The 72,089-nt window shown below is 40.4% G+C and overlaps 2 protein-coding genes across 14 annotated transcripts in view; both read left to right on the top strand.

The window, feature by feature from the left end:
* The first annotated feature begins 16,760 nt into the window (after positions 1–16,760).
* LOC147262865 (ninjurin-2-like) lies at positions 16,761–44,772 on the top strand. 2 transcript variants are annotated; one of them, XM_086202466.1, is made up of 6 exons: positions 16,761–17,065; positions 41,028–41,164; positions 41,262–41,341; positions 42,042–42,209; positions 42,869–42,952; positions 43,542–44,772. In XM_086202466.1, the coding sequence occupies exons 1-6, from the start codon at positions 16,970–16,972 to the stop codon at positions 43,703–43,705; spliced, it is 729 nt and encodes a 242-aa protein (XP_086058592.1). In that variant the 5' UTR covers positions 16,761–16,969; the 3' UTR covers positions 43,706–44,772. The 2 variants fall into 2 exon arrangements, with proteins under 2 accessions (XP_086058592.1, XP_086058591.1); XM_086202465.1 differs by lacking the exons at positions 42,042–42,209; positions 42,869–42,952 and having other exon boundaries at positions 16,773–17,065; positions 43,542–44,745.
* A 2,233-nt stretch (positions 44,773–47,005) lies between these two features.
* Positions 47,006–72,089, top strand: part of LOC147262866 (ELKS/Rab6-interacting/CAST family member 1-like) — a 120,287-nt gene continuing 95,203 nt past the window's right edge. For 11 of the 12 annotated variants that reach the window (XM_086202148.1, XM_086202136.1, XM_086202139.1 and 8 more), the window contains exons 1-4: positions 47,006–47,239; positions 58,096–58,994; positions 59,971–60,048; positions 60,483–60,638. In XM_086202148.1, coding sequence (XP_086058274.1) covers positions 58,497–58,994; positions 59,971–60,048; positions 60,483–60,638 — 732 coding nt within the window. In that variant the 5' untranslated portion in view covers positions 47,006–47,239; positions 58,096–58,496. Of the gene's footprint in view, positions 47,257–58,095; positions 58,995–59,970; positions 60,049–60,482; positions 60,639–72,089 lie in introns of all 12 variants that reach the window. The other variant, XM_086202137.1, reaches the window with a different exon arrangement.

The following is a 72,089-nucleotide window of genomic DNA, read 5'->3' on the forward strand; positions in this document are numbered from 1 at the left end:
TGCGCCAGACTCTCCTGTAAAAAGTTAGTTTCCTGAATGCGTCTCTGATCTGGTACTCGACTAAAATAAAACAGTGACTACATTCAGATCCTTTATATTTATTATCATTTTGATCAACAATAAACTAGATTCATACCATGGGTTTGCTATGGTACAATTGAGGCTCTATCTTCTTGTTTATGTAGCTGTGATAGGAAATGAGCCATGGAAGTATGTAGTTTTACAGTGACAGCACAGGGCTGTTACGACCGTAGCAGATTTACTCTTGTTCAAACTCATTGTAAAAAAAAAGGAAAATGAAGATAATATCAAAATGTTCTTTGAAATGTCTTCTCTTGCTGCTAATAATATCAGCAATATTAACAAATAACGTCTTAAGGTTACTTCAAGACACACGTTTCAATCAAATATTAGATTTTCTAAGATGTGAGCGTCTACATCACTCAACATGTGACCTGCATTGACCAATCAGAGTCGTTCATTTTTTTCGGAGGGGGGGGACCTGAGTAGCTTATAAAAAATAGACATTACAACATAAAGGTTATAAAAATTAATTCCTTAGACTTTTATGGGTTTTTTTTTTGTTCCTACAAAAGCTGTTTATACATTCAAGTGTGGTAGAAATCAGATGGTTAAGCTTAGGAAACAAGATTAGATAGTTTTGCATCATTAAAAAAAACCTATACAAAACAACAGTGCTTTTTCAAAAAAAAAAAAGATGAAGGATCATTAAAAATCCATGAACACTGCATTAAAACAAATATATAAAAGGAATAAAAAAAATAATGATTTTTATCTCAATGTTTTATTTTAGTTTTAGGACTTATTTGACAAGACGTGGCTCTTAACAGATGCACTTCTATGAAAATGGAGCCTGGATCTACAGGTGAAAAATGCATAGTTAAAACACATTTCTCTATAGGCTAGAATGTGTTGGAACGTCAGCTGTAGTTCCTGGGGTTCTAGCTGCCTGTTGAGGAACTCAAGAAAACGAAGCTATGCAGCTAACTTTCCTCACAGACAAACACGCACAAAAAAATAATTCACTATCTTTAACCCAAATGCCATAATGAGACAAAAATAAACCGTTACCTTTTACATCTGTGTGGGCTGTGCTTAAGCCGTAGAAAGAAATTTAAAAAAAAAAAAAAAAAGGTAGAAAGTTGATGAAAATGCCTTGAAGTCCTCTGCAGTGGGGGTACGCTCCAACACAGCACAGATGTCAGGATAGTGCGTCACATTAAAGCCACAGTTGGTTGCCAGAAAAAGCCTAAATTTACCATAACATAACTTAGCTACAACCTATGCCCCCCCTTAAAGAAAAAAAAAAAGGCTCCAAGCAGCGTTGCGGTGAGCGGTACGTGCAGGGAGGCACAGCCGACAACCAGACACCTCCCACCGGGCAGACAAGCCAAGTTCGCTCGCTGGTGCCGCGGCGGCTCTGGTACTTCTCTCCGTCTGTCTGCGCTGCTGTCTAGTCTGCAACAACAGCGTCACTCAAAGATGCAAATTCCCTATCAACATCCACGTCGTTCCTGCGTCCGCCGTGAGGCTGCTCCTCCTGGGTTGTGTGGTGCAGTAAATCCGTTGTGGTTCCTGCTTGTTCCAAGCCAGGGGATGGAGGCTTCTGCAGCTCTGTGCTCTTCTCTGGCGATGACTCGACAAGACGACGACTGGGCTTTCACACAGAGGTGCCGTGTCAAGTTTTACGCAGCGAACGCTCGTCAACCCGGAAATCATGTACTGGTGCTTTCGGAATAAAACACAAACCCTCCCTGAAAGACAGGATTTACTTTGAAATGGGAGGGGGCTCAATTTAGTCATGTAGCGGGTAAGAATATCTTAGGTAGTTTGTTTTAAATTGTGATTGTTCATGGATGTTGTCCCTCTAAATGTTAGAAACAATTTCACACGGATGTTAGCCCACGACAGTTAGCCCCGAACTCCTCAATTAAGACATAAGCAAGCTGCTTTTTTTTTTTACGACCAGCGGCATTGCTTAAAATCCATCCAAATATTGTAAACAATCAAGAATAAACCTATGTTTCAAAATTAGTTATTATTGGTTTAAGTTTATCTATTTTATTTGTGGCGTCAAACCGGAAATGCTTTATTTTATTTTGGTAAATTTGACAAGACGGTCAAACAACGCATGTTCTTCATCATGTTTTTATTTTGTGTCCCATTCATAAACATCTCAGACTAAAGCCCACCCACCCAGTGTGTGTCTGTGTTTGTGTCGCCTTGTGCTCTTATAGGAATCATAATTTTGTTATTTGATATCTCTAAAAATGCATCATGGATCTGAAGTGACGATGTACAGATTTAATCCTCGGTAAACTCTAAATTATTTATCACAGATTTACTACAGCTTTAAGAATTCAGACATGAAATCATAACGGGCTGATTCAGTAATTTTTCTTGTGCTAGTTTTGATCCAAATATTTAAAGTCACATCCTCTTCATGGATGGCATTTCGACACATCTTAAGAGTCTGAAAATATTAGATATAAGATCAACACAATGATAATGAGCTGCAGCGCCTCCAGCAAACATGATCACATTAGGGGGGTGTTTTACATCTGCACATGCATCTACTTCACAGGTTCCTTTGGAGACAGAAATTTGAATAAAAACAATTTACATCCTTGACAGATTCTTGTCAGTGTTCATTTGCACAGCTTAATTTTTCATCATTAATTGCTTTTTTGATCTTCCTTAAAAGGGGAGGCATAAGTTGAGTCCAAAATTCAAGGATGGTGGCTTCAAACCTGACATTTATTCTGCAAACATCATCCCTCTTCTTCTTTTTTAATAATAATACATCCTTCCTACTTTAGTGCAACCACTGGTTTACCCCTGTTCCATTTGATCTAATAACAAGCTTGATAAAAAGAAAAGAAAGAAAGAAAAAGCATTTGCCATCAAGTATCCTTTCTCTCAGAAATGAAGGGGAAATGCTGAGAAATAGTTCACCAGTGAACCAAGCTGTAAACATCAGACAAACCAAGTCATACGGTCACTGCCATATCTAATCAAACAGGTGTCATCTGAGCTCCTTCTCTTGATAGCAGCTTGATTTGCTCAATATCGCTTCTACACGATCAGTACACACTCCTGAGATAATGAAAGGGGAGTTTTCACACTGGTTTCTCTTGAATACTCAGCACATTGAGCAGTGGCCGGACTCAAATCCAGGTCATGGACTTTCAACATGTTATTTTTGTTGTTGTTGTTGTTGTTGTTGTTGTTTTTTAATTTGCAGAAGAAGAAGAAGAACAACAAAATTATGTTTGTCTGCAAGGGAAAAAAAATACCTTTGCATCCTAATTCACAGATCAAAAACTGTCTGAAGGACACAAACCACACTTAATACTTGTTATTTGTGTCCTCAGTCATTAAACTGCAGATTTTGGGGGCTGTTTGTTTTTTTTTTGTTTTTTTATTTTGAGAAAGTGGTTAACATTTGAGTAAATTTCCTGTAAATGGATGTATGTCTGTGTAACTATCCCAAAATTGGCTTAAGTAAACAGTGTGTGTGTGTGTGTGTGTGTGTGTGTGTGTGTGTGTGTGTGTGTGTGTGAGTGTGTGTGTGTGTGTGAGTGTGAGTGTGTGTGTTCTTTTGGAACATATTCAAGGACATTATTGAAAGCATACAATGTACATACAGTTGACAGCTGCTGAAAGTCAAGACATGCAGTTCCATGTATTGCACAAGTTGTACTTCTGAATTACACATTGACAATTTGTTGTTCGGATTCGGTATGGAATATGGAAGCCAGGAACATCTCTGAGTGTAATTGCTTCTTTTTTTTTATTAATACTATTATATTGAGATTAAGAAGGAAGTATTGCGTAATGTCAAGGAAACAGCTTGTTTTCTCTTAATATAAAGTGTGTTTATTTGATTTATTATGAGCAAACAAAGGAAATCCTGTGGAGGCAATGAGATACTTAGTTTGTAATCTTGAGAATACTGCGATAACAAGTCTATTTATTTATCTAGAGATAACAGAGTTTGTTTGTTCATGATAAAAGGTCAATCTATCCTTTTATCTCCTCGGAATGACATGTAAATTAGCTTTTCTCCAACATTATTTCAGCAAAAGGGTGGTTAAAAGAAAATAAATAAATCATGACCATTTCCTACCACTGTTATGTCTAGATTACAATGTGAATGAAGGTGGTTTTTTTTGCATTATTTCAACATTACAGAGCACAGTTTTCTTATGAGAAATATAAATCAATCTTGTTGTCATGAGAAAACAAAAGACAGTTATGAGATATTAAATAAATTAGCATGTTTAGTCCATTATCTTGAGGAAACTGAGATAACAAGCTAATCCCATTATTATCTTGAAGGGGAAAAAAAAAACGTTTTTGGAGATGATAAAATAAATAAGTCAGTTTCAAACCGGGCCATTCTCGGCTTCCGTACAATTCAGATACATATCACATATTTTTAGCTTTTGAGGGATATATCAGATATTAAGTGTACTGGAATACACTTCTACTGTATGTGATATTATTCAATTTAGCCTGATGAAAATCAATTTTTAATCAAATTTAATAAAAAAAATTATGTATGTTCGATGTCTATTTATTTTATTTTTTTACTTTTTTAATGGCATGTTCGAATACAGTCTTTTTCAGAATATAACAACCCTGATTATAAGATCACCACATTTCTGTCATATTCAATTCAGAGAACGTTAAAAAAAACAAAACACCATAGTCCTACATTCATAACAATAGGGTACTTTTTCTTATACGTGTCAATCAAAATGAATGAATTAGCAGTCATAAATAAGACACAAATGCATTTTGGTACATTTAGTACGATAATATCCAGAAGAGCAGCGTGTCTGATATCAATACCTCGATATGTAAGTGTTTTAAATCGACAAGGCCTCGGCGTTCCCTCTAAATGCACACGCCTTGACACACCTCCCCCCTTTGCTTCAGTAAGCTGTAAAACTGTCACTGACTGAAAATTACTGTGTCAGAATGAATGATTTATTCTACTACTACTTCTCTCTCTCCTCTCTCTCTCTCTCCCTCCCTCCCTTTCTGGCCTGTATCTCGGCTGGCTTAAGGGCAGATTGTTTGCCAGTATACTGGAGGAACACATCTCTCCCTCTTAATTTCCAGAGATAGCAGCGTAACACAACGTGGTTGCACCCTTAGGCGACCGTGCTTCGGGTAAAAGTACAACAAATGTCGTAAAATTGTTGTCTGACCTCAGTATTTTCACATTCTAAAATACTCACAGCTTTAAAGGATGCACTTCTTGCATATTTTACCCTGTGGACATAAACAGGAATTAAATCACTCACACTGACTTGCAATGATACATTTGTTTGTGAGACGTTTCGGTGCTTGACCTTCATCAGGCAAATGGCTTGTGACAATTGGAAGCCATTTTAAACAGGGAGTTTATATGAGCCTGAATGAATCTCATTCCACACATGCGCTAGACAGGCAGAAGTACCAGACATCCATTTACTCTGTGACAGTCTCCAATATCGTGTATGGAGATAGAAATGGAAAAGAATCATTAACAGGCAAAGCACTGCTGATTTCCATTTCCTTCAGTGTGCAATGCAGATTACATCCGTGTCAATCTCCCAGCGAGAAAATCTTAATCTTTTGCTTCCTCAGAAAAGAGCCATTAATCGGCCAATTCTGTAATCTAGAAACTGAAGTTGGTTCCATGACTGTAAATTACAGGAGTGTAATGAAGTAAGTGCTCAGCTGACAGCACCAGCAGATGGAGTTCATTAGATTCTGGCAACATAAGCGTTCAGTCGCTCGTAAGAGTTTGGGTAATAAATCAAAAGTATCCTTTTATTTTTACCTCGTCCTCTTTAGTCACATTCTCTCAGTGCTCCAGTTACCCTGTTTTTTCCCATGAACCTTCGAACGCGTTCTAATCGAAACAATTTGCTTGGAGTGTTTTTGTTCGTTTACCGTTTGTAAACTATTGTGGAAAATAGATTGAAATTATAGAGCAAAGTTAAGGCCTTTCGTTGTCCACATGCAAACAAGCTGCTCTGCCAAGGCTCCTCTTTAGAAGGGCTTCAGTAAATTTACCCAAGGACACTTTGACAGGTTCTCTGCAGGAACCGGGATCAAACCGGTAACCCTCCACCTGAACTATGGCGCCCCCAGCTTGGGTGGTGGATTAGTTTCAGAAGGACTGACGTCAGTCCCTTATATAAGAACTAATGTTAAGGCAAAGGTCTAGGTTATACATGAGGTCGGCAGCTGTGCGAATGAATTTACACTCAAAACCGTGAGCAACAAAAATTCTTCAGCAGGGAAAACCTTAGTTTTCCTCCCTTTTTCTCTGTTCTCAGTCCCGCTCTCATTTGGGGCGGATTAAGTGCCGCATCTCAATTGATTGACAGTTCATGTCCGGCTGTACGCCACAAGTTGCCTGTGAATACATGAGGCCGAGCTTGTCTTGACCCCACAGAGAACCGTTCAACCTGTGTTGACCCAACTCAGCCAGGATTTGTCCCTCGTAACAAGACAAGTTACAACAGGTTGGAGAACGTGTTGAAACTCAGCTCAGGCAGGCAAATTAGCCCCCCACACCACACACACACACACACACACACACACACACACACACACACACACACACACACACACACACACACACACTCCACATGCTGACATCTTCAATGACCTTATCCCTCTTCCTTTTCTGCCATCTGTCTGCGTTGCTTCATCTTTTCTATAATCGTTTAAAGATTGGGACACCGTTGCACACACGGAGTAAAATGTTTTCCCATAAAAAAACAAAAATACAAAATGATCATCACATGAGTAAATAATCATTTTATATTTGAGGGGGGGGGGGGGGGGGGGCATCTGTTGCCTGTCCAGTCAGAAGCTGATCAAATGTATCTGTGGTTGTCTAATGAAACGTGCTATATCGTTTTCATTATTTAAAAAAAAAAGACAAAACAGCAAATTAAAAAACAAAAAAGAACAAATTTTCATTGAATAATTCACATTAGTCAGATATCTTCAATTCACCTGTCACCCTTGAGGCTGAATGGCAGGGGACACTGCACCTGTTCAGAGGCTGATGTGTGATGAATTAGATGGGATTTTACTTTACATGCATGTAATGTAAGTCTTTGTGAGCGTCTTCGGCAAATTCACTCGTTGTTTTTTTTTTGTATTTTAGATGAAGGTATTTTCTTTTGTACCATGTGACTACTTCAGTTTATGTTTGGATGTGTTAAGTGTTGGCGAGTGCCAGAGGATACGCTTTAAAATATCTAATGTTGCAACAGTGAACCTCTCACTTCCCTTCTTCACTGAGAGTGTAAACACGTCTCTTTTTTGTGCCGGTGGTATCTGGAGACACAGATTTGGACTAAAATCGTGACTTAAATTGAATGAAGTCTCTACGCGAACGGGTCTAAATTTTGGGTGAATATTCTATAGCGCTGCAGATATTCACAGTGATGATGTGTAAGGAGTGTTACACAAGGAAGGCTCGTATCGAAATCAGAGGTAATTCAATATCAAGTGAAATCTACCACTGCACAGTGAACTGACGCTCAACAAAGTTGTGCGCAGTACACACTTCCACCAGGTAGTGTCGCTAAAGAGTCCAATCCATTTACAGTTACGTCTAATTTGATGGATTTCTCTTTCTACTAATGTTCCTATGGATAGAAACCCATTAAACCATACACAAACAAAAATTCATCCTCACATGATCAGATCCCCCTGGTAACAACCCCAATTGGATGCAATTAACATAAATCAGGTCTCTCGCTCCCTGAGGGGTGAGGTCTAGATTAAATATGACAAGGTGCGGTGGTTCTGAACTGTAATTTTAAGAAGGGAACGCCTGAGAGAGGCGGAGGGAAGGAGCTTTTCATTCAACACAGAGTGATTAAAGGAGAAAGGAGGAAACGTCCTGGTGTATCTTCACCTGTGGAGTTGGTCGTCGCTTAAAATCCACTAATTGCCGTTCAGCTCAACTGTAGGAGACAAACATTTTCAGCATGTCTTTTTTTTTTACACTCCTAACCACATCATGAACACCAAAGTTGACAAAAAAATAAGGAAGTACAGCTTTAAATATCAGCTCATAGTGGAATAAAATACACATTTCAGGTGCTTCTTTTATTGAATTTGCACGTTCCATCAACTTTTAGAATATATGTGTCAGTATCTGTAACATGCAGAATGGTTTCATCTTACGAGAAAGCAAATGCCAGCAGAATGCAAACAACATTCAACGGATGAAAACTAGAAGCTTTTAAAAGAATATTTCCTGCAATTCGAAAACAGAAAAATCAAGATTGTAAAACAAACCATTATCTGCAGCTCGGTTTTCTATTTTTAATTTGCATATTTTTTCTGACAAGAATAAAAAATATCAAGTTTTTTGAAAGGAATGATGTTGAAGATGAAAGAGTACTTGTGATGACGGCGAAAGTGAATGAGATAACAAGCATAGCTCTAATAAAGCAAGGGTGGTTTTGGGTCGTGTGTGTGTGTGTGTGTGTGTGTGTGTGTGTGTGTGTGTGTGTGTGTGCGCATGATTCATTTTGTGAGCTGTCTGCCACACACGTACACACACACACACACACACACACACACACACACACACACACACACTGTCTTGCATGGTGTTTTTGCCCATCTGTTTTATCAAAGCCCTCCTGCAGTGACTGAATCATTCAAATTTAATTTACAGCACTGTCTGAAACATCCCATTTCCATAAATTGAAGTAACCACAATCTTCCGCTTATAAAACAGCATAATGGGTTCAGCAGGGAGTCAGGAGAGGAACACCGGAACGTAAATAGCCAAAATAAAAAAAAATAAATAAATAAAAAAATCAATGTTGACCTGTTTTCCCTCCTGATAGTCCTAGTTTTACAAGCCATGTCCCCTCCTCTTGTGTTTTGACAATGACGCTTGACAGTATTTTCCTTAAAAGTAAGGATGCCCCAACCCTAAAGTATTTTAAAAATATCACATCGAGTCACACCAGATATAAAACCACAGCCTACTGGCTAATTAGCACCACGCGCAAAGGCTGATGGGAGCGAATCAAAGTATCTAAATACAAGTTTGAGCTGAAAATCATGTGGCTGATATGATTGTGTTTGTCATTATTTCATCAAGAAAAGAAGTAGGTCCTTGAGGGATTGCATCACAGTGCTACTAACGGTCATACATCCCCGGAGCACATTCATTTTAACTCGCAAAACTTTCAATTATTTGAAACAATACAACTGTAAATGTGAGGAAAAACTCCCCCAAAAAAGTTTATTGCTGGAAACTTTTGGTCTATATGACCTTCTGTGTTGTCTCAATCATATTCGTAGCAACATTTTTTTTTTCATTATTAAAGCCACGAAACTTTGCAGATGTTGGGATTAAATGTTAATCTGGGTTTGTGGACGTGTTGGTCCATGGGGCTGAACATCTTGAACGCACCGCGCAATCACACAATCACAGTCGGCCTCCAGTTTGAGTCGTCAGCTTTGGCAGCTCTGGGTCTCCTATCAGTACCAAATTAGAAGTGAGTGTTGCCGGTTTGGTAGTTATGTGTGGTGCAGGGATGAACGAAGTGATTGATGGTACATTTTCATAGAAAACCATAGATGGGATATCCAGGTATTCAAACAGAAATTCCAAATGCAGATGTTCAATAATTTTCTATAACCACTTCTTCTGGCATTTAAAAAAAAAGTTCTAAAGGAGTAGAATGATTGTTTGGGTTGTGGAAAGACACAGAGAACGGCAAACGCAGCAGGTGATCTCCATGAAAGCCTGTGTGCACCTGGTTGTCTGTCAGTGTTGCAAAAGAGAACTTTGATCTGTTACACCGCCCCCCCCAACACACACACACACACACACACACACACACACACACACACACACACACACACACACACACACACATACTCCCCTCATCCCTCTGGATACCCTTCGCTTGTGTCATGTGAATGTGGGCATGGCGGTGTGTGTGTGTGTGTGTGTGTGTGTGTGTGTGTGTGTGTGTGTGTGTGTGTGTGTGTGTGTGTTACATACCTGCTGAAGCGAGTGAGCTTGTGCATGCATGTGAATGTTTGGAGAACACTGTACACAGTTATCAGCTGGTATCAGGAACGCAGCTTTGAAGTATGTTACCTGTCAGTGCGTGTGTGTGTGTGTGTGTGTGTGTGTGTGTGTGTGTGTGTGTGGGTGTGGGTGTGGGTGTGTGTGTTTGGTCTTGTTTGACTGCATTTGTGGGATCTAAGTGTTGTGTCAGTGATGCATCCCCACAAAAATAGCAACATCTATTCGATTGTGTGTGTGTGTGTGTGTGTGTGTGTGTGTGTGTGTGTGTGTGTGTGTGTGTGTGTGTATCCCTATGATGAAAATTGTTGGAGCATAGAGGCCCTTTCATCATTGACAGAATGAGAGACTGGCACTGTCTGCTTAGTTGAGGCTTCTATGTGCGTACATGCATGCCTGCGCCTGTGTGTGTGTGTGTGTGTGTGTGTGTGTGTGTGTGTGTGTGTGCGCGCGTGCACGCGCATGACAGTCAGCAGCACTGCCTGGTACTCGACCGCTAAAGCCCGATCTTTGTGTGTCAGAGTGAGTGACAGAAAACGAGAGGACGAATGAACAAGACAAAGACTGATGGCACAACAAAGAGACAGACAAAGACAGAGGGGGGATTGTGTGTGCGAGTGTGTGTGTTTTTGTCATTATCATTACACTAAGTGTCACATGTCGCTGACTTGAAATCCAATGGAACAAGTCAGATCTTGAGGCAAAGTCTCAGTTCTCTGGTCTGAATTCAAATGGCACAGCAGTCGAGCATCTTACTTCCAAATTAGTGTATTTAATTAACATAACGGAAACCAATACTTTGCAATGCAGAGGTCTGTCACAGAAAAGGCTCTTAGTCAGGTGAAGACAATCTTTTCTTTTCTATGTGAAAGTCCTTTCAGATCCACTTGTGATACGCACCCAATGCAACAGTAGGGAGAGGCTTCTTGATTTCGATAAATACTTTCAAATGTTCTAGAACTCACGCGAGGCTCAGCTGGAGGACTGATTTGTCTTATGTCTGATAAACTATGATACATTGTTTAGTATGGAATGAGGACTGGAGTTTGTCTCCCACCCCCGAGGCACTCTCACGGCAAGCAAAAATGGAAGACTAGAGCCGGCAACAAAAAAAAGAAAGAAAGAAAGAAAGAAAAAAAAAACGAAAACGTGAATTTATCCTTCTTCTATCTCAGCGTGATTACTTAAAGCGATACCTCCCTTTTATCAGAATTTCAATCACTAATAAACACTTTTGTCACCCTACCATAACTTTTTGTTGACTGGAAAAATTTAGAAATCGCCCGTCACAAATTTTATTAGCTCGATGCCGTGCCTGAACACATCGCTCTGAATAATCCAAGTCTTCTTTATCCGATGGTACGCTGAATAATCCACAAATGATTTGATTTGAGATTAAAACAAAAGACTGGATGAATGCCTTGGAGAACAACCGTGGTTGTGCCAAAGCTGTATTTATTCATTCATTCATTCATTTATTTATTTTTCATTCATTTTTCCCAGTCATCAAGAAGTCACGAAGGGAGGAAGCAACGTCTAAAGTAAACACTTTTGATTGTGAGCTTGTTCAAACATGAGATTATACTTGCGCCAAACCATATTTATTCACTTATCTGTTTACTTAATTAGTCGTATTTCATGATTAATCATTCATTCTGCAGTCACCGAGAAGTTATGCAGGCAAAGGGGAACAAAAAAACAACACATGGTGAGTCACTGAAAGGCAAATTACAATTTTAGAAAGACAGAAAGTTTTATAGAAGCTGTGGAAGTTGGAAACGAAATCCCAGATGTTTGCAGCTTTCATTTACAAAAACACCTACGATTTGAATTCTTTGAAATGTCATTATTTTCCCTGAAGAGGCTTTGGGAGAGCTTGTAAACATCACATCATTAACACCTCGTTTCTAGTGTCATACCCGCTGCTGTTGCGTCACCTCACAAGGTGTTTCAAGCAGCATTTGAGGACACGATCATGAAGCTCCGCATGCAAATGATAGTTTCGCTCATTACATAATGGACGACTAAAATGCGTTACAACTGATAGAAGTGTTTCCCGATAGAGGCGATGAACACTGCAAAAAAAAAACCCCAACAACAAAACAAAACCTGCATGACAGGTTCTGTCAGTGTTTCGCAACACCTTCTTACGACTGTTTACAGTCAAGAAAAACTGTGACACTGAGCACAAAAGCCACACAAAGCCTTCTACCAAGACAAAAAAACCCACAAAAACATAAGTGAGGGCTTTATAGAGTCTCTTCTAGCCTCTACATGCGCACAAACCACACAAACCTGTTCATTTGCGCTGTTGACACACCATTAGAAACTAAAGCCAAAGAAATATTCTAGATTTTGCTGTCAAAAGCACCGTTCTGTACATCTCGTGCAGTCCGGAGAGAAGTAAAGTTGTAAGTTAACCCTGCGGCTCTATTATCAACACACTGGTTGTTCTTTCTAGGAAGAATGTACTGTAATAGTCTCTTCTAAAGACTTTGTTTCCTGGAAAAAACAACAATGAGGAGGTTTGGCTGCATAAGTGGTGTCAGTTTCTAGGAATGAAAAAAAAAATTCTGTTGGCTGGTGGGGGTTTGTTTTTACCCTCTCATTTAGGGATTAGCATGGAATCTGTTGCTATAATGGTCCAACAAGTCAAAAACTCCATTATGTGTCATTGAATAGTTGCTATAAACCCTCAAAATCTCTGACAGACGGCAGAAGTGTCATACTGGAAAACCACACAATAACAAAATGACTTCTGGAACAGTGAAACACTTGATTGGGAAAGTTCCTGGAATCTTGTGAATAGTAAAACAAAAAAACAAAAAAACAAAAAAAAAAGTGAAAGAGCAGATGTTTCCACTTTTGTGCTAAGAAACAGAGACAGTGTCCCAAATGCATACTACATAGTAACTTTATCCAGGTTTTGACAGTTTATCAGAAATATGAAAAAAAAAACAACCATGAAAAAGGCCATATGAAGAATATGTTGAGCTGGAGATTTTCCACCCAAGGAGCTTGCAGGGTGTCTGGTGGCGGCCTCCACTTGACCGCAGGATCCGTCCATGTGGACCCTCTTTCAGGGCCATTTTCAAAATAAAATAAATAGTCTATTCTGAGGTAAATACTTTTGAAAATGGCCCTGAAGAACTGAAGGCTAGCTTATAATTGGTGCAGACCAGAAATGAAAAATGTCTCTTTATCCCACAGAACAGTCACGTTGTTCACCTATTATATGACGAAAGAAAATGTGACATTCACTTGCAGCAGCATGTATTTAAGAATATAATAACAATATCATCCACCCATCAGTCTTCAACCCTTTAGCAGCATGTATGTATGTCTATAAACTTAGATGTGCTAGCTAGCTAATTCCCCAAAAATGCTATGTCATTCTTTGGCTCCTCACCTCCTCAAACCCTATTTTCTTTTCCTAAAATACCACGGTTTTGGCTCGCTGACTCGAATGTATTCACATTGAGGAAATTGGCAGGTCCAGATTATGAACAAAGTATTTAATGGCATGTATGTTTATGAGCTAACATTTGCAAGCTAGCCAAGTAGCTCAAATGGTACATACTTTGGCTCTTCACCTCCTCGAACTGTGTTTTCTTTCTCCAGAAAACACTGTGGTAACGGCCCGTTGGCTCGGTTGTATTGATGTTAATGAAAGTTTGACCACCTCTGATTATGAGCAAAATATTTTATAGAAGAACCCTTCAGCAGTAATCAAGCGTAATACTTTCGCAACAGTGTTACGACAAAATCCTGTTTTGCCCACTTTTCAGTTCAGCAATCCTGTTCACTCAGAATTGTCAGGGACCAACAATTTCACACTCTCTAAAAGCCATTTCAGGACTGTAAGAATTTAAATAATAAATTCTGTATGCAGAAACAACAATAACCAGACACCAATAAAAGAAAATGTGGGTCTCTGCGGACAGAATGGAACAGAATAGAATATTACTTTATTTGTCTAAGGTTTACCAAATACATAAATCAGCTCGAAAGATGACACATAGTTAGTCAAGGTCCCATTGTACGCACACCTAACAGTTCATATCTGTGACTAAGAGCTGATCAAGAACTAATCTTTTGTGAGCTTAGTCGAAGTATCCACTCATGTCTTCATCACGATAGAAACAGCGAAACTACCGCCGTTGTTTATCTCCATTGATGGTCTGACAATTATGAGTTGATGAGCTTTAAGCCACAATACAATACTGATTTGAAGAAATGAATCACAGTGCTTTTGCATTCCATGATGAGTTAAAGCACTGGATATTCAACCAGGGAATGGTGGGCTAAGAGATGTAACACGTCTATGTACTGAAATCATCCATAAAAACATTAGCGTTTAATTTTTATTTTTTTTTAATTTTACTTGTATTTTTTTTTAATGACCTGACAGAAAAGTGAGACACCGAGAGCCACAGAGAGACCCCCGGCGTCAACACTGGAGCATTTTCAAATTAGGACAAAGGTTTAATGCGTGTCAATGATGCTCATACACTTAAAATAATGAAATTCCTGCCATCGAGGTGATCATTTTTTGTGAGGATTATCAACTGGCAGCAGTTTGTTTAATCGGTGCTGACAGCTGCCACTCCCTCCAGGACTGCACTGTACACATACAGCGTATTTCAACAAGAGTCAGACTTTATACAGCTTGTTGGTTGGTGGTTGGATCTGTGTGTGTCTGTTTCACAAGAAATAAATTGTGTATAAACTTTTTCGTTTGTGTACTTGTGCGCATGTTTTGTGTGTGTGTGTGTGTGTGTGTGTGTGTGTGTGTGTGTGTGTGTGTGTGTGTGTGTGTGTTTGTGTCCTCTGCAAGCCTTCTTTCAGCTCTGGTATGTTCCAGTAAGGCAGGTTAGCCTCTGGGTTTGAAGGGTTTTCCTTTTCTTTCTGTTTCAAGTCAGGAGAAGCACATTCCTGCTCTCAAACGTCACTCAGGCTTATAATCAATTAATGCTTAATTTTCTTGGTCAGTTAAGAAGTTAATCTAAATAATTGTTTTAAATTCCTCCCGTCTCTAACCGCCAGCTTTCACGTTCACATCTCCAGTACATTCTGCAGATGGAATAATGTAAATAGAAATCCATCCATCCATTTTCTACCACTTATCCTGTTAAGGGTCGGGGGGTGGGGGGGCTGGAGCCTATCCCAGCAGCCTTCAGGCGAGAGGCGGGGTTCACCCTGGACGGGTCACCAGTCCATCACAGGGCCAAAACAGACAGACAGACAACCATTCACACTCACAGTCACACCTACAGTCAATTTAGAGTGTCAATCAGCCTCGTCCTCTCTTGATGTCTTTGGACTGTGGGAGGAAGCTGGAGTACCAGAGAGAACCCACACAGGAACAGGGAGAACATGGAGACTCACACTAAAAAGATCCCGTGCTGGAGCCGGGGCTTGAACCTGGAATCATCATATCCCCCGACCTCAGCTCAAAGTCAATGGGATTTTGAAAGGGTTTTTCATTAAATGCCTGAAATAAGATCTGTGGTTCACTCTAACTTAACATATTTTTGAGAAAGTATCTTTCAGAACTTTTTAATCTGAATGTTTTTTTCCATTTGGCTTTTTGTATTGGTGTACTGTTAAATCTGTCTGTAATTAATTGTTGTACCTTAAGTGTGTCTCTCTTGAGAACGAGACCATGTGACCCAGTTAGATCACCTGTATAAACAAAGATTAAATAAATAATTCAAAAAGACACACACACACACACACACACACACACACACACACAACGGTACAAAGAGAACTGTGACTGATGAAGACTGTGTAAAAATGAGACACAGCCAACCCAAAAAAGGCAGCGTACGGGCAAAAAACAGGAATGAAGTCATGAGAGAAGTGAACTTCAAAATAAAACAGGAACTGACAACACAAGCAAAACAATGCAACCACAACACAAGATAAATTCTATCCCAAATGAGTCCATAACTCAAAGTCCAAAACTAAAAGTGGTCCAGATGAGGTTGTGATAGTTCAATGCTTTTATCCTTCGTAAGACGGTGGCTGCTAACAATTGGCTTAAGGAGAAAACAGGGGAAGTGCGAAGCTAGCTGTGTGACCTCCAAGTCATCCGTCCAAGGAGTCGTTCTCTCATACGGTGGCATTACAGTAGACTTGTGACTCTCAAAAGTCATTTGTAAAGATTATCTTGCTGAGAGATTATATTCAGTTATAATTTTTTTTTTAAAAACGCATTGGTTTTTCGATCGAGAGAACCTCTGGGGATGCTAATTTAAGGGTTGGCCTACAAAAATGTCTTCTTTTTTTTCCATTAATGCTTAAGTTGGTCAACCCATGTCACAAAAACATTTTCTCCTCACCTCTAGCGGTCCACACGTCATTCTGGCTGGCATGTGTTCCGAGGCCTTTTATAGAACCTGAGGGTCCCCTGGTTCAGGCAGCAGTAAACTTCCAACAGTGGCCTTTCAGTGTTTTAATAGGAGCATGTCAGACCTCCGTTAACAGAAATACGGCAGAATGTTTTTGTTGAGCAAATAGACACAAGTTGGTGTGGTCAGCCATTTGAACACAGGCTTCACAATGTTTACCTCATGTTCCATCATTCCAATATTGACAGATTTTTGAGATCAGGAGAGAGCGAGACATGCAGAAGGAGTGCTAGTGAGAGAGAGGAGACTGGTATGGGGGTGAATAAGCTGTTTGTTTGTCCCTCTGCTGTCCTCCCTGGCTTTGCCTGGTGCTTGGTGCCTGGCATCCAGGGTGATTTCCTTTCATAAGGACCACAGCTATCCTTGCATTAGCAGTTTTGCTGCTGTGGGGGCAACACCGAGAGCGTGTGAGTGATTGCCGTGTTGCTTGCTAACTATTGGCCTTATTATGCAGGGACTAGGGAAGACAGAGCGTGGGGAACAGGGCCGAGACATTGACCTGACATCGCTGAGATCCACCATGCCAGCCAGCGGCCCTCTACAGGTTAGTGCAGCTCTAAAAAAGAGAGTTGTGTGAAGGGAGGAGGGGAGAGACTGAACAGGGGGAGGAATGTAGATTCTACCACTTCTTCTTTTTTATTTCCTCCTCTTTCGTTATCCCTCTTCCCTTCACTCTTTCATCTCCTTTTCTCTCAGTCCCGGTTTATCTGTGACTCTGAATCGCCGCTCCCGTCTTAGCTTTGTCATAAAGCTGTGGAATGTCCTGCCTATGTGAGAGCTGGGGATCAGAAGGGTTGTTGCATGGCTCTCGCAGCATCTCCACTCTATTCTGAGACAAAGCTACACTAGCAACACCCATCAAATATCAATTAGGGCCCGGGTGTAAAGGCTAATAAAGTCCTGTAATGTAGTTTTGGGTCAACAGAGCAGCTACTCACTAATGCCAAGAAAAGGGGGTCAAGGTAGGGTCGAGGCCTTGATAGATCAGTGTATTAGTACTTGATTAGGAATCGAATGGAGATTTCCATTGTTATTCAAAAAGTTTTTTTCACATCTTTTCTCCTGAAATTTCCCTCAAACTCAGTATTCACCACAGGCTCCATAACACCAACGAATACTTCCTCCCCAGTGTTACGATTAATCTTTGAACTAGTGTCAGCACCGGCAGTGTTCCTGCCCGTCAACCAGCAGAGCTATCACTCACTGATATATTTAGCCACATAGTTATTGAAGTGTTTAACTGTGTGTGAGTGTGTGTGTGTGTGTGTGTGTGTGTGTGCCCGTGTCCTTGTGTATGCAAGTTGAAATGAGTGACACGGTGTCCGATGTTGGGGTAAAGGTGTAGCAAAGTGAAATGTTGTTCATATGGAACTTAAAGGATCATTTCTGTGATTTCTAGCTGTATTTTACCATCTTTAACAATTTGAATTGGATCGAGAGCACTAAAAGAAGCACCAGGGTATTTTTCAAATATTTCTTCTTAAAAAGACTCCTTTTTATTTTTTTTATTTTTTTTTTTTGCTCTAGCAAATTTATTTTTTGGGGGGCAGTTTCTCTGCATACTGATGTTAGGTTGACACAATAACTTAAACCGATAGAATTTTCCTCGAGGAAAATGCGCATGATTGAATTTTTTTTTTCCCCCTTCCCATTTATCTTCTATTGCTTTCAAAATAGTCATTTCTAACATGATGGTTTGCAAGTCACATACCTGCTGGATCTGCTATGTTCATCTTAAGACACGTATGGACGTCATCTTTTTCTATGTCACCCTCATAAAGAGTCACGAGTTGAGTTCTTTAAATGGTTGGGGGTTGCTGGTCTGTAGTGAATCTCCAGGGCATATCAGAACATTTAAGGGAGGTCTGTGTTGTGACAACATTCAGAGGAGTACTGGTTTTCTTTTCTTTCTTTTTCTTTTGTCCTGTTCTTTTAGGACTTTGCGCAACAACTGGGAAAGATTGAATGAAAAGTGAAGTAAAATAAAGGAGAATCACATAAATGCCTGCAAGTAATTTGAGCAACATTTTTAGGAACTTTATGCAGAACATTACGAGGCCCTTGAAAATACGATATTTCACAATATTTAAATCATAAATCATTCGAGTCTGGCATTCAAAGCATTTCTGCTGTTATATTGAGCCTGTTAAATATTACTGCGGCTGAAAGATGCCGCAATACATGTTGTAATTAAGTGCAGCACAACTTGAACGATCTAAGCAATAACAAAACCAAATACTTTTGACATCGACATGTTCAAGTGCTCCACTGAATGAAGATTTAAATGATCTTTTAACTCAGTAGCATTTTTGTCTTTCCTAGGTGAGTGCTGAGTTCATCTTTGCAAAAAAAATTGTATTTTTTTTAGTTTCGATATCAATTTATCATCTATTTCAACACCCGAGTCAAACTAAACTAGAAAGTAAAACGTGCACATGGCATATGTAGTTTTACCTCATGAATTGACAGTAGAAAACTCCAAAATGCTCTTCTCATGAATGCCAGCGTTGTACATTCAGCCAACCGCCAACTTTTTCCCCCCAGTGTGCTCAAGCAGAGGCACACGCATGCACGTACGCGCACAAACCACACATTCCATGTCATGTTTTGTTGAGTCACTTTTTAAATAATTCCATCTATAAAAACACCACCAAATCCGTTGACAGCGTCAGTCCCGTGCTCCCGTGACAGCGAGCACGTTCCTGCAGGAGCCAGAGCAGGTGCACATTAACCAGACTGCTAGGAGCTAATTTGTATCTTTAATGATAATAAACACTGCTATCACTGTTGGCAGGGCCAGCACCTTTACACACTGTTAGGATGAGGAACTATAGCACCATTCGGACGCCAGCAGCCACTAATGACCATATCATGTGGCTCAGAATGTAAATGTTTACACTCACGGACGCTGACTGGTCACCACAAATATTCACTTTGACTCCGGTGGCTTAATCATATGTAGGAAAGGGAGATACCCTGTCCCCAGAGTAGAAGGAAGTTTATGATTTGCGTGTACGGGGGTTTAAAGTGAACACGAGTGTGCGTGTGTGTGTGCGTGCCTGTGTGTGTATTGTGTGAAGCAATTGCTCTATCAGCATTACGCACATCCTGTGTGCCAATACCATGCTACGTAGCTGTATGGATTTGTAATAATCGCAGCATAATGCATCTCACGTGTTGTTTCAGCATGCAGATGCATGGTTGGTTGCTTCTGTAGATTCAGCAGTCAGAGCCTGTCACATTGTGGGAATAACTGTGAAATAGATATGCTCACAGTGAATACCAACTACTGCTTATAATTAGATGCGGCTTTGCTTAAAATCCGATACCTTCCCTGGTATTACACAATAATTACCAGTGAACAGCAGCCGGTACTTCTTGAAGGTTGTTGGTATTTCACATGGTCTCTTTCTTTCATTTTTGTGCCTCCGTGCCCTTGACAGCCTTAGAATGGAGGCATTATGTTTTTGGGTTCTGTTTATTCTTGAGCTACTAACAGAATACCTCAGGACTGCCTTAATGAAGTTGCTTCCGTTTTGGCTCAAATGTCCATTGGGACACGCAGATGAACTGAAAGCATTTTGGTGGATAAAGATGTAAGGTCGCCTTGCATGCTCACGATATTACATTTCAGAAAAAGAAAAAAAAAACTTTCAAGGAATTCTTTTTTCAAATTTGTCTCGAATCCCCACTTGAACGCAAAGATGAACTAAAAAGATTTTGAAGGTCAAAGGTCAAATTAGGTTTACGTGAACTCAAATCCTCACCTCTTCAGATATAGAAGGATAAGTGGGCTCAAGAATGAGAGGTAGTCAAAGTCAAAGGGACCTGTCTCTGTCTGATATTCATCCAACTTTCAATCTCATTATATTTCAGGAAATTTCTCGAAATTTTCCACACGCATCCACGGACACTGAGGAGTGACCAAAAACAATTTGGGGGGTCAAAGGTCATGTGACAGGCACACATTACAGAGCAGTATTTCTAGTTTTATGGCAGAAACATCCCACTATTAAACCAAAAAAACACTTTCTAGTGCTTTTGATCGGATGCACCAACCTCCATAGTTGTCCATCTTGTAGTGTGATTGATTGAGGCCGCTGCCTTTAATGATTTTGATAACATTTGTATTTATTGTATTTATCATAAAAAATGACAAATGTGAAAATCAGTTTGTCTCACTATGAGTTTGATGTTATGACAAAAGGAATCTTTCCAGGTTGTTCTTTTACTTTGAGCCAGATGATTTCAAAATACATTTTGACACACCCTAAAAACAGTTAAATTATGACAAATTCCAGTGTTACGTAAAAGAAAGTTACTTATAACACTCACCAACCCCACTAAAAGTATCATATTTTGTGCAATGAGCCAATAATGTGTTATGTAATGTTAATTTTCTGAGCTTTTTTTTTTTTTCTCTTTTTTTCTAAGAGATTATAGTTGCGACATTTGCCCGACTTGAACAATTTGGGCACACATTGGGATTTGAGCTGGATTTGCACTGTATAATCTGGTATGAGTGGAAACATGTCAAACAGTCACAGAGGACTTCAAATGCTGCCTCATACTCTCCGAGTTCATGTCAGTTTCTCAACACCCCGAGATAACGCTCTCAGCTCTCAAGTCTCAGAGTCCAAAGGGTGGCATGTAATTTGCTAAAATTGTATTTATGAGGTTTTTCATTCAGCAGCTGTGTGAAGCTGCCATGATGAATCTATTTCTATGGTGCGAGGGCTTTACACCCCTCAGTCAATTTCTATGTATAGAGCGCACCAGCGGGGTGTGGAGCAACTACACAGAATTAGCAGGAATCACACAGTCGCTCCAAGAACGGTAGTCATCTGACCCTTTCACAACATTGACGCTCATCTTTTGGAAGTCGGTTGCCGTGCCGACGAACCTGTTCTTCAGGGGGAGCTTCACGTGATGTTTTGAACCGCGGGATTGTGGGTATATATTGATCTCGTTTGTTTATTTTGAAATATAAGGTTAGGGGCACCTAGGTAGTATAGAGTTCTACTCCACTGCGTACCAACATGGGGGTCACTGGTTCAGTTCCTTACATTGCCTCTTGCATGGTTGGGTCCAAACACAATTAGTCCTGTCTACATGAGATGAGGGTTATGTGTTCTGGTCCCCATACTAGCACCTCCTCTGATCGGTCAAGGCACCTGTTCGGAGAGGAGGGTGATACTCCTACCTCCACCTGTGAGAGAGGAAGTGTACGGTAGTCCTCAATGCTCCACAGAGTAGAGGAGGAGGTCAAGCAAAGAGCAGGACAGCTTAATAAGGTGAATTTGCTATGTACAGTGGGGGAGTAAAAAATATCTAGAAAGGCCAAAAACAAAGAGAATTAAAAAAGGTAGTGTAAAAGTGCTGTGCTGCACCACCTATTAACCTGATCATTCTAGTCATTTTTAAACACGCTTTGCTCATTTTTTGGGTTCTTTTACAGAGTTCTATGTAGTTCCTGTCATTTCATAAACCTGGAAGGCAGCATACTTGAACAAAAAAACAACAACCAGCATATCTGTTGCTTAAGTAGTTTCTGATGAGGCTTGGGGGCAACTGTACATGAGATTTCCAGAGTTGGGGGGCGTCTCTGAGACTGGACCCCATGCACTGCAGATGTTGAAGGGTACTGTGTAACATGCGCTCCATTCTCACTCTGTGGAACGGATGTTGGACAAAACAATGTTTTTCACTGTGTTGATTGATTCAATATCTTCACCAACATGTGTCAATGCTAATCCACTAGCTACACCGAAATTACAAGGCGCACTATTTACAGTAAAGATGAAACTATACAGACAAATTGTTAGGGTTAGGACAAGAGAGAAGCATTTTGAGGATGTCAGACATTCTAAACTTGACGACAACAACATGTTGAAATTGACAAGCTTTTGAAATGATGTCTTATATATCTTAATTTGTGTAACTGAAAGAACTTCTTTTGTTATACATATCAAGTAAAGTGCTGGAAACTGAATTCAAGGTAACTCAAATGCGAATGGAACCAGAACCCTGGCTGCGTGTCCCTCCATTACCATCATCTCTCCCATCTCTTTCCCACTTGTCTCACCTCCCAGAATACATTGCTGCCACTCTGTTACTCTGTGTGTGTGTGTGTGTGTGTGTGTGTGTGTGTGCGTGCGCGTATGTGTGTGTAACCCCCTCTTGGCCCCTGTATGGCAAATGCCACATTCTGAGTGTGGACGTGAAGGAGGCAAATGTGTGTGAGTGTTTGTGTACTCGGTATTCATGTTGTGGGGACATGCAACCAGATTACACACTACATTGCGGGGACTCGCCTCCTTTTGAGGGCAAAATCGTTATGAAACTTTTCTTCTTGTGTCTGGTCTTGAGTCAGCGGTTAAGGTTAGGGTTTGGGAAGTAGTAGTTTGGATAATTCTCCAGGAAATTAATGTAAGTTTGTGTAAATACCTCAAATGTGACTTAAAGTTCCCCTCCAGGCAAAACTGTGTTTTCCTTCTTGTTCCCACAGTTAAATGTTTGAGATTCATGTTCAGAATAATACAATTTGACGCTACAACTCACAGAAGAAAGAACACATTTTCTCAACACACACACACACACACACACACTCACACACACAAATGTGGGTCTATGAGCAGGATTTGTGACATCACATGTGAGATGTCAAAAGTTGGAGCCTGCAGTTAAATAAAATCTTTTAAATAAGGGAGACTAATAGTTGGCATTTGATGTTTATGCAATTTCCAGCAAAAAAAACGAAACAAAAAAACCTGCCAGACACACATTGTTGTACACAATGGAGTGTTTTTATGTGGTTTTTAACACATGCGAAGCAGATCTTTAAAGTTTTTATCGTGACTTGAGAAAGACTTCATCAGCTGTACTCAGCAATCTACCTCGACCTGAAAGCAACTTGCAGTTATTCACACTTGTGATGAGGTCATACACACCCTGCGCACAATTACACTGTTAAACACCTGGAGAGACTCATGAGGCATCACGGCGTTGGTGATGAAGAGTTGCTGCTCCGGATGATCCGGTGTGAAAGGAGTGAAAGACTAACCGCTTTTGTAATCTTTGGAGTCAACAGCACATTTTCCAGACCACCGTGTTTCATGTTTTCTATTAAAGATCATTTATTTTGTTTTATTAAAAAAAATAACTGCAATGCTGAGACAAAAAAAAAGGATTAACTAAAAGAAGAAACTTGTTGTGTAGCTAGTCAAGTCTGTACAGTATTACGATTGTCATAGTGGAGGAAGTGGGGATGAAACATTTTTTGGATGTCTGTTCTCAAACCTATGGTAACAGAAACACAATGTACAGTAGCCTAGAGGGTCCAAACCAGCACCTCTTGTGTTTTTGCTCACTCCTGCTCCTGTCGGTATTGAGAATGGAGTATGAATTGAGAGACGATGTCTGTGACTTCCACTTGAGAAGGATTTAAAATCTTCACTCCACTGTCGACTTAAATGTTATTTTTAACCGTTCAGAGACGACGTTTGGCGTGTTAGCTAAATGATCATCCCTAAACCTTGAGCAGATTATTAAACACAAAATTAAATCTCCAAGTGGAGTTTTAAGCCAAGAATCTTGTCACACCTCTGTTGCTCATCCACTTGTTCCAGTCATATTTGCCAAGAAAGAACAGGAAACCCCCCTTTTCCAGTGCCAAGACTCCCCTGCTGGGATGCTATAATTCACAACAACTCACACGCAAATACACACACACATGCACGTATAAATCAAAAATATACACCAGACTTATAAATCCAAGTTGAATGTCTTCTAAACTCTGTTTTTCTTGGCATGTCTCGCCACACAGCGACTATCCTATGTAAATGAACATTTAACTGCAGCGGTTTGAGCTACCAAACATTTACAACTATCACTCAGAGATGTCTGGGAAACTGGATCGGAGCCAGACAAACAGCAAAATATGTTACCGCACATCTGTGGAAAAGCATCTGCCTTTTTCTCTCATTACAGTGTGCATCATCATCAGGGCTTTTACTGCTGTGGCAAGTCAACAAATTACCCACTGTAGTGTACAAAATACATTTGTTTGTATGTGTGCATGTGCGTGTGCGTGTGTGTGTGTGTGTGAATTGCAGAACTGACATATTTTATGTGTTTGAAAATTTGTTGCTACCTTTTCTGTGATGAAGTCAGAGAGGAAGTCATGATGAATGTGTGTGTTTTGGGTTTTGTTTGCTGAAGTGGTCAGTTGCATCACCTGGCAGTGGTTTTGAAATGAGGAAATGTGTGTGTGTGTGTGTGTGTGTGTGTGTGTGTGTGTGTGTGTGTGTGTGTGTTTGCGCAAGTACAAATATTTGCCCGTGCATAATACATCTTTGCGTGTGACAAGTTCACATTTCCCATCATCTTGACCTACATGTCTTACCATATGTGTGCCAAATAAGCATGATTTACATTTCCTCTATACGATCAAAGTAATTCACACACACACATTCACATTTTTAAAGCTTGTCAGCCACAGAAAGACAAGCTTGTCTGTATGTTTACTCAGGGTGGAAGACTCAGTGACCCAGTTCCATTACTGGTCACACTGGACTGGTTGAGCCGGCGTCAGTTGCAGTCACAGACTGCTGTGTGCGTCCCATGGTTTAACCTGACGCTTGGCTACTACTTGATATAATTAAACTACATTGAATGGCAGGGCTGGAAAGTACAGTAACAACCCATTCTGCGAATTCTCGAACCAGCACAGCGAGGTCTTTGTTCAGTGTTAGAATTTGCAAAATAAGGTCGGTCAAATGCAACCCAAGTAGATCGTGAACCTGTTAAAACAAAAATTTATTGACTCAAATGTTTTCAGAAACCTACTTTAGTCAGGCACCCAGGTCGGACAGGGCCTGGTTCGGTTCCTCCTGTCACCTCTGGCTTGTCCATGTAGGGAGGCAACGACCTGGACAGCTTGAAAGGGTGAATTTGTGATATAAAAATCCTCAAAAACATCGAAAAATAAACATAATTTGTTTTACCCTTTACTTATAAAATGAGATCGCTTGACACCTGGCTACCACATTGGCAACAGTCAAGCTAAAGACAGCTACAGAGTTCGCCATAGCCTGACAGCTAAACTGTAGCCTGTTAGCTTGTTTTTGCCAGCACACTTTCCTATCTCCAAAATCCAAAAGCTCCTTTTTTCAAAACACTCACAGCACGGTGGTGCAGTGGTCAGCACTGTCGCCCCACAGCAAGAAGGTTCCAGGTTCCACTCCCGGCTTGGGCACTGGATCTTCCTGTGTGGAGTCTCCATGTTCTCCCTGTTCCTGTGTGGGTTCTCTCTGGTACTCCAGCTTCCTCCCACAGTCCAAAGACATCAAGAGGGGACGAGGCTGATTGATACTCTAAATTGACTGTAGGTGTGACTGTGAGTGTGAATGGTTGTCTGTCTCTATGTGTTCGCCCTGTGATGGACTGGTGACCTGTCCAGGGTGAACCTCACCTCTCGCCTGAAGGCTGCTGGGATAGGCCCCAGCCCCCCCACCCCCCGCACCCTTAACAGGAATAAGCGGAAGAAAATTGATGGATGGATAATTCACGCACTAGTATAATCCATTAATTTAATTAGACTACTTATCTATTGTGCACTACTACTTCTTCAGTACTACCACCTCTACTGCACTACTACTTCCATCATGTTCTTTACGAGGCAACTCAGGATTCATTGGCAATTAATGGAAATAAGGCGTAAAGTTAATGTTTCTCATGCAGTAACTTGTATTTGAAATTCAGATTGCTATTTAGTTTTCATACCTTTAAATGATATAGTGCTTAAATTCATTATGTTCAGGGAATCAAGTCTCTACTGGTGAAAATAGTTTTGTCTCTTTTGATTATAAAACCTCAATCCCTACAGTCTGAGATGCAGTTTTGTTCGTGTTTTTGTGTTCGAGATCTGATGTCTTAGAGCTCAACGTGAGACAACCCTCAGTCTGATTATTCTGTTTTCATGACTACTAAAGTGACATTTACAAGTTTAAAGAATCAACAGAACTCGTAAAAAAAAAAAAGAAGAAAAGACTGTCATTTTAGTCATTTAGGTAATTACAGACTGCAGACATAATTTGTTCTGGGTGTTTACCATCTGCTGCTCTGCCTTTACAGCTGAGGGAAGAGAGACAGAGAAAGAGAACTGTGAGCAACTTTTGCATTTACTCCGAAATGTCGAAGGTTTGCTTGATTTACATATTTTGAAAATGTTCGAAATATTCGAAAAGTTTTCAACTGAATTCATCACCTACATGTTTGCCTATCGATGTATAGGTGACATTTTTCCAATTTATTCTTTCCATCAATGCATTCTAACCTCAAAGTTAAAGAGCGACACTCCCTGCTCGTTAAATAGTGACAGTTTAATTCTCCATCAAACCACTCCTTTGGTAACTTTGGCCCTTAGTGTAAACCTATTTGCGTCTATAGAAGCCAGATCTGTCCTTTGTTGATGATGTAACAAGACATGAGGATTTTGCAGAAGGAAAGAGGTGTTTGTTGAGTTGCAACCACAAGTTTATAATTTACTAGTCAAAACTCTGTAGCAATTGTGACTTGTGACAATTCAACAATCCGAACAATGACTCTAACCACAAATGGTTTACCCCACTTTCCGCAAGTTTTTAATTTATATATATATATATATATTTATTTTTTTTATATTTTTAAATGTGCCATAATCCTCAGAGCCAGACAAGATAATAGATACCCTTCTCTTCTCTGTGGTTGCATTAGGCAGCTGAGACCCACAGAGACATGCTAATTGCTAGTTAGCTTAGCACAATGAATGGTAGTGGGTGGGCGGGTTAGAAAAACTGTCAAAACTCATCAAATACTCTTTTCTCCATTGTGGTCTTTGCCTTCATTGATAGAACTCTGGTTTTATATATAACAAAAAAAGTTATGAAATTGAAATTTAATATCACCAGACACTGTAATTTGCTTAGTCTCCCCATGCTAAGCTAACTAGCAGTCGCTATGACTCTCAGGTCACTAATGCACACACAGAGTAGAAAAGGGCATCTATCTTCTTTTGTGAAAAGAAGCACCCCCCACCCCCCAATTAAAAAATTTTAATTGATTTAGTTTAGTTAAGTTTAGGCAAAGCAAACCAAGGGTTTGGGAAAGATTCTGTCAAGCCGAAAAACAAATGCTGTTGTAAGGACTGTTGCGCTCAGCTTCTCATAGTTATGTAAAAGGCTTTACGCTCAAGATAGTCTGCTTTGTCTCATACAGACACAAAAAGGGTGCCTTGCACACCGGTATCACACGCCAAGAGGCTGTATGCTTTGTGTTTTTCCATTATACTCTGCAATGGAATCCCATCAGCCCCCATTGCGTTTCTCTGCAGTCCTCCTAGTGTCTTTATCCGTCTCTCTTTAAATGTCTCACACAAACAGCAACATTTCTGGAACTCAGAAAGAAGGAATGCCCACATACACACACAAACAGAGAGGAAGGAAGTGTGTGTTGTAGAGGTTGATGAAGGCCAAGCTATAAAAGCCAGGAAGGCGCTCTGAGGAATATCCTGTGATGTCACACATGGTCGAGGTTAGTAGAAAGTGGAGTGAAAGAAGGAGATTTAAACCCCTGAACAGTTTCTGTGGTTGAAGCATTGTGTCAGAAAGTAAGAGCGAAAAAAAGATAACTAATGGCACTTCTCGAGAGCGACTTGTTCATTTCTGTGCACCTGAGCCTCCACCCATGTTGGTAACAACATACTGTACAGTTGTTTACAGTATATGTAGAGTATACACTCAAAACACACACATATCCTGGAGTACTATGTCCCACCCAGTTTTAGCCCTTGTTATCTCAACTCTTGTCTTGTTTATTTTGGATACAGGCATTATGAAATGACTGTAACTCAAGATCAAATTGTGGCAAACAGACTTTTCGCGTGAATGAATTATAATTACACCCAAGTACAGACCCTGTTAAGACTTGTTGTGTAATCACAGTGGTTGCTCCTTTACTCTAGGGATTGTTGGGTGACTCATACGTTTGGGAAAAAAAAGTACGTTTGTTGCTTTTTCCTGATACGTCAATGTTGTTGTTGTTGTTTTGTTCTTGTACCAAATGCGGGCCAAATACACACACGCACAAACACACAAACACACACACACACGCACAAGTATGCGAACACACACTTCATCATGAAGAGGAATGGAATGAAAAGATGATAAGGGCTCTCAAAATATTTAAATCAGCTCCAAAACTGGCTGCTGATTTTGGATCAAATTAAGAAGGTATTTGCGTAACAAGACTAAAACTAACATTTGTAAAATATTATTGACCAAAACCACTGAGCAGACACACTATAGGGATTTTTTTTTTTTTTAAGTGAGTTTGTAGGAGGTAGCAAGAGATAGTAAAGATTTCTAACCCTTTGGTAACTTTACATAAGCGCGTCTTCATTGCAGAGACGTCAAAATGTTACAAATACTGCTTACGTGTCTTTTTTTTACTCTTTTTATGAAATCAATGTCCATTTTCATGTACTCAAATAGATCAAAATAGTTACAGTTTTCTGTAACAGCAGTGTTACCTGTTGGTTGCTTTTACCAATAGATTGCTAGCATGACTTCAGGGTTGCACCATTGCCTTCTTTTTCTACATCCTTTTTTTTTTTTTTTTGCTTTCTTGCTCGGAATCACATATTTTATGATCTGGTTTCATCTGCTAGCTGTTGGGCTTAGGTTTTAGGCTTCCAACCCTTTAAATGATGTAGGTGAATCTGAATTGGGTTAGTCCCAAAAATCGGCGATTGCTTGTGTAACCGTTTGTCAGTGAAAGTGGCACCAGCTTAACGATCCTATGTTTTGAAATTCGGTGCGGCACAAATATTCCTCACAACTACTGTTCATTGGGGTCGATCTTTTTCGGTTGTCATCGCTGTAGAATACACAGCGTTGCAGCGAGGGTCATGAGTCAGTTTTAGTTTCTCAAGGTTTAAAGTGAGATGTTGAAATATTCCTAGTATTTGCTTCAGTGAGACGTCAAACTGTCTCATGGTCCAAACATGGTTTCATGGATGATTTCACACAGAAATCCATGTGTGTGTGTGCGCGCGCGCGCGTGTGTGTGTGCTCACGCGGGCGTGCGCTGCAGCAGTGGGGTGCCGCAGTGTTTCGACACACAACATTCCTTCAAACAGAAGGCCTGAAAACATCTGCACCTCCGAAGGATCTTTCAGCAACTAACTGTTGACCTCAGGGCTCCAGAAAAGAAGCAAAAACACAGCACTTTATCAGTTTTGTGACAACACGTGATGTACTTTACTTATCTTAACATTTTTTATAAAGCTAAAGAAATCCCACTGTTACTCTGGATTCAGGGTTTCGTTATCTCTGTCTCTTCGAAACAAATACATATTTCCAGAGCTTACAATGTTCTGGTTCACAGCTGATAAGACGGGTAAAATTTTATGACAAGTTAAACATCACAAAGGGGCGCAAGGAATTCCAAGTTAGCTGCCTTCGCTCTTCTAACAAAAGCTCTTTTGACATCCGTCCGTCCACTTTCCAAACATGCTTTCACTGTAATAAAAACTTCAAGCAAACACTCAACAATGCCAAGTGTTTTTATAACTCAACAAATCATGCTGGAGGGGACACACGTCTTTTTTAACATGGCTTTTTCAGAAGGTACATATGTAGGCCTTTATTCCTCTCAGACAGGATGTGGCGTGTGTGTGGTGTAAAGTATCTTGTGGTTAATATAAGAATGTGGATCTGTTAATGATGTCATACGGGGGTATGCCCCAAATAGCGAATAATCACAAAATAATACAAAAAAGAAATTCAAAAATCTGAGAAAAGTAACAGGACTGGATTGACTGAACAGGATTTACTACTTAAATTTGCTTTCAGTAGCCTGATACCCTTTTTTAAAAAAAAAAATAAAAAAAATTATATGACATCCATGTGTGTGCTTCTGTTCTGGTGGTCTCACTCAGGGGAGTTGGCAGCCGTGGTGTTATTGGTGTTATGGAGGACGGAGGTTAACACATGGTTGTCAAGACCTCAAACTGTCCACCGCAGCGGTCAGAATTGTCAGATGTGCGGCAGACAGAGAAGGTCTGAGTGACTTCAGATTGTATCCCCCCTGTTGTCAGAGCAGTCAGCCGTCAGAGCTAGCTAGTTGGTCTGGGCTAACCTGAGCTCTTGTTACAGAACATACTCGAGCTCCAGGTAGCATAAAAGCCCTCTGAGCCCTTAACCTTCTACTACGCTGATTGACAGCACATCGGCGGAGCAGCAACAGAATTCATGGCAGCAGAGTGATGCAGCCAGGTGCTTGTTCTTCATGCAGCGTAGCGCAGCGCATACAGCACCACTACAGTACCGGTACTCCAGTGAAGAGAGCATCACATGCAGTAATTTACATACAACTTTCCAGGTGAAGCAGTGCCACACGGATTCAAAAAGTGCTTTTGTGTACCAGTTCGCTAGCCAAGTCGAGTGTGTATGTAAATTAATCCGTCGATTGGTGTTTCTCAACCACTGGGCAGCGGTCCATGGGTGGGCTGTCAGCACCATTTAGTGGGCTGCAAAATACCAATTTATCAGTTCAGTTTATGCATGATAAAAAAAATCATTAAAATATCAATAAAATGACAACATACATACTTTAATGGAGCTATGTGTGTGAATGGAACGTATTAATATCAGTCATGATATATTAATGGAAGTATGTGTTCAGTCCCTATAGAATCCATAAAGATAATATTATCATATTGATAATAATAAACATAAACATCATCAATTTGAGATGCTAAGTTTGGTAAGCTAACTGGTATCATTCGGTATATTGCAGCAAATACTGGAAAAGCCTTTGGAGATTTACAATCGTGAAGAATCTTTTTGTTTTTATTGTACTGATTTGATTTCAGGGCTCCCACTGTATGACTTTTTCTCTGTGGTTTTGCTTTTAATGCGGCCTGATTGTTTCAAGTACTCTCGGCAGTTAACCCGTCCCCTCCTCGTGTATAAAACTATGTTTCAAAAACCAATACATTTGTCATTATATGATTCTTTTAAGGAAGGGAGGATTAAAAAAAAAACTGGTCTAAAGGATTTTATGATGTTAAGAAATTGCAGAATGTGATGATGAATTTCGGTCTTTTAAGTTTTCGCGACTGCTTGTGTAAAGCGGGTTCACTTTGGCATAAAATTCAAGCTTGGAGAGAAGCTGCAGTAATTTTCAGCACATTACATCTTCTGTCATTTAAAGTCCCGGGAGGGGGGTCGGGTTGGACTGACGGAGCTTCAGAGAGATTCGACTTTGTTATGAATCAGCGAGGTTCTCCATCTCTGCATTCTTGTCATTGCTACTTGTCGACACTGAAGTGAACAGAACTCACCACTTCAGTGAAGGCAGTTCCAAACCAGTTAGTATATTCCTGTTTGTGCCTGTGTTTGCATTGTTGCTATGACAGCTCGTCGTGTGTTTGAGATTCTGAACACACAAGTGGCATTTCATACACACACCCGGCACTCACTCACTCACACACACACACACACACACACACACACACTTTGGCAGACAAGCACTTATTGACACATCTGGCACACATTTCAAGGGTGTTTAGCGTTCCAGATGATGCTATTATAGTACGCAAACACGTCAAATTCTTACGCAATAGACTCAGAGGTCTGACGCCAAAAGAGAACCAGGTGTTTATGGGTTCTACTTCTAGAGGAACACACAAAAGTGCACCTGTGCTCAATGTCACAGTCTGCCTCTCGTATGATGGCTAAATCCATTCTGCACTACTATATAACGGTACAATGATGACACACTCCAGAATTTTGTCAATAAACCTATTTTCAATTACTGATACAGAGTTCAGGAGGTATCGGGGCTGTCTGGGAATTGTTGAAGATGATCTCCTGGCTCCCCAGAGACCACATCAAAGTGTCCTTGAGTAAGATATTGTGTGTGTGTGTGTGTGTGTGTGTGTGTGTGTGTGTGTGTGTGTGTGTGTGTGATATATTTATATATATATATACATCCCTTTCCTTCACAAAATCAAAATGCATTTTTAATTGACTCTTTTTTTTTAATTAACAAAGACAAACACAACACTGTTAATGATAAAATAACAGAACATTTTAACATGAAATTAAAAGAAATATAAAATCAGGAAATGCCTTTTTGCATGATAGGGCTTAAAAGTAGATAAATGGTTTGTAAAGAAAAAAGATTTTATAAGATATTTTAACCGGGGGCGGCATGGCTCATAGCTAGAACCCGCTAGGCCGTCTAGCGACTAAAGGGTCGCTGGTCTGATCCTCTTTCCCTCAGGTGACCATTTAGAAGTATCTTTGGGCAAGATATGATACATAGTATGTTTTTTTTTTTTTTTAAAGTGCCAGGTGTAAATGAGAGCCTTTGTATCATTTTCCTTAGGATGCCTCAGCGAGGCAACAGGCTGAGTCACCGATATAGGAAACTCTGTTACGCCATCGTGGTTACGGTCAAAAATGCAGAGAGTCAACTGATATCAGAACACAGCAACCACTCTTTTCTCCCAGATGGCAGTTTGGTGTCCACACACACACACACACACACACACACACACACACACACACACACACACACACACACACACACACACACACACAATGTTGAATCCTGTTTTAAATCTTCTCTATGAATGTAAGTACTTGTGAGTGTGTGTGTGTGTGTGTGTGTGTGTGTGTGTGTGTGTGTGTGTGTGTGTGTGTGTGTGTGTGTGGGCTTGTATGTGAGTAAGTGTCAACATCAACATCGGCTCAGTCTCTCACCACTAAAGCTCAGGGTGCAAAGGTCAAATGTCGCTGAGGCTGGGTGGGTCGTTACTTTTCTCAGGATCTATTGACTCAGAGTGACTTTACTGTTTTTAAAAAAGCTCTATGATATTTAGGATTACTTTTTAATAAGATTCTTTTCTGTAAAGCAAAACTTGAATTGAACAAGTGGAATTGGAATAATTTATGGCTGAAATGGTCACAAAGTCATGAGTGTTTCTTCTAATTCGGAGCAACAATTTAAATGAAATGTCATGTTTTATTGTTTGTTTCCAACAATGTGGAGAAAAACAAGCTATCTCAATTTCACCAAGGGGATCAATAAAATATCTAGCGCTTTCAGACAGCATACTACAGGTAATTATTAATTGTAATTAATTTTGAAAGAAATATCTTTTTCGCGTATAATGCTCGTTGCTATTAAGTCACCGTCAAATCTTTCTGAGGGTTATGTGTAGGCTCTGGAAGTCCTTATTGGAAATAATCGAAAAGAAATAATTTAGCTTAAATAAAGAGAGAAATTCGAATGCTACCATCCACCTGGTCACCTCCAGAGAATAATCCAGGTGGTAGTGAGATAGTCCTTATTTAACGATAACATCCAGCATGTGACGGACAATTGTTGGCCCGTCAGACACGTCCATACCTGAGGCCTTACCTGTTCTCCAGAAAGAACTTTCCCTTAACCTTAAAACCCTTAACTAATTATAAAACTGCATGTCTTACCTTTGAAAATATTGACAGAAGGTCAGTCTGTTCAGAGATACGACGCCAATACCTGCGTGGGTGTGTGCATCCTCCCCAGTGACAGCAGCATCCGTCTTGTTGTGTGACAGCTCGCCCTCCATAGGATAACAGGAGGATGACACTTGGCATCATCCCAAGTGGTCAGAATCGAAATCAACTTGGATGTAGAAAGGACTGGGGTTTGTTTTTTTGTTTTTTTTGAACACGTAGCTTTTAAATCATTTGAACATGACACAAAGTGCAACAGTATATGGAGCCGAGAGGCACGATCCCGCATGTAAGAGGAAAGAACAGGAAGAATGGAAGGATCAAAAGAAAGATGAGGAGGTCGTATCCTTCATTCATAATCTCACACACTCAATCATTTTAAGACGGTTCTCACGCCAGCTCAGCTAATGACAGACAAGCCAGCAGGATGAACAGGCTGAGAGGCAAAGTTCAAAGGTCAGTTACTCTAAAACCTATCGCATGTGTGTTGGCAGGAAAAAGGGTAAAAGTAGAGTGTGTGTGTGTGTGTGTGTGTGTTTGCTTAACAAGCTCTAATTTATTTGAACTATTTTTTGATTCTGCATCTGGCAAACACCCATTGTTTCTATAACTAGAGAAGCCCGCAACGACCATGATTGCGATCACATTTTTAATTACATCAGCTCGATTTCTCATAACAACAGGTCAATTTAAATCTAATTAACTAGAGGAAATCTGACGTTTGTCCGAGAGGGCAAGTTGAAGAGGAATTTGTTTTCAAGAGAAAAAAAACTGTGCTCTTCAGATTACGAATTAAATTCTCATTAGCTTAGGAAAACCGCATTTCGTCTCCTTAAAGTAACAAGATATATTAAGCCATCGTCGTGAGAAGTGGGCATATTCATTTTCAGATAATGGAATAAGTACACACACACACAAATATATATATATATATATATATATGTGATTCAATCTTTCATAAGAGAGATTTCTATTTTTCTAGCACGGGTACATAAGTTAGCCTTAAGTATGAACCACAAGCAGCAGCAGATGCATCGTGAGAACTAACAGAAGTTTAGCAAGTCACGTCTCTGTTGCAGCTCATGCAACAATCCCTGGATTCCTCGTGTCAGTCTGAAGCGACCAGATGTTCCTTTCTGCATTATATCTGGCGCTTGGATGTAGTATAAATCACTGTCCACAGGCACAGAGTTGGGCTGATGACGGAGAAAGGTGGACTCGTTGACAGAATGATTGCTATTTCTGAGAAATAGGCTACATTACACATCCATCATTATGTATTGAAATCTTAAGATTTGAATCTTTAAACGGGTAATGTTCAGTCTTCTCAGGGACACAAACAAAATCACCTTTGAATCATCCTTCGTAAAGTCACAACAAAACATGAATCTACGATGTTATCTCTCATGCCGACATCAGGTCTGGTTGCTTGATGGCGAAAAAAACGCACCCAAAAAAAATGTCATTTTTACACCCAAAACAGCTGTGAAAGTAGTAACTGTGGCTAACTTGTAAGTCAGCAAAATAACATACAGTAGAATCCACCTTTCCTCTGACTCATCCATGTGTTGTCTGTTTCTCATCATCTTGCTTTCGTCTTACTCCCTCACCCTACATGGCAGTACGAGGATGCCTTCAGGCTGATAGACTCTTGGAAAACTGGTGGGAAAAACATGTGAAACAGGCCAGAACACGGACAGACAAACAGAGTGATGGAAGGACGGCAAAAAAGAAGTTACTTTAGGGAAACCAGAGCTCCACTCCTAGTTGGGTGTCCCTTCCTATTGGCTGATATAGTAACCAATAAGAATCCAGGGGAGGAGAACTTCCTGTGAGGTCAATGGGGCCTCCCATGTGGTCTGGTACATATGAGGGTGTTTGTGTGCAGTTTTGCACTTTGAGGTGTAAAGACATGTTTGGCATTTTTGGGCACATATTTTAAATGTTGCCAACAAGTAAATGTATAGTCCAGGTACTTCATATGTCAAGATATATGTTTTTTTTAGTAATGCGTGTGTGTGTGTGTGTGTGCGTGTGTGTGTGTGCGTGTGTAGCAGCGTTCTGCTTGGGTGTGTGTACATTATATGCTATGGCCCTGTGCCTGTGTTTGTGGATCAGTGAATTTCAGGGATTTGAGTTTTTACAAGACGTTTGGTATATAACAACCATATAAAAACTAGTTTGAAAAACATGAATAGAGCCTTGATTCTACTCAGATAAATACCATGTTGCTCAAAGTTTGAAGGTAATTACTGCTTTTTGGCTGGCTCAGACACCAAATCGTTGCTATGTTTTTAGCCATGCTAATGGTAAAAGCGCAAGTGGTACCAAGTCATATGGTTTCTTTCTCAGAACCATCTGAGAATTCGCCCACAGAAACTGTTTAGAAAAAGGGTAGAGACTTTAAAAAAATACAGTTATGTATCCATCTCACTGTTTATCACGTAACTGAATTGGTCAATAACACGAGGAAGGTAGTGTTGAGGCTAGCTTAGCTTCAATAGCAATATGTGAGCTTGAGTCAACTTTTGTGGGAGTCGGTGTTCACCCCGGTGAACCACAGAGAGAAGCACAATTTTAGAAGTTTGGAGGAAGTTGTGGGAAAAAAAAAACGGAAAAACAACAGACTTGGCTTGTATATCTCTAGTATCCATGCTAACATTTCCTGGATTGTTTTTAATGCAGCCTCAACGACATCCCACCTAAACCACAGCTAAGGTTATGTTTTCCTTCTTCATTTACTTGTCAGCAGGGAATCTGTGACTCTGTGTGTGTGTGTGTGTGTGTGTGTATGTGTGTGAGTGAGTGCGTGCGTGTGTTTTTAAGATGCTACATGATGTTGATGAATATATCTGTCACTACATTTTTCACAATAGTGGGTCGGATTCCAAGCATGAAGGACATTAATGGCCATATGGGACAATCCCAGAGGGGGTAGTTTCCATGATGCATGTGCACATTAACACACATTACTACATATATCTCAGGCTTGTTTAGCCACTTGTTTGCAACTGCTGTTTTCAAAAATAATCAAAGCTCATGCATGTGGTATTTTGTAATGTATTTTAAGCCACAGAACTAAACTACAGACCTAAATCCCTGAAACCGCATTGACAGGCAAATTGGACATTCAACAACGTTAGGTAATTTACTAGTTACTTTTTTTTTTTTTTAATCTGATATATTGGTGTAAATCTCAAAAAAAAAAAAAAAATCCAGTTGTTGGATTATTTGAAAAAAAAAAATCCAGATCCAGACAGATGGTTCCTCACATAGAGAATTTAATCAAGACCTTCTGTCATTCCTAAAAAGCAACTCCACTCTGCCAGGTAGTCAACTGGTTTTAATTCTCAGATTCTGAAGAGAAAATATGTGTCGCGAATTAACTTCTTCGCCAGACTCCCGCTGTAAATAAGCACCCCATCCCCATCCTACCCCCTGTCCCACAACCCAACCTGACAGGTGAAACAAAGGGTAGAAAAATAACTTCTAAAACTACTTGAATAAATCAAGATAAGTGGAGATGAAGCGTAATAAATGCACAGTCAGTGCAGTTACAGTACCGAGGCATTAAGTGAACACACATGGACTGTAAACAGTATGTGGGGCAGAGTATGCAATGTTTTGGTGTGTGTGTGTGTGTGTGTGTGTGTGTGTGTGTGTGTGTTGGCTGTCTGCCCGGGGGCTGATGTTGATAAAGTGTGACCACATGAGCCCCCAAAGGAGTAAAGATGGAAACAAGCCAGTACATATACACTCTACATCTCTCTGCCTCTCCATATCTACTGCTCTCTTTTAGGATCACTTCCTCTCTGCTTCTCTCTCTCTTTCATATCCCATTTTTGCACCCCCCCCCTTTTTTTTTTTTTACACACTCAGGAAAATGAAGACAGGCTGTGGAACATGCAGTACATGCGCTTATAGTGTTTTGACACATGCACAGTTCTAGGAATTGCGTCATTAGTTCTTGGAAATCGAACCCGGTTTGAATCATAAACACAAGCTGTATTACGTGATTCGCAGCATCATTGTGACGGACACATTTTTTGGGCTTCTGAAACTCAGAGAATGTAAACATCCTATTTTGCCTAGTTATGTAAAGCCCCAGATTATCATATTTCATTCAAAAACACACTTGTTTCCATAATATCAGGAAGGAAGTGGATAAACTTAGCGGAGCTGCAGCTCAGAGGTGATATTAGTCACCGTTGTTTAACCCCCGGACGAATTCGTCAAACCATCAGGAGAACGCAAGACACATGATCTCAGCCCTCGAGAACGTTGTGTTTATATCCACCACAGTGTGTCACATGCACACAATGCAGTGGCATTTGTTAATTATAACATGGTTCAAATTGTTCAAATACTGATGGCATATACTTTTGTTTCGAGATGAATAACAAAATGACCACAGTCTATCTATGTTAGATAGGAGGAGCATCTCCACCAGTAGAGACTCCTGTTTTACGATTGCGTCAGCAGGACCCTCAGTTTTCACACTGACTCTAACTTCCTGAATTTCATAACCAAAGACCATGTTTCTAGCACACATGGACAGAACAAGTGTGAGGACCGAATGGCACTATTTAGCTCTCGACTTATGTCTTACAGACAAGAAGTAAAACTTGATTTTCTATAGGAATTCCTTGTTTCCTATGCTTCCTATCTCTCAGGCTAAATTGAGAGCTAAAAAAAAATGTCTTATATAAGAACGCATTTATGTGTACGAACATTTTATGAATGAGATCTGTTGTTTCCAAATTGACGGCGTGTCATAGAATGGCACAGGATTTTTTAACTTTTTTCCACTACATGCTGCATAGCGTGGCCTAAGTAGTGATGTTTGCACTGTGTGCGATTTGTTCGTGCTTTTGTCTTTATATTTGAAGACTGTTCTCGTGGATTTTCAACATCCAATAACAGGAAATGGCAAAGCTCACTTTGGTGCCAGTATTTCTTACGGTGTCAGGTGATAATTCTCTTTTATTTAGTGCAGGATAACAATATAGACCCCTGCTAACACAAAGCCACTTAACATGGAGCATTGAATGATAACTGTACAGTCTCAACTTTGTGTTTATGTTGGAGAAGCAGAGCACATTACAGCACACTGAGGTCATCAAGTAAATGTGTCCCCTGTGTGCACCTGACAGACTTAAAATATATGATCTACGTCTTCCTAAATGCATTTTTCTTTCTGTAAGACCACAGGAAATTCAGCCACCAATTGCCGAACAGCCCCTCCAGCACAATCCTCTATTTGTGACTGACCACTTTCGTGTATAACTTGATGTAAACTAATCCAATATGTGCATCCACAGCCCTGGGGCAGACACAAATATTAAATAAGAAAAGTTTTGGTCTGCTGCTTGTGCTGTGAGTAATAATTGGAGCCTAATGTAATGATGTTTAATGTTTTCCTCTTAGCGTCTTCTGTCCTGCACACAAAAAACACATCACTTTTTTAATGAAAAGCTCGAACATTAAAAAAAAAAGGTCTTATCTTGTCAGGGTATTCGCTCAAACACACAAAGACGCACATGTATACACACAATGCAACAGTTAACTGCTTATGTGCCACCAAACCCCATGCCATCAGTCTAAAGGATGGGCTGTTGGGCTCAAGACAGCATATAGCAAAATTGTATTATTGATTCTTGGATGGTTAACTGCTTTATAAAAATATCTTTCCCAGCGATTAAGTCAGAGGGTGAGTTTTGAGGTTTTCTTTTTTATATAATGATGAGTTAGTGGCCGTTACCGATACCGTTAGCCGGTTTGAGATGGTCATCACCCTGGTGTCTTTATTTGTCCATATGTGATCTAAAAGAAAACTACATCTTCATACTAACAATGTTATAAACTGGAATTGCCAACATTAGACATATGTTTCCTTTTTCATCCCTAACTTAAATGTATGGAAATATGAAATGCTCAGCCGGTGTAGGCAGTATTAATTTCCTACACTACAATCTATCAGTAGTGCTATCAGATGAGTATTTTGTTGACTTTTTAACAGTGACTCTCTCATTAATCACCATTATTGACTTGGTTGTGGTTGCTGAAGAGCAAGAACATTTCTATACATTTCAACTCGGGGCTGAAAAGATACTTTTGTCAGGCGTGGTTAAGAAGGACCCAAATGAAGACAATGAGGGGGACACGGGTCACAAAGAACTCGGTTTATAATAACCAAAATATGGTGCAAACACAGGTAAAACATGTGAGGATATAGAGGATCTGACAAAGGTCGACACAAGTCATTGAACTGGAATACAAACTCTATCAATCATGCAACAAGAAACTCGTAAGAGAACTCTGGGAACAAGGCTGTGACCTGAGGCAGGTGAACCACTTAAGTGGGCCGGAAAACAATTGCAGGAAGAATAGCCAACAGTTACAAGAAGGAGGACAATTTCACACAAAAAATAGGAACCATAAACCGGAAACTAACCAGAAAACAATGAATAACAAAGATCATAACTGAGTGGACAGTACAAACTAAAGGTTCATGACTAAATTCAGACGCAACCAGGACAACCTGTAGTAGTCAGTTCTGTAGCTTTGGTAAATGCTGCCCTCTTCTGGTCAGAGGCAGAGAAAGTCTTTGGGGAAGAGTAAGTGATCTGTGACCTGAGTTTCTCTCTATTTCGTCTTTCCTGTTTGACTTCCTCTTCTCCGTGCATCTCCAAATCTATACCTCTACACTCACTTCCAAAACGTTCCATAAACAGTATTTCTTCACGGTTTGAACCGCCCACTCTTTTGAATTTGTCTCCATCACTGCGTATCCTGGTTGATTTGAACACAATTGGAACTTTGGGTAGCGAATTGCTTCCAAGTCATTTGTGCAACTTGAATCCAATCGTAATCGTAAACTAAACTATTCTTATTTAAGTATAGGATGTCTCCTTTAAATTCATGGTGTCAATTTTAATATCCATATCTTTCTCTCAGGGAGGTTCCCCCTCTAATCTGAACATGAACCTTTATGCCACGAAGAAGACTGCAGCTGAGGGCATGCTAGACATCGCTCTGTTCCTGGCCAACATCACACACATGAAGACAGTTATCGAGCAAGGAGCCGGATACAGGTGTGAACCCCGAACAGGCAATGATGCAGTAGTCATGGATCAGGTGTTATCTTTGGTGTTTGTACGTGGTGTGTTACCTTTCCGCTCATGTTCTCAGGTACTACGCTGCTGTCCTGACTCTCATCTCCTTCTCCCTGGCTCTTCAGATAGTGGCCGGAGTCCTCATCATCATCATCGGTGAGCCAGTCATACTGTTGCATACATCTACTCTAAGCAGAAACCCATTCTCCATGTTTTAACCGATCATATTAACGTACTAAAATACTTACTGTTTGATTTTTTTGTGAAAATTCTGGTACTCTTCTTGTCTCTTTTGATTTTGTAAAAAGATTGTCAACAATGATGATTAGAAGTACAATCAGCAAAATCAGCTGGTTTAGTTTGCTGTTTTTGTTTTGTTGTTTTTTTTGTTGTGTATGTGTGTGCGATTGTAGCTCGGCGAGACGTCAACGTAGAAGCCAACCAGAAGAGCCTGGACAGCCTGAACAACACCATAACCGCAATCATATTCTTCATCTTCATCACCAACATCCTCATCTCTGTAATGGGGATGGAGCGCACCGGCCTGTTTGCAAGGATGCATTTCTGACGTGCTGACGTAGGGAAGGATTCTAATGTAGTAGGGAAAGACCCTAGTCATAGTGCGCACACACAAACACACAAACACACAGACAAATACTGGGACTCATTTTTTTACTTACAGTACTAATCAACCTTATTATCAAATTCTGATATTTAAGTCTGATTGTATTCAGTATGACTGGACTGCACTTAGAGACCAACTATGTGTGTGTGTGTGTGTGTGTGTGTGTGTGTGCGTGTGTGTCTTGTCTTTGTGTGTGTGTGCGTGCGTGTGTGTGTGCGCGTGTGTGTACAGCTCGGTTTGAGATGACCCAGTTCTCCTCTTGGCAACGGTTGTTAAACTTCCTGAACAATCTGACCACCGGCATCTTTTTCCTCACCTTCATCATCAACATCATCAAAGCAGCCTTCGGCACGCAGCGCAGCTGGCTGCTGGGATGGCTGTTTCAGCGTTTTATACTATGAAAAATATTTACTACAGCTGACACCTTTGTGTAAAAGGTCGTTTGTTTTGAATTTTAATGGGAAAACTGGTGAAAAGAGGCACGCTTTGCTGTTTGCCATGATGTCATTGTTGTTATTACCACCAGGTGGCGCCAAAGGACAGATGTTTAAAATCCTACACAATGCAGCTTTAATCTTTATTCTTGCAAGGTTGCATGCGTAGATTCTTTGCAGAATTGGATTTATATGAATTTAAAATCTGTTGTTCAGCCCTTGTAATCTTTATCATGGATTTTTTATTAATTTGATGTACAAACAATGTTGTTTGTGAGGATTACAGTAGAAATAAAAAGCTACAGTTCGGATCGTCAAGCAATTTGATGCTACCACCGATCATTTGTCTTCCCATTTAGTGTCACCACAAAATGCCACTGTTAATGTTTTTTTTTCTTTACTTGTGCTGATCCTTTTTTTATGGATGTTAATTTATTGGAAAAAAAAACACATTGTGAAGAGGTGAAGGTTGAGGTCATGTGACTACTTGGGTGGTGTGTTGTATTTTTTGTGTTAAAAACATAGGTATGTGAGTATGTGTGTATCAAATCTGTGTGATTGGGTGTGTTTGAAATGTTTGAAATATGTGTGTTTGTGTGTCTGTCCCCGTGTGCGTGTGTAGCCCGCAGGGACCTGAACGTGGTGTCCAATCAGAAACGACTCGACTACCTGAACAACATCGCTACAGGCGTCATCTTTGTCACTGCCGTGATTAATTTCTTCATCAGTTTCTTCGGATCTAAGAGGACAGGCTTCTTCCGCTGGCTGCTCGCTCGACTCCACTTCTGACACGCACGACCACATCAGTGCTCACATCTACACACAGTGACCCCCGTACGCACACACAGCATCCATTGAGCATCTGTATTTAGACTGTAATCCCACTAATACGTCCTCATTTTAACCAACTGTAAATATTCATTTTCTTATTTGATACTATCATACACTTGAATCTTAATTTCTAAAATGATGCATGCATCCCATTGTGTGTATGTCAGACTTTTTTTTGTATGGTTTTTTTTGACTGTTTTTATGTTCTTCCCCTGGGATTTTTCTGCATGCTTATTTTTAATTGTTGTTTAATGAAGAAAAATGTTCACTTTTGAACTGTACATACACAGTCTTCTTTAAAAAGAACTGAATAAATATTGGATTTAATAGATGCCTGTTTCATTGTATTTATCAATACAGTTTGTGTGTGTGTGTGTGTGTGTGTGTGTGTGTGTGTGTGTGTGTGTGTGTGTGTGTGTGCGTGCATGCGTGCACTTGGGCGTGTGTGTGTGGATGGGTGTCACAGGTCGTCGGGACTTGAATAACTCCTCCCTGCAGAAGCGTCTGGACTACCTGAACAACGTAACAACCATCATTGTCTTCCTCACTACAGTCCTCAACTTTTTCATCAGCACCTTTGGCATGCAGCGCACCGGATACTTCCCCTGGCTTATGATGCGCATTCACTGACACACACACACACACACACACACACACACACACACACACACACACACACACACACACACAAACGTATATACAGATATATGTAACCAGAACCCCCAATAGAACAGCCAATCCTGGAATGCTTGTGTATTTGTGTATCAGTTGCAGGATTTTGTGTACCACCCGTGTACATACCTTAGCTCAAAAAATACATACACATAAAGTACTGATTTTTGTTTTTGCTATCATTGTTTTAATATTTTTTGTGCACCTTAACTGTACATTTATTTAACAAAGTTCCTACATGTTCTATGAATAAATGTCCTCTCACAGTAGAAAACAACAATGTCTCTTTAAAAAAAATGATAGGGCTAAAAATACACAAAGAGTGGTATATTTCAGAAGCTGAGAAAGGTAGTATTTGTAATTACTTAGTCATTATCAGAAACATTTTATTGATCCCGGGGGAAATTTTGGCACCTATTTAACTATAGAGAATATTGTATATACAAATACAGAGAAAATAAAATAGAACTATGTAAAAAATAAAAAATAACTATATATATTCAACAATATTGTTTGACTTTATCGGATTACAGGAATATGTACCAATCAAAACTATATAAAAATGATGTTCTTTGTTTCAATATATGTCTTTAAATTTAAAATATATGTAGAACATATATAAATGTATATAAAAACAGGAAAAATACCTACAGTTGAGTATTTGCACCAAATCATAGCCAGTTATAACGAGATAACAGCGTTTGGAAATTAATTACTGGTACATCCTTTCTTGGCTTCTGTGACCTATGCACAATATTGCGCACTATTTAACAGAATATATTTAATCTTATTGTGACAGACGTCAAGATTTAGGGAGATTCGTCTTACAACTGCTCACTAACAAACGGGAGAACATTAAAGCCATTAAAGGAAGACGATTAATTTCTGCTGTGTGTTTATTTATCTGATACTCACTTTTTGTCTGAACTAATCACAACTTGATCAAATTATATAAATATATATAAATATATATACAATAAAACAAGAGACCAACCTGCTCCTGATATTTTTTGTGCTCATCTTGTAACATTTGAGTCTTTGGAAACCAGCTACAAGAGGTGCAAAAAGGAAACCAGGTGAATCATCAGGCTTCGCTTCCTGTCTGTAAGCCTAAATTGAGGGCTAAATAAATAGAATAAAAGAAAAGAAAAAAAAAAACCCAACAACCCATAAAAGAACAAATTCGTGAGAAAGTACATTTCATTTTTAGCCCCATTTAGAATCATACAGCAATACCAGTATCGGACCAAGAGGGGCGCTATTGTCTTACCAATATCCTGGCCTGTCTCAGAGGAAGCGAAAGAGAAATGACAGAAGGCATCATGGGAACTCTACTCAGTTTCATCAGTGTTTTGGATCGATTGAACAATAAACAGAAAAAGAAAATGATCTTTTAATATTACTGAATATCTACTTTCCTCATGTTAAGCTTGAAGAGAATCTTTTTTTTTTTCTTACTTTATGTTTTTATTCAAGTTACCTAAAAAAACAACAGTTAAATGAAGAGGTTGTACTCAGAATATTATTTTAGGTTTTAACCACTTCACATAAAGCCACTTACTACACAACTCATTACTTCTAGATGCAAGTTTACTTTTTAAATGGTTTTGAATCCCGATAAATGACCTATACTGACCTCCATCGAGTCATGCTACTTAACAGCGTGGCATTTCTTAAAATAAATCTCTCCGATCACTGTTTTCTGTTTGTTTCGTTTCAGCAGGTTACAACAATCAAACACGCTCGTATCATATGAAATGATTCTGACATGGAATCTTACTTGTTTGGAAACTCGTTACCCTTCTGCATGTAAGAGGACTGCCGAAACTGTCATATTTCTTTGCAACTGTAAAATGTGCAATAATCGTTCAACTAAGCGCGAAGCAGAAACATGACGGAAGAGAATCGTCAGTGCAACTTTTTCTGTGTTTCTCTCAAGGGGAACTTCAGCCAGCTGACTATTTATACTTCAGCTGTCTGACCGACTGGCGCCCAGGGAACTGGGACAGCGTGTCACTGTGTGTGCGCGCGCGTGTGAGTGTGTGTGTGTGTGTGTGTGTGTGGGGGGGGGGGGTCACTATTTATCTGGAAAGGTTTCTTTGGGATGAAATGCAATTGTCTGATGGAAGGACACTGAAAGAAAGACCATGCAGGCCATCTATGACCGCTTAGTGTCGTCCTTCTGCATGTAGGTCAGTCAGTTGTCAAACACAGATTGACAGGGATGCGTTAACATGCCGTATGATCAGATACGGTGAGACAACCACATGTACAAACATTTCACTGTAATGAGCCCTAGTGTCAAAGAAGATGGATGCTAACAGTTAATCAGGAAATCAAACAACAAATCTTTCATGAATACCAATCATCAAAGATTCACTCATCTTAGTATTACTGATCTAGAGCCCCAGATTCATCCACCCCATCTCACCAAAAGCAAAGTATAACACCATATGATCAAGTTAAGAGATCTTCAAACTGTTTTTTTTTTTAATTTTTAAAAAAATTTCTCAGTCCCAACAATTTACAAGTAATGTAAACTTTTCCCAAGTTTTTGAAATCAAGTTAATTTGTTCGAAATACGTGATTAGCAATTTTGTAAAAAAATTACTGTGTGATTGAAGAGGGTTTTTTTTTTGGCGGGGGGGGGGCACTTTAAATTGACAGTAGCAATGACACAAACACCTTTTTTCAAAAATATAATTATTCAAATTAATTTGATATTTTTGAGGGTCACATCAGTGATGCTGGATCAGACTTTTTTGTGTTAAGTGATGGTAAAGGTGTCCAAGGGCAACCCTTTCTAAAAATCTGTTGGCATTTTTAATGGTTCTTTCACCTTTTCAATTAAGTGATACCTCAAACTTTTGGAAGAGTACATTAAAACAAAGTTGGTGTCTATTAAAAATAATTAGTCATAATGTTTACTCATCCAAATGATAAGAAAAAAACATGCAAAGGGGGAAAAAGCCTGTTTTCCTTAATGATGACTAACAAAAAAATCAGTGCAAGACTTTTACCCTGCATTGTTTATTTGCAGCTCTTCGGTCAATTCAATCTGAGTTTAAAAGTCCAGGAATCTTATTTTAATTGAATGACGGAGCCAAATCCTTCCTCTGATTAAAATAAACACCGATAAATCATGCAACTCCCTCATTATCAAACAGATAGCCCTATGTATGCTAACTAGCACGCGCCTCGGAGGGAGGGAGGGTACGTGATGGGTACGCGCCCTCCGCCGTCGTGACGTCACGGGAGCGCCCGAGCCGTGGGGAAGCCACCAGTGGAAGAGAGCTGGAGCAGAAACGGAAAAGAAAGATAGACGGAGCAGATAGACGGGCTGGTAGGCAGAGACAGACGGGGACGCCGAGCGAAGGAGAACGTTTGTCCGTCTGCGAAGGCTACCAGGCGTCACTAGAAGCGTGACAGCGGCAGAAGAGTACATGTAACCGGCCTTTTTATTTTTCCACTACCGAAGAGACCACAGCCGCAGTGAGTACAACTTAGCGGTGTGTATTATTTAAAAGGCTATGAGGTGTGTGTATTGAACAAGCTCACGTGTGTGTGTGTGTGTGTGTGTGTGTGTGTGTGTGTGTGTGTGTGTGTGTGTGTGTGTGTGTGTTAGCAGCAGCAGCAGCAGTAGCAGGGAACATCAGCTATTAAAATTTGATGGCTACTTTGAGTTAGAGCAGGTCAGCTGAGCGACCTCCGTTAAATCTCCATCGGAGGGGCGCAGTACTACGTGTTTGGTCATTACGAGACAGTTTGTAGTCTTGCAGGCTTCCCCCGTTTGGTTAGAGAAACCATTAGCCTGAGGCTTTCCCCGGAATAACGGGCTAATAATGTCTTTTGTGTGTGTGTGTGTGTGTGTGTGTGTGTGTGTGTGTGTGTGTGTGTGTGTGTGAGAGAGAGAGACAGAGAGAGAGAGAGAGAGAGAGAGAGTCTAAATGCGATTACCAATCTGTTGTTGCAGGAGGCAGATGAGGTGCTGTTGACAGCCCGGTAGTAGCTTAAAGCTATATAATTGCCATCATGTTCTTTTAATATTCTTTTACAGCACCAGGTAATTGTAACGGTATCCCCTGTGGCATCCCTCATTGTCGTCAGTTTTAACTTTTATGTCTTCCCACGCAGACATATTGGGGTTGATATTTCCTGAGAGGATCCCTGAAGTATTTTTTTTCGTACTTTTTCAAACCCTTTCTCTCTAACATAATGCATTTAATGCGGCCGTATCTGCACAGGACTGTCAGCAGCTCCACAACACATAAGGCAACACTCCCTCCTTTCTCCTATGTGCTGATAACAATAACTTTGCAAACCAAATCGACTCCAGTAAGATCTGGATCTGACGTTAGGTGAGGTGAAGTGTGCTGCTGTGTGTGTGTTTTGCGACACTCGAAGGGGTGGAGGAGAGGGTTGTGATTTCCTCAGCTCCATTTCTTTTGCGCCGCCCCTCCCTACAGGAACACCAAGCCAGCTTCCTTCCACAGATTACAGTAAACACTGGTCTGAACATTTTTAAATGTCCAGGAACTGCACACACCACAGTTTGCATTTTTGGAATGGTTAAACTTTATACTCCTGTAATACTGCTGGGGTCTTTTTAAACATAGTGTGACCCAGACTTAATGAACATGTCTTGAGAGCCTCCTCTGGCTCAAGCCTCAACTTTGGCCTGAGGCTCAAGATTTAGGAGCCACACGAGGAGCTGAAATAGACAGTAACTTGTTTCATAACGTACCTTTATCGAGAGATCAATCGTCACCAGTACTTTGTTTGTTGTTTATCAAGGCTTTTCATCATTTTGCCGGAGGTGGGGTTTATTTCGATTGAGGTTGCTGATTTGAGGGAGATAAAACAGTTCACCTTTAGCCTCACTCACTGGCTGCACCAGTATGATCATTGCTGTGAGCCTGGGGGAAATTAACTCCCCCAGAATTAGTTTACCTTCATCTACAGTTTCTATTTACTGAGCCAGAACCTCTTTTCTGTATGTATGGATGCAGGATTATTCCGTTACGGGCAGATATTAGTTTGATGTTAAAATATGTCAGTATTGATCGGATGACTTGTATTCAAAGCAACCCAGTTTTGCTCCCGCCTCTTCTTCTTTCTTCACCCTCACTGATAAAGAACCTACAATAAATTTAAGTGTCATGGGCTTTTCAGTGAGGTTTTCATGTGTTTTCATTAAACATTCATATAAAGTTGTTTTTATACAGATAATAGCAACATAATAGCAAAAAATCCAATATCCTACTATTTAGGCAGCAACCACTGGCACAAGAATGCACCAATATACACTCGGTGTGTCAGTACGGGCCAATATTTGCCTTTGCGACAAACATCAGCAAAGAGGATAGCGCCCATAGATGGCAGTGGTGGATGTTTATCTCTTTATTGTTTGTTTTTAGGTCATATTAAAGGGTATTTCAAAAACGTGTAGGAATGAATTTCATTTCTGTGGAATTATCAGGGGGTTGAATATCAACAAAAACAAATGCACAGTATTGGGTTGTTTTTGCCGATGTCCGATATTTACATACTGAAAACACATGAAATTGTGGATGTAAACAGTTGTTTTTAATTATTTCCCAAACATTAGGACACACCTTTTAAATAATATATATTAATAATATATATTAATCATATCGTTTGCTCATCAGAAACAACAGATGATGAGTAAAGATGAAGAGGCCTCAGCAAAACCAAGCCGATATAAACATCAGCCACTGGACTGATAACCCAATGTTTTTTTTCAAAAATGACCAGTACCTGCCGATACTGATTACCGACCAATACTGTCGTTTGATTATATTAAAAAAAAAAACAAAAAAAAACTCCCAAGGGTGAATGACAAATGAAGCAAACCCATCAGCTATCAGACAGATTATTATTTTAACATTCATATCCATATCAGTTTAGGATTTTGCAGTCTGTTCATCAGTAGTTTTGACACTGGCAGCATTATGTATACTGTACATGCAGTTGTGTGTGTGCATCTTTTATCCGCGTGTGTGCATCTCTTATCTGTGTGTGTGTGTGTGTGTGTGTGTGTGTGTGTGTGTGTGTGTGTGTGTGTGTGTGTGTGAACTCCTGATTGTATGCTTGTCTTGTCCTCTCTGCCCAGCATCATCTTGACTTAATTTCCTGAGCCACGCAATAGACTGGAGCCGATGCTATCGGCCTCTTATCAGTGTTGTGCTCTCCGGTGTGTGAGCCATGTTATATACGTCTTATCACTGATAGCACCAGTGGCACAGAGTGAAGTTACAAGTTGCACAGCCACTTTGATGAGTTAAAACCTGTATCTCCCCCAGACATCTCCAACCCTAATACATTACTCACGCTCATACAATGCTATTATTTTTACCCGAGCATTATTGGCTGGTTGAGTAAATCGAAAATTCCCATCGCAAGTTTGGTTATTCCACTACCCTTTGTGTTGGTTTAGTTGATTTCATTTTTAAACTTGACCTTCACTTTTGCAATGGAGGAAAACATTTTCAACACAAAACAAGGACTCCATGTGAATGTAGAATAGAGCAGTTGCATTTAATTGTTTATTGAATTAGCTGATTGAAGGAGAACTAATTCAGCAGCAGGTCTGATAACTATTTAGCTGTTTTCAGGTGTTTTATTCATGAATGGAATTGGCAGATGAATGAACATTAACCAGTATTCTTTCCAAAATGAGGTCTTTCACTGATCCAGAACACAAGCCACATCATCTCCAGGAAACTGGTCCCTATAAATAAAATACATAGCCTCAGCAAATTCCAAATTATGCTAAATTTTTAATGAAATTGACCCATCCATTTCCATCCATTTTCTTCCGCTTATCCTGGGTTGGGGGTGGGGGGGCTGGAGCCTAAAGCTTGGTTTATGCTTCTGTGTTGCGGCGACGGTGTAGACCCTACGCCGTCATTGAGCATTCGAAGTTCTGCGTCGAAGGAACGTGTTGCTCTGCAATTCACCGCCAAGCCGCTAGGGGTGTGTAGCTGTGTCTTTGTATGGTTTCGGGGGCTCTTGTCGAATTCCAAAACAAAACTATTTACAACAGAAAGTCCAGTGCTTTTCTTTGAATGACCGTTTGCTTTCATGAATCAAACTGTAAACTTTGAACATGACAAACATGACTTCTTGTTGCCATTTTCTTCCGAAGACGCACATATTTGTCGCAGAGGTTCCTCCACCTCCTCATGCATTCGGCGACCTCCTCTGAGCGGACCAATCACAGTCCTTGACGTTCACGTCACAATGCGTCGATGTGACATGTAATCAGGATTTTTTGGAGTTGCACGTCAGGCTACGCCATAGGGTCTGCGTAGACGGCGTAGGTACGGTGTAGGTACGGTGTAGGTACGGTGTAGGTACGGCGTCGCCGCGACACAGAAGCATAAACTAGGCTTCACCCAGCAGCTTTCGTGTGTGAGGTGGGTTCACCCTGGACAGGTCGCCAATCCATCGCAGTGTCAACACATATAGACAGACAACCATTCTATTTAGAGTATCAATCAGCCTCGTCCCCTCTTGATGTCTTTGGACTGTGGGAGGAAGCTGGAGTACCAGAGAGAACCCACACAGGAACAGGGAGAACATGCAGACTCCACACAGAAAGATCCCGTGCTGGAGCCGGGACTGGAACCTGGAACCTTCTTGCTGTGAGGCGACAGTGCTGACCACTGCACCACTGTGCTGCCTATGATATTGACCATTATATCCAAAATATTTATGATCAAAGTCAGATAGAATCAAGGAATTTAATCAAAATTCATCCATGACAAGACCAGAAAATACTGAAGATGAAAGCTTCATCCTGCCAATGCCCAGAGCTGTCTCCAGGATCCAGGATCTACAATTTGATCCAAATCACCTCCAGAAGTTAATCGCTTGTTCCTTCAAATATTACCCAGCTTTCCTCCGGCTTTCATCAAGATCTGTCAGTTAATTTTTGAGATGTCCAAACAAATGCAATCTGGTGTTTCAGTTGAGTTTTAAAAAAATACATAGATTAGTTGAAACAGCTGTCAGTATGATTTGGCATGGAGACAGTATCTTGCAGAAATAAACCACACCACAAATAATGTGTCTCCAAACCAGATTGCACGTGTCAAAGCAGTGTCAAACGAGTCCTAAAAAGACAAAAGTGCATCACGAACGAGTGAGAAATTATGCAGAATGACCAGAAACCATGACCTGCATGAGTAATTCTGCTGAGAGAAGGCTGATCACACATATCTTTGCTTGCTAAAATGAAAAAAAAAGAAAAGCAAAATCTGGCAAACAACGGCTCCTCTTCTGACCGAGTTGAATAAGTTCAGCTCTCGCCTTCAGCGGCGGGGCTGTCGAGATGACGGTCAGTGAGCTGTGCAACCCCAGACAGCACCAGCGAGTCCTTTCCAGACCCATCGCATCACAGCCAGCCTGCCAGGATGAGAAAGTAATGGAGAATGATAATATTCAAGATGAGTATAATGTGTTTTTTAGGAGCTCTGATCCCCAGGCGATAGACTAACCTTGTCACATTGGGCTCCAGAGCTGAAACACCAGCTGGCTAAGTATAGGTTGAGTGTGTGTGTGTGTGTGTGTGTGTGTGTGTGTGTGTGTGTGTGTGTGTGTGTGTGTGTGTGTGTCATATTGTGCGGTCTGACAGACAGATGCATGGTTGTCACATAAATAGAACATGCTGAACACCTTCAGGAATGCTGGCGGAGTGAAAGGGGGGGCACTCAGAGGAAGTGAAAGCATCAGGGAGGGAGAAGAGCATTTAGGTACATGACAAGAAGACAGGTGGAAGCATCTCACATGTTCGTCCCTTTAAAGACTCACTAATATGGGCTTGAATCCATCAGATGCTCCGTGGTTGCCTCTGTATTTACATTTTGAATTGTACTGGTGTTGGACAGTGACAGGAAGTGAAGTTGCTCTCTGGTGGGCCAGGCTGCCAGCACTTAGCAGACATACACAGCTACTGTAAGTACTTTGTATTCAACCTTGGAGATTTTCTTGGTAGCCCAGTGTGATATTCTAGGATTTTATGAAGACTACGACAACTGTGCGTGCGTGTGTGTGTGTGTGTGTGTGTGTGTCTGTGTCTGTGTCTGTATGATGAGAGAAGATGAGACAAACACCATGCCTGTTAGGAACAGAGGGAGGTGAAGAAGGAAAATCTGGATGTGTGCGTGCGTGTGCATTTGGGTGTGTGCGTGTGTGTGAATTGGTTTTTCCAAAAATGGTTCGTTTTGACTCAAGGAATCAAATTAAAGCAATACTTCACCCGAAAGAGTATTTTTCCTCTCAGGAACTCACAAATTGGTGTCCTGAAAATGTTGGTTTTGTTTTGTTTTGTTTTTTTACTTCTTTGTGACTTCAGAATGTATATTTAGCTTGAAGCTAATGGCACCCCGTGGCCACCATCTCCAAAAAATAAAACAATAATGCAATGCAAATCCAATAATGTATGCTAACAAGCTCTTAAGCACATCATACAGTATAATCCACATCTCTCCTCAATCTGGCTTTATGCTCAGCAATCCTAAAAAAATCCTAAAGCTAGCATCTCTCTGGGTGGGTGCTTTTTCATGTGAGCGCTGCATGGGAAAGTGTGCGAGTAGAGCGGACTCATCATCCCGAATCAGAGTATATCAAACATGTTGATGTTTTTTCACAGTTGGGTACTCATGAACAGTCCAACTGTGTCTGCATACTGTCAATATCCAATGAAAACAGAGCAAGAGGAAGATTTTATGCCATTAGCACCAAATCTGTTGCTTGTAGCGTTAGTCTACATAGCCTAGTGTTACCAAAAGGTGTTTGATTTATTCATCTCCAACCTCTGTGTAGACCATAAAGTCAATTCTCCCCTTCTCTACTCCTCCAAGACCTTTGCTTTCTCGCTTTCCAACTTTTTTCAGTGCAAATGGTTGCATCTATAAAAAAACAGCTGCTAGTTAGCTTTCGGCTCCATATTTATTTAACATTGCAAAGTCTTGTTCCTTGAGAGTGTTTTCTTTAAATTTTAGGGCGTTCAGTCGGCTTCTGTTGGAGCGACAGTTCATGTAACTCAGTGATGCACAGTTTTTCAGTCGTCTGTAGTCAATCAGCTGTTGCCAGGCAGTTAAGATGTACCGCCTGTCTTTTTATATACTGTTAGGATTGGAAAAGTTGTTGTGTATCTGGTGGTTCTGAAGACTTTATTAAATGAATTGCAGCTGGTGTGATAGTTACGTTTTGACATTTTTCCAATTAATTTTTGTCAAGGTCAAGAATTAACAGTTATGAGACTAAATCTTCCTGTGTTTAACAGATGTTTCAGATGACAGCACTACAATTTCTTGTCCACATATTTGTGGAGGGCTTAGAGAGAGGCTCAGCCCGTAGCAGATGGGTCTGGGACAGTCATATGCTTGATCTCATGATGCTTACTGCGTCATAGGTGTGTGTGTTTGTGTGTGTGTGTGTGTGTGTGTTCTTGTACTTAATACATATTGAGGACTAGAATATGTATTTAACCAACAGCGTGAGGACATTTTTGGAAAGCGAGGACATTTTAGCTGGTCCTCACATCTTCAAAGGGCCGTTTGAAGGTCAAGACTTGGTTTTAGGGTTGAGGTTAGAATCAGGTTCTGTTTAGGGTAAGGGTCAAGGTTAGGGTCAGGCAGTCAGTTGAGATGGTTAGGAACTAGGGACTGTATTGCGTCAATGAGAGTCCTCACAAAGATTTAAATACAAGGATGTGTGTGTATTGATATTTTTGTATGTATTGTTTCTTCAGTTCAAAATTCAGTTTGAAGTTTGTCAGATAGGCGTGCTGTGTTATAGCTTTTCTCAGTTTGCAGGTATTTGTGGCTCTCAATGTGTTATACTACCATAAATACATGTATAACCTGTGGGAACACTGTTTATTCATGTGATGGGAATTAATAAAGATAAAATAATGCAGCATATATGACATCCGAAGCCAGTACAAATAAAAGTAGTGCACATGTGTGTCATGGTTATGGAAATTGGGACATATAAATTATCTACAGGTCAGCAGGTCCAAGGGGAGGAGAAGCAAAGACCCGAACACACACACACAAACACACACACACAAACACACACACGCACACACACACACACACACAATCTCTGTATATCAGCTAGAAACGCGGCCACTGAGCTGATTTGCATGTGTGTTCATGTGTGTTAATTTCATGTCTGTTTCCACGTGTCTTTTTGACTGCATGTGTTGCTCTGTACACTGTTCATGAATGCGCATGTGTGTGCATGTTTGAAAGAGTGAGTGTGTGTGTGAGTGTGTGTATGGCGGCGTGCTATAGAAGCAGGGTCCTGGCCCGTTTCTATCCAGGTGTGTGTTTATGGCCTGAGGGCAGTCAGAGCAGATGGTCCCTGTTTCTATTCAAGAGTGTGTGGTTGTTACTCTCTGGCTGTCTGTATCATCTTACTGGCCAGAGATCTGTTGGAAAGTCAAACCACTACAGAGCTGTTAAAACTCCAGTTTGGGATGCAGAGCATGGGAAGATTATAAGGGGTCAACCAGAGTAGTTAGCCAGACCTTAACTAACTACTTAATTATTGTAGAGGCTGCATGTTGAAGGTTTTAATGACAAACTACTCTAAATCAAATCTGTTACACAATCAAATACTGCTTTAAATCCACCCTGCATATTAGAACAAATGAATGCTTTCTATTTGACACTCAAACATGGCAAAATGAAACAGTAGTTTAGACACCTCCAGAACCAGCCCTACTTCCTTCCTCTTTTGTCTCTGGCAGCTCCACCTTCCTCATGCTGTGCTTGACTCATTCAATCCAGTGTTAACTCATTAAATATGTCAGAGCCTCCGTTTGCAGTTTTGGCGGACAAAGAGCACAAGGAGTGTAAAGCAATGACTAGGCAAAGCAAACAAACCAGCCCAAATGCACGTGATGCAACAGAAAAAAAGCACAACAGTTGCTAACGCCACACATCAGGCATTGTGGTTAGAATTGGGTATTGAAATGAAAGATTTTTATTAAGGCCTGATGAAAACTTTTTCAAAAAATGATAGTATTTCTCTACAATTTTACCTGTAGAACAATGGTATCAAATGAACATTTCTTTTAAGGTACTGCATCAATGTTAGAAATACCAGCTTGTAACTACAGGAACTAAATCATTCACTATACATGCAGTAGTTTAATGGAGAAAATATATATAGAGAGCAAAGTGGGCTAGGGGGGTACAAGACACAGGTCAGGGGTTGAAGGGTGCAGAAAAAAAACATTAAAAAGGCAATATTAGTTTCAAAAGAAAAAGTAGGACTGTAACTATAAAACAAAACAAAACAAAAACAACAGCAGTTGAAGTGTTAATTTGAATTCTGCTGTTGGGAGAGGCCAGTGAGTGCCTGTGCTCCAGCCACCACCACTTTAAAAATGATCATATGTTGTAGAAAAGAAAAATTTGAAAAAATGTTGATCATTTTATGTCCTGAATATGGATGAAGAGGTTAAATTTGGATCACTAAAGTAATAGCATAGGCAATGTATGTGTTGCCGTGGGATCGTGTGTTCAACCGCTGGATACCCAAACATTTAACAGTGTAAATAGCCTTTTTTAGAAGGATGATTTAAACTGACTCGAGGGCTACAGGAGTTGCTCACTCAACAAGATGGCGAGCAGCTCAGGGAGCACAACACATAGCTTAAAGTATCTTCTAAGTACTGATGAAGTCATATTTATTCATAGATAGCGCATTCCATACAATAAACGCAAACTTAATGTTCTTGAAAATGCTAAAAAAGGAAATGCCACCCATAGAAACACATAGGATAACAAGATATTACATAGAAACCAAAGATAAAAGCAAAAATTAAAACATACAAGATGGGAAGGTAACAGGATAGAATAGAATCATGTAAAAGGCTTGGAACACAGAAGGACCTGTAGAGTCAAGTGGATCATGTAAATGGAATCCGTCATGATGTTTCCAGCTGTGTTAATTTCAAAGACCTTGATAAGTAGATCAATTTCATATGTGGGATTTCTCCTAACACACATGCACTGAAACATTATAAATACACTCTAAAATAACAGCTATTTTATGGTGTGTTTTTGTCATTCATGAATCATCTTGACATTTTTAGCATCCGCGCGTTGCTTCTATCCAGTGTGACTTTTAATTAAGAGGAATAGGAGAGATGCGGTGTCTATTTCTATATTTATTTTAATTTCACGTTTTATTTCCACATTTGATATGTAAAACATAAGAAGCAACATGATGTTATTGACTTCGGAAAAATAAGACATGTGGATTATTCTATTTTTGGTTGATATTGATTATCCAGCTTTTAAACTGTTTATTAGCGAGTCTTCTGCAGGTTGTTGGTTTTTTTTTTAAGGCTGTAGCTGCGATGTGGTGATGGGAGGTTTGACTGGAGGTGATCTGAGGAACAAGGCAGCGAGACAAAGCAGTATTAATAGTCAGTGGACAAATCATCTCCTCATACAACATGTTAGATACTCTTTTTGTATTTTATGTGGGTACAGGTCAATCGGTTGTGAGTGATTTCTGCCAGAGAGCCATTCAAACACAACACTCATTTTATTATAGAGTTGAGAGAGGCGGGGTTACACTATTACTATCACAATTGTGTTTATGGAATATCTGTGTTTAATACATTGGAAGTTATGAATCATCTGCCCATTATTTCCTTTCTCTTGTTACTCTGAAAACGTCAGCACTATGGAAGAAGCATCAGTACGACCTCTCAGTGATACTGATATTGATCTCAGTAGACTCACATCAGACTCACATTACATTTAGTTTATTGCATGTGCTGATATTAGTGTGTGTTTACTTGTCTGATTATGCAAAAACTCTGAATCAGATTTTCATAAAGCAGATGGTTGAGGTAGAACCTGTTCCTTTTTGGGTCAGATTAATCACAACTCCAACTAATGAAAACAGGAAATGACTTTTTTTCCTGACACACCAATGTATTCCCTCTTGTGCGCCAACCAGATCCCTCTCAAATGTGGTCAGAAACACACCATGGAATATCAGACCGATTGAACTAGTCTCCTTATGGGCTGGTCTTTTCCAAAGTGGATGCGTTTAATGAGAGTCCCAGCCTGAAGACATATAAAGTGAATTTAATTCATAGTTCTACCAAGCGTTTACAGAAAGTCCCCTTCAGGGACTGGCGTGGGAGTGGGGTTATGGAGTGCCTGTTCATCACTGTTTGCAGGGGGGAAGAAAAAGTTCTTCTTGCACTCTGAATCCTCCCTAGTTTGTCAGCGTCATTAAAATAATCCATGTTTTCAACTGACAATTCTCTGTCTCCTTCTCCCTAGGTGATCCAATCATCGTAGGCCTTAACTAGCTGCCTCCATCCAAACCCCATCGATCACTGCCCCCTAACAAAGCACATGGATTACAGCAAGGGTGTAGGAAAGGCCTTTATCACAGTGATGTCAACCCTGCATCCGGATATTTCAAGTCAAGAACAACTGCAGTAGAAGCTGCGCATTATTTTTTGGACATTATTTCTCCGTGTATTGCCTCTACAGACCTCCATGTGTAATTATAAGCATGTTGTAAGTGCACCGAGCCCTAACAAATGTTTTCTTTAGGACCGCGCACTTTTTCACGAGTATATTTCTCAGGACACTAGCAGACTCTCTGGACTGTTTGATCATCCCAGGCTCTTACTCGATCTCTGCACGAAAATCTTCAGTTATAAAATTCGAACATCATGTATGGTAGCTCCCGTTCCGTGTCCAAACTGGATGCAGTTGGATCCAATGGTAACGGGTCAGTGTCTGGAAGCCCTGGCCGTTCTCCGCGACTCCCACGCTCCCCACGTTTGGGACACCGAAGAAACGGTAGCAGCAGCTCAACCGGTGGACTCACAGGTTCTGGGAAAACCCTATCCATGGAGAATATTCAGTCACTTAACGCTGCCTATGCTACGGGAGGTCCGATGTATTTTACTGACACAGCTGAAGACCCTGTTGGACTAGGAAGCTTGGGTAGTGGGCTGAACCCATCCCTACCAAAAAGCACCATGACCTTGGGCAGGGCCGGGGCCAGAGTTCCCTACGGAGTACGAGCTGCCTTCATGGGGAGCAGTCCTAATATAAACACTGGAGGAGGCGGCGGTGGGGTGATGCCCAGTGACGCCATAGCTTTTGGGGGAGACATGCAAAGCCAGCCCTCACAGGCTGCCACTGTGCCCCACTCCATGAGACAGGTGAGATTTGGATTTTTGTTTTTTTTTGTCATGACCCTGAAGTTAGTTTCTCATAAGCCAACTGTACTGCACTTGCATCACATAAAATGTAGTCAGTTTCTTTACTTTTGGGCCAATTATCTGTGTCTTGTCTTCAAACCTGCATGGCCTAAATGTTTGGCACAGTAAAGTTGAGGAAAACATATTAATGCCGTTGTATACTGTGAAAAGGAAAGTCATTTACTAACTTGGAAGAAAATGGCATAAAAGAATAGTTAGACATTTACTTGAAGTTTCTGCCGAGAAAAAGCTATAAATAATTGTGAGGAATACAACTCAATCAGGCAATATTGAAACTCAGATGAACTTTCCAAAGGAAAACAAAGGTGATTAATAATATGTGGATGGAATTAATTTTTGAACGGAAAAGCCTGTTGATTTATGCGAAAAAAAAGGTTTGAAAAAAAAAAAAGACAAAAAAATCAAGTTAAAGTCGGATGGGTTTTCCTCCTGTTCCGTGCAGGCAAATGCTCCTTGTGTATACTGAACTTCAAGGGTTAATATTCCCTGCGTTAAAAGCCCTTCAACTAAATAAAATAAGAGCTGTGTGAGGACTCATGCAGTGTGTTTAAATAGACAAAAAGGTCTTTGGTCTCCTACTGCCTCTGCAACATTAGTCATAACCTGCGAGCTCACCTTCTCAAGATATATCTCTCCTTCCCCTCTCTCTGTCACTTCTAATTCAACTTTGAACAAACTCTTCCAGGTTCATTTGGATTATATAACACACCTGTAGTCTGCTGCAGTTATCATGGAGATGTTTTTACCAATACGTGGAATCTTAGCAATGTTGATTTGTTGTGAAGAAAAAAATACAATTAAACCTATTCTGCTATTGTATGCTGTGTTTGAGGCTGCTGTTTGTCACCTGACTGATAAAATCCAGTCAATAGATTAAAATCCTGTGTGTGTGTGTGTGTGTGTGCGTGCATTCCAGGTGAGGGAAGGCGCCATGTCCGATTTACAGACGCAGCTGAGAGAAGTGTTGCGAGAGAATGAACTTCTTCGCAGAGAAGTAAGTCCACTTACACACTTGTAATTCTCAGACAGACACAAATCAATAAATCAGTTACATTTTAAAAATGTTGCAATGGCTTGTTATTTTTAAACTTTTAACTCATGAGCTCCTCTGGGAGGTACTGAATCTAGGAGAAATAGTTCTTATATGAAGAAACACTTAAATATTGAACAATGTTAAGCAATAACATTAAAAACCACTGACAGATTTAGAGTAAAATACAACAGCTAGAAAATAAATCCTCCATTCTTGAGGATGATAATCTTTATAGGTGTTATTGAACCTCTTTCAGCGAGGTGTTGATTTATTTTAACACTCACATAGGGGGTTGGAATTTAGGCAACGCCAAACAAACAAGACAATCAAACGACACAGAGCTCCTTTTCAATATAAACACCAAACTACGGGTTCTCCTTGTTGGTTTCTTGTAGCTGGAGGCAAAAGAGTCCAAGCTGAGTTCTTCTATGAACTCTATCAAGACTTTTTGGAGTCCAGAATTGAAGAAAGAGAGAGCGCTGAGGAAGGACGAAGCCACAAAGATGACCGTGTGGAAGGAACAGTACAGAGTGGTGCAGGAGGAAACACAGGTAGGCAAAAAAAACCATCAACTACATGTCTCCAAAACAATAAAGAGCAGTATGATGTCCTGACCAGGGCTAAGTCGGTTTGTCTTTGAGGAAATGGAATTACTGCCAAGACCTGTAATATTTTGCTTGGGATGGTTAAAAATTTGATCCTCACTTGCTAATTTGGATGTAGTGAATCAACCCTGTTTTGTACCAGCACCCAAGTGAATCATAATTTTATGGACTGTTGTGGTAGATTTGTCTCGCTGCTGTAATGCAGGCCTCGAAGACTGGTAAACAGATGAAACGCTCTGCCTGCATGGTTGGGGGGGGGGGGGGGGTTGTATCTCAGCTGTCTGTTGGCTCCGAAGCCATCTGGATGAGGCAGAGACGCGGCTAGTCTGGCAGGGGGGCTGCAATATTATACAAGAGATTTCATGCACACGTACACCCTCGCTGCTTCACAGTGACTCATGTACTTGAGTGCGCACGCTCTCCCGCTTTCATCGAAAGTTCACACGCTGACATCGTAAAAAATGTCAGAAGAAGTTGCCGCCTTTATCTCTTAATTACGAAACTTTTTTTTTCTTCCGCGTATAGATTTTTGCCTGTGATAGCCTGTCCTGGTATCTCCTTGAGTGCGTATTTGTTGCTCTTGATGTCAAGACAAACGTACTCCGTACAGAATGCGGCGGGTTCTAAAAGTACATCACCAGATGTTGAACTCTGTGTGTGTGTGTGTGTGTGTGTGTGTGTGTGTGTGTGTGTGAACCTGTGCAGTGTGTGCATGCCTTTGTGCATCCTCAAAGGAGGAACTGACGATAAGCTGATCAATCAATCATGTCATTAGCTCGAAGGATCCCGCTGTCACTCTTTCTCACACACCCCTTTATTGGGTGTGTACACTCGAGCTGATTTGTGAGGGATACACATGTTAAGACGTGTAAGAAAATTTCTCATCTCTCTTATTCTGAGAATATGTGGCATCATCTCTTTTACTTAGCGTCTTTCACTTTCATTCCCTTTCTTTCCTCTAGTCACGTTAAATCCGTTTAACCCCGGGCATCTTTTTCATTTCCTAATCTCATTATCCCGTCACTTCTCTTCTCTTCAGTCTTTTTCTCCCCCTCCCCAGTTTCTGCTGCTTTTTCTCTGTCCTTTTCTCTTTCATTTCTCTCTTCTTACTCAGCCTCCCTCTCTTCTATTTCTGTCACCACATGGTGAGTCAGCGCTCACTTTCCTAACTCCCTCCTACCTTCCTTCTTCCCTCTTTTTTTTAACTATCCTCTTTGTGTTTGAAATCAAATTAAGTTAACTCCCAGTAAGATGAGGGTGTGTGTGTGTGTGTGTGTGTGTGTGTGTGTGTGTGTGTGTGTGTGTGTGTGTGTGTGTGTGTGTGTGTGTGTGTGTGTGTGAGATACATGCGCGCACACACAGGCGTGCTAGGTCATGCCCCTCCTGAGGAATGTACATCTCATCTCCACCCATCTATTCTTCATTCCATCCTTCCTTCCTTCCCTCTTCCTCTCCTTCCTTCTTTCCTCCGCACTTCCTCCTCCTCCTCACCTCCCGCTTCATTAACTTCACCTTTCTTTTGCCTGCCTCCATGTTTATTGCTTTTTCTTCTCCTACTTTCCTCTCATAACCACACAGTGTGTCACCACAGATTCAAAACTGCAATAACACTCTCGCCTCATGTGGGTTCGTGTTAGGTCTGAAAATATGTCTGATTAAATGTCATAAAAACTTTGTTTTGTAAACTTTTCAATCACCAAGAACTTCAACAGCTACTACCACAACTGACATATTTTTACCTGAAGTTATTTATCAGCTAAAAATGTCCCTAAATATTGCTGTTCATGCTGAGGAATTTTTACAATTTTTGACTTTCATTGCCTGAACTTTTCCCTTTTTGGGCTAAAACTGAAAGTACTTGATAGATAACAGGCTAAACGCAAATATCCTGTGTTGTTAAAACGCATTTTGTCTGTGTACCACTGTCTCTTGTGACTCTTCATTTCTTTTTTTGTCTTATTTCACTCATGCAGAAGTGACTCTCTTTGACTGTCTCTGAGCATTTTTACCTCACTAACAAGAAAATAGTATAAATGGCAATTTACACTGTATATTTTTAAAAACTTATGCAATATGTTTTTTTTAGGAAGGCCAACATATTCATTCATTGGCCAAACATGTTTAAGTTTGGGATGTGTTTTTCATTTTGCAATAGTCACATTTCATAGATTAACAATCACAAGATTATTTGAAATGTTTTATCAGTAATCAGCGTAGTCCTTACTTGCCACTTAGTCTTTGTCTTTGGAAATGTTTGGGTCAATATCTGTGTGAGGTGTATGTGTCTTTATTTTGAAGATCAAGAAATTCAGAATTATAAAAATACAATGTTGAAGCTACATTAAACAGCTGTAAAGAAACCAAAGGGAACTTGGCCGACTGCTGATCAGTACTGACTCTCCTTGAAGCTCTGATTTGGTTTCCACCAATCTTTTAGGCAAGTATCTTACTCTTTAGTTCCTAAGAGTGTGCCCTCTATTTAATTGATAAAACCAAAAACTACTGCAGTTGCCAACTAGAAACGACACTGAGGAGAGCAGTGAGACTTAGACTTGAGGGCCCTTAATGCAAACGATGTGCTGAAAGACCCTAAAAGTCTTGGAAGGATCCTGCCAGGTCATTTGCCTCAGTAAAGTTGTGCTGATTAGCTGGTTATTTAGGTCATTGGAGGCTTTGTGTGATGTTTTTTCATCTATGAAAGACAAGAGTTTCCTAAGTTGGTGAGACTTTTTGCTCACAGCTGAGTGAGATTGTGGTTTTCCCTCAAGTTTTACATCGCTACTGTCTGCAGAGAAGTGGGGGAAAAAAGTTCTGTCGAGCAAGTCTCCAGGTCTGAAGTCAGATGGGAAGCTCTTTTGTGCTACTTCTCCACTGAGCTTTCGGTGATGATCCTCTATCTCTTGCTTTCTCTCGTTTCGCCCCCGACATTCGGTATTTTTCTGCTACCTAGCCTTCTCATTTTCATCACACTCTCCATGTCTCTCTCACTTGTCTCTTTTTATCAGCGTCACCATTTCACTCCCACTTTCAGACTCCCCTTCTTTCACTGAACACCCCCCCCCCATACTTGCGCTCCATCTGGGCCTGTGGAGCAGCTCCACCACAGAACTTAAATCGATAGAACGGGCATACCCCAGGCCGACCAAATGTATTGATCATAGTACAGTAGTCCACTCTATTCAGCCCAATACTGTGTTCTTGGTCTCCTATCCCTTTTAGCATACTGCTTTCTGTTGGGTGCAAGTGAGTGTAGGTGAATTTGTTCGACCAATTCGTTCCACTTCTTTGATCATTGCGGGTCAGAACAACAATTCACGTGGCAAGAAAGCGAAGCGCAGAAAAAAAAAGGAGGAGGTGAAGGAATGTCTGGAATGCTAAAGGAAAGCTGTAGCTCTTCCCTTCTACATTTCTCTTGATTAAGTTTGCATTCATTCATACTTAAATACATTTTCTCTATTATTTGTTTACATCAAAAGGTGGTCAGTGGTCATCCGGTTTAGAAGAGTTAAAGAATTACAACGACAGACACTGCTGCAGTTATTTGCTTTCAAAAATTTAAATAAAAGGATTTCAAGGCTTATTATGCCATGCACATTGAGCTGAGAAGCAACTTTTTGAACAGTATGCCCTCTCTTCTCTGTCGTTCTCGCTTCTCTCTGCACTGAATCATTCCAGCGGAACAATAACTTCACTGTCCCTCTGTTTCTAGGGCTGCTGGATGCATTCTATCATCTACTGTACTCCAGGAGAGCTGTGTGACATCACAACCAGCATGTGTGTGTTTGTGAATGTGTATGAAAGACAGGAGAAGATAGACCTTGTATGTTTGAATACAGGGTTTGTACGGTTGCTTCAGTGTTTCCCATAGTCTTCTGTCGTGACTTGTGGTTCTCTCAAGGGTTAATGGACGCATCATTCTGCCCTCCTGTAAAGAGTCATTGTTGACTGTATTGTATCAGATGAGACTGTGTTGAACACAGGTGCAGGAACAATCGTATCACCGCTGCCCGCCTCTTTGTACACAAATGACACAAGATAAATGATGCTGATGTTATTTATCCACGTATGCTGATGATGTGATGCTGATCGCTCAACTGCAGAAAGGGCATTCACTCTTTGGAAATGGTTTTTACCATCTCCTTTCAAATAAATGTAAAAAAAAAAAAAAATCATCATACAAAGCAGACATAGAATAAATGCAGCCAGGATGTTTTGCACCGTAGGTTAATTTGATGTTGTGTCTGTGTTGCATGGACTGTATTGCCAGATATACTAAACATACTAACACACTCATTTGGTATGCTGAGACACCATTCGGTGGTATGGTTTTCTTTGACTTTTGACTTTGGATAATTGAGTTAATGTATGTACTTATTAGCAGGGAGGGAGAAAGTGTTGGTTGTTTGTTAGTAACCTTATGTGTGTGTGTGTGTGTGTGTGTCTGTGTGTCTGTGTGTGTCAAGACAATTGAGCTTTTTGTATGCAAGTGTCTGTGTCGCTGAAGGCGCATCTTTGTCTGCATGATTGCGCATTTGTACTTCCGTGCATGCTCCTGATCATAAATGCATGCACGTGCCCGAACACATTCCTGTTTTCATGTGAATGTGTGTATTTGTTTGCGTGCAACGCTTGGTGTGTTTCTTTTCTATTTCTTTTTTAAATTGAAATGAACAAACAGTACTTGCTAGTGGTGCGATTTCAGTAATTGTGTGTGTACTGCTGCACTGTTTTCATTCTCTTCAATTATTTAACCTAATACCCAAGGTGACTGGGAATAAAGGTGTGTGTGTGTGTGTGTGTGTGTGTGTGTGTGTGTGTGTGTGTGTGTGTGTTAAATTCAAAAGGCAAACCTAACAGCTGCTGAAGATCTGCTGGTGTGTGTGTGGTTGAATTGGAGAGGAGGTAAATTTTAACAGGCAGGTGAGCGCAGTGCCTGTTCCACCTGGGCAGCAGCACTTTGCCTCCAGGTCGCAAAGTTGGGATGAAAGCGACGTGGTGACAAGACCGAGAGGGAGAGACTGTCTTTTGTGTCTTCTCTTTTCTCATTCTGTCATCTCTCTTTTTCTTTTTTGCTCAAAGCAACAAACTTAGAGACAGAGAGATAGAACCAGACACAGAATGGCACTTCATTGTATTTTCCACGCTATGAACATGGCAGGAAATCAGGCCTTCAGGTTGAATATGTAAATGGATGGTACTACAAGAGCTCTGATCTTCTCCTTACTGCAGTGGAAACACTTTAACCATGGAGGACACATGAAATAATCAAAGTTCCTCATTTGTTTAAGGAAAAAAAAACCCACAAAATGAAGTATGGTGTCACGTAAATCTGAGCTCAAGAGCAAGACCAGAGGGCACAACCAGCAATGAGAATCCCTCGCACCTGCGCACATGTCAAAGTGTGTGACTGTAGAGCAAGAGGGTGGTGAAACCTGATCAGGACTTTGCACCGAGGAACAGACTACTCCACTAGGTGATGCTAGAGAGCACACAGCTTCTATATGTTAGCTATACATTTTGTGAAAGTACACAGTGTGATTTTGGTGTAAATCAAATGACTTTTGTTACATCGGGCCTACCTGCCGTAACCACTAAATGGCAGTATGACTTAAATGTAGCGTGTAGATGTCTTTGGACGATTACACCGAAAAAATTTCCCGTTGCCAACAGGTGGTGCTTTGAGTTATCCAACCCAGATTTTAATGGGTTCTTCCTCTGACCTTATTACACTCGTCCACTACATTTTTTTTGAATATAACATTATAGTTTTTGTGTAATTGCTAACAGGCAAACACGCAAAATGGCACCAAAAACATGCCCTCCTCGGTGGAATTAAGAAACAGTAGGGAAAAAAATTACATATATGGGTGTGATAATTGCTGAAATCTATGCTGTTACAGCCAGCGTGTTGACGTATCGAAGTCTTCTCATCACTGCTCTGCTCTTAATGTTTTTTAGCAACTTAATCGGAACTCTTGCATTTCTAATTTCATTACTCAGCTGGCGTTGAGCTTACCCAGTGAGTTTTGATCACTCCGAATCCAGTAAAAACTGAACTCCGTCAATTGTTTCCTGTGTGAGATTTCCATTTACCGTTCAGAAGAAGAAGAAGAAGAAAAAAAACAAAAACTGTAGCAAGAGTTTCTGTGCCAGCTGGCTGCAAAAAATGCTTTGCCTGGCAATCTGTATACCCGAGCTGAAAGAAAGCGGGGGTGGGCGGGGAAGAATGGGCTACGAAGATGGATTGAGATGTAAAGATGTGCAAAACGTATAGAGGACGAAGGAGGAAATCAGGAGAATGGATAAAAAATATAGATCAATCTGGAAAGCTGGGGACAAGCTCCAGGAGGAGGGAGGGCAGATTAATGGATGGCAAAGGAGGAGCGAGCAGAAAAAAGTGAATGAAATGTAGAGAAATGGAAAGAGTGATGGATGCTGATGCGACTGGTGAGGAATGGGCAAAGAAGAAGAGGCCATGTGGAAAGAAATTATTTATTGACGTAAGGAGGGGAAAGAATGTCGTAAATTAGGAATGAATGAAAGGAAAAATAAGAAGAGCTGATTATAGTTGTTTATTATCACATGCTGCCTTTTTACTCCTAGCCTGTCTGGTAATATATTTAACTTTCCACTGCTATAGGTTTTTGTCTGGTCTGTTTGTGCTATAAGGCAGTTTCCTGAATCTTAACCATAACGGGGGAACAGGCAGGAAATGTGCTTGTATAGAATATTAAATGGAATTCAAGTTTGAACTTAACTGAATGTTTTCTTTTCTGAGGTTGAGGTAAAGCAAACTGTTTAAGCGTGAAATCATTATATGCGCTCTTCATCTCACACTTCTTTGCTGCAGTTGGGTGACTCAAAACACAGGGGGAAAAAAAGAATCGGATGAAAATGTGATCTGCATCAGATGGGTTTTAGAGTTCTGCCAAACCAGTCGTCTCTTTCTGGTGAACACAAAAACGCTCCCGTTTTTTTGTGGTCCAAATGACAAAAGTGGAACAATTCCTGCAAAATGAGTTTGGTTAGTACTTTGGAGTGCATCTTACTTTCTTTTCTTTGGGACTTTGAAGAATTGCAGAAATTTTTAAAAGCTCAGAGTTGCATTAGTGCACCCATTTGGTGGAGAGGGCACTTAGCGGACAGGAATCGACAATTGCTTTAGTTAGCCTTGACTCTCATCACACCGTAAGAGTGTCAAGGTTCGTCATCTCAATTTTGGAGGAGACCCTGAGGGGAAAACTTTCTCATGCTCACCAGAAACATATAAACCTATTTGTTTATTTTTTGCTCACGTTCCCTTAGAGGTAAAGTTCCCTTTCCAATTCAGATTATCTTTTTTTTTTAATTGAAAATGTGTGGACTTTGACTTAATACCGCTAAATAAACACAGTTAGAAGCAGAACAAATATTTGTCTTCAGATAAAATAAATCATTTAGCTTGTAAACTTTGTCTTGGTTCCTATTCATATGAGCATAATTCTATTAACTAAGTAAAGTTTTTGTATGGGGGGGGGGGGTGAAGCCCTGCATGCACCCTCTTGGTAATAATATTGCACTACAGGTTGAAATAATAACCAGAAAGCTTTTCATCTGGCATGTGTGAGTACAGAAGAACGTCAGATGAGGCTGTTGAGTGGGAAAGTGTGCGTTGCCAGTGGGAATGTGATGCGGGGCGGACCTGGAACGTGCAGCCTCAGCTATATTTTTAAAAAGTTGTTGGTTTGTTTTTTTTGTTTTTTTTTTCTCAGCCTGTCTCTGATACATGACACATATATGACACACCCTCCTCGAAAATACAGGGATGATGATCCCTGCGTGTCGCTCGCTTTCCTCGTTGCCTACGGTCTGCTCATCAACCTATGACTCATTATTCCTCCGGTGTGTGTGTGTGTGTGTGTGTGTGTGTGTGTGTGTGTGTGTGTGTGTGTTGTGTGCGTTGTGCGCGCGCGCGTATGTTCTCCTGTCAACATACAGTATGTGCATATGTGTTTGTAAGACACTTGTTTTTTTTATAAACTCATTGGATCATTTAAAAAAAAGAAAAAACATTTAGAAATACCTCATTTCAGTGCAGTTAATTCTCCCCGTGTATGCGGATGTTTCGTGTGTGTTATTTCGCGCGCACACGAATGCTCATCGGTAACAGATGGTCCTCAAACCTGTGTGTTTATTTAGCCAGGATAGAGAGATAGGCGGCAGGGGAGAGGGTGAATAAGGTAAATACAGGGGATCATGGCGGTGCAGAATAATGCAGATGGAGAAGGAGAGGGAGGAAAGGAGCTATGGCGAGAATGTAACTGACATATAAAACTTTAACATCAACGCGCACAGAGAGACAGAGAGAGAGCGAGCGAGAGAGAATTCCACTCGTTCTTTGTTGTTTTTTCTACAAAGGCCCAGCGTTCACAGTGTTCATTTCACAGTGGAAAAGAGCCAAGAGAGATTTAAAACTCGAAGGGAAACCAGGGTCAGCTTTCTCTCTCGTTTTCTTACAAGGCTGTGATTTAGCGAGTTTTCTCCCTCCTCTTACTTTCTCTCCATCTGCGTGCGAGGAGGGCTGTGGTAGCCATGTTTGTCCTTATAAGGAGTGGGTTTGGGACGAGCTGGTGAGGAATGAACAGAATTACAGTGCAGTCATTCCTCTCTTCTTCTCCTTACTCTGCCTCAAAAAAATCTGCCCCTCTATATCTATCTATCTATCTATCTGAGGAAATTGGCATCTATCTATCTATCTATCTGGGGAAATTGGCATCTATCTATCTATCTATCTATCTATCTATCTATCTATCTATCTATCTATCTATCTATCTATCATCACTTCAAAAAAGCTTGTTGTCATGTAACATGTGTAACAAATGCGACAGTGCTTCTCTTCTCTTCTCTTCTCTTCTCTTCTCTTCTCTTCTCTCTGACCCTGATGTTGCATCTCAACGTGACTGATTAGGGTCAACATTTCTCGCTCTCTCGCTCGCTCTCTTTCTCTCTCTCTCTCTCTCTCTCTCTCTCTCTCTCTCTCTCTCACTCACTCCTCTTGGCTTTTTTATTTTATTTCCCTCTTTAATCTGTTGCCTCTTTCACCCTTTCATCTGTATTTTTTTCTCATCTTCCTCTTTTGTTTTATCCCATCACTTCTGTCTACATCTGTCCGTTTTCTCTCCTTTTGGAAACTAAAAGAGATTTTCACGCGGTTCCGTTGCTCACTGGTGTTTCTCTTCTTTTTCTTCACCTCTATCTGCTGAGAAAGAAGAGAGAATGTGTTAATCTGCTTGTTGTCTGATGCCTGAGTGGGCGATGCTTTCAAAGTGCTCATGGTCATTACACATACACACACACACACACACACGCACACTTTATTTGCGTGTGGGCATCATCGTGCAATCCACATGTGTCCATCTGTGTGTGTGTATGTGTCATAATGTGTGTGTGTGTGTGTGTGTGTGTGGCAGGGTGACTCACCCAGTGAGTGCAAAATAAGCGAAGGATGAGAAGATGGAGGAGTAATAACAGAGAGATGGTTAATATTGAACGACAGATGAGCAGTGTCCTGAGGGATGGATGAGGAGTGGATAAAAAAAAGTCTTCATATTCATAAATTAATGTTCTTTTCTTTTCCCTCTGTCATTATTTTTTTATGGATTGTTTATTTGGTAGTGCAGACTACGTTTTGCCGTGATTTAATTCTCCTCAGCAGCAAATACATTCCTACTTACACAACAGCATATCCAGGGGCAGATGCTCTGACATAGTGGCTTTTTTAGACGTAATTCCATCGCAATATGACATGCAAACATGGTTAAAACTGGCCTCTGTCTGCCGCAGGAGTGCAAATTGTCAAACTGCGCCAGAGGGACGAGGTCAGAGTTTCATCCAAAAACACGGGAAGCGTTTACATATTCTGCTGCGCATACGGAAACTGCATTAGAAAGTAGACATCACGTCTGTTTTTTGGGGTAATATTTCCTCCAATTAAAAAGAAAAACGAAGAAAAGCTTTAACAGACGCTTTTTTATTTCTTTGCTTTATTCTTCTCACTTCCGACCCTCAATCAGATTAATTTGCCCAACATCTCAATGACAGGGGAATCCGGGGCCTAATATCACGCTTGTCACACTCTTTTTACATATCTTCGGAGCAGTAGGTCGTATTGTCAAAAACTGGCATGTATTTTGCATTTATTTCATTTTTTTATATCTTATTTCAGTCCAAAGTTTGAAACCTTCAAACAATGAGGGGCTACATTTGTCTCCCCATCAGCAGGTAAGGTGTCACACTCGTGGGGGGCGTTAAGATGTCACATGACATTCTATATAAGATTACAAGTTTGCTTTTTTTTATGTATCAAAATGCAAAACGCACTTGTGCACTTTGTCTACCTTGCAGTTAAATCTTAACACAACCATTGTCACCAATCAATGCAACCTCTGATGGTAAAAATATTAGCAACGTGGCAACAAGTGACAAGATGCCCCAGTCTCCCCTACCGAGTGCTGGGGGGGACCTGGACAGTTGCGCTCCTCTATATTTTGAGGTCAGTTCTTTTTAGCCCGTCAACCCGGGAGGCGGACGGGACAGTCATCAACACTCTTATGTGATATTCTGGCCCCAGTTCAACTGCCCAGTCATTGGGTGAGGCATGGTGATATCCCTTCGTCCCTAATCTTAATGTAGAAAAGACAAATCCTTGAGAGAAAAAATTTCGAGGGGGACACAAGGATGAGCCCTACCCGTCGTGACATTTCTGGTTTTTATGTCCAAAGCAGAGACAAGATATCAGATTGGGGACATTGGCTGACTTTACGCACAGATCTGACATCGGCATGACGCTTTGGATCCATGTAGGATCCAAACATACAGTTCAAATAAATTCATCTGGAATCATTTAACTGTTTAAAGTACATTTAATTTGCTCTCTTTCAGAAGATGTGTTTATTTTATGACAGCCTCATGATGTAACTTTAAACACAGTGCCAATAATAATGAGCTCTGGAAGAAAAATCAGTGTTGGCAGATGTGTAACAGAATTGGAAAAACTACGTGGATCACTTCAACCTGTATTCATCATGTTTATGTTTTATCAGAACCAAAATGCAATCGAATTGGATATTGCATTTGCAGGAGTATCATGTTGTAGCATAAAGTCATGTTAATGAGAGTGTGGATTCCTTTTTTTACTCTTTTACACATTTACATTTCTGTCTGTGTTCTGAGCGGCGAGTGACCCTCTCAGTCCCCCGTGGAATCAGGAAGTGTTTGGCAAGGTCAAAGGGCAATGTGCCAAAGATGACTCAGCATTTAGACAGTGAAGAAAAAACAAAAACAAACCTCTACTCCTTTTCAATCCCTTCTTCTTCTTTTTATCTTCTATCCAGACGCATAATTAACTCAGTGTTTTCT

This window comes from Aulostomus chinensis, chromosome 4 (assembly GCF_037954235.1).
Source record: "Aulostomus chinensis isolate RoL2024-O1b breed Wild chromosome 4, RoL_Achi_v1.0, whole genome shotgun sequence".
NCBI lineage: Eukaryota > Metazoa > Chordata > Actinopteri > Syngnathiformes > Aulostomidae > Aulostomus > Aulostomus chinensis.

What these genes read in the sequence shown, in the direction of transcription:
- LOC147262865 (XM_086202466.1), top strand. Translation starts at nt 16,970, where the DNA reads ATGCAGGGACTAGGGAAGACAGAGCGTGGGGAACAGGGCCGAGACATT. An exon ending in AGTCCTCATCATCATCATCG is followed by an intron (nt 41,342 to 42,041) that starts GTGAGCCAGTCA and finishes GTGTGTGTACAG; the next exon opens with CTCGGTTTGAGATGACCCAG. An exon ending in GTTTCAGCGTTTTATACTAT is followed by an intron (nt 42,210 to 42,868) that starts GAAAAATATTTA and finishes GCGTGTGTAGCC; the next exon opens with CGCAGGGACCTGAACGTGGT.